The sequence below is a fragment of the Dermacentor silvarum genome, chromosome 8 (assembly GCF_013339745.2).
Source record: "Dermacentor silvarum isolate Dsil-2018 chromosome 8, BIME_Dsil_1.4, whole genome shotgun sequence".
Taxonomy (NCBI): domain Eukaryota; kingdom Metazoa; phylum Arthropoda; class Arachnida; order Ixodida; family Ixodidae; genus Dermacentor; species Dermacentor silvarum.
Window position 1 is genome coordinate 115,017,023 of NC_051161.1, and position 72,089 is coordinate 115,089,111.

Genomic DNA, 72,089 nt, shown 5'->3' on the forward strand with positions numbered 1-72,089 from the left:
CAATTGCAGTAAACGTGGAACACCCGATAGCATTGACTTCAATGGAAGCGAAATGAGCGGCCCCTCGCTGGCAGATGCCTCCAACAGTTCCTTCCTCGTTCATTCTCAGCCTAGTTGCAGCTTAGAGGCATTGCAATTTATATATTCAAGCAGTCCTTATAGTGCTTTTTTTTCTCCTATAGATAGTATGGAAGTTGTAACTGCATTTCACGGCCTCAAAACCAGCACGTCTTGTGATACAGATGCCTTTCAGATTTTGCCCGTCAAATGTGTTATAGACCTAAGAGCAGCTTTGTTGACTCATGGTTTTAACCTTTGTTTCACGACGGCCACTTTTCCCACTCAAATGCCAGTCGCAAAGGTCATTCCAATCTTTAATAAAGGTGACAGAAATAACTTTGCTAATTAAAGGCCAATACTTTTCTTCCTGTTTTATGAAACGGCTTCGAGAAGATCATTTTAACTCGTCATTGCCGTTATGTAGAGCGACAGAATACTTTTACTCCAGATCAAAATCGCTTAAGAAATAACAGATTTACGAAACTGCACTTCTTGTACAAAAAGAATTTATTCATAAAACGTTTCAACAAAAAAACATGGTATTATCCCTGTTCATTGATTTTAAGAAGGCTTTTGGCACCATAAGTCATCACGTACTTCTTGCCAAGGTTCAAAACTATGGAATCAGAGGACGTGCTCTCGAAGTTGTAGGTTCTTATCTGTCACAGCGCTGTCAGTACGTTAGCGTCAATGGTCAGTCATCACAATTGTTACGAATTACGTCAGGGGTACTGCAGGAGAGTATACTGGGGCCTTTTTTGTTTAATTTATATATGAATGATGTAAATCTTTACACTGATGCCTATTATGTTATATATGCCAATGGCACCAGTGTATTTTTTGCTGTTAAGGATCCTCATTAATTAATTATAAAAGCTAATGAAGTGCTTGTCATGCTATAGCGTTGGTCGCATAATAATGCTTTACTGTGGCGAAAACAAATGCTGTGATCTCTCGTCCGAAAGATAAAAAAGAGTACTGTGTTCTGAGTCTGAGATTTCATTCCAAAGACATAAAATTTGTGCCAGCTTTCAAAACACTCGGTGGTTGGTTTACGGAGAAGTTGCTCTTTGATGCGCATGTCAATCACGTTTGCTTAGCCGCCTTTCGTTTATTTATTTATTTATTTATTTATTTATTTATTTATTTATTTATTTATTTATTTATTTATTTATTTATTTATATATTTATTTATTTACAAAATACTGCAGGCCCAAGCTAGGGCCCATGCAGGAGGGGTATCAAATGTTTACACAAGCAAAAAAAAAACATCGAAGAAAATTCATTACAGATCATGAAGAGAGGAAAAAAAATAATATATACATAAACGTTACACATCAATGAGCACCCTGTGGCCGTGAAAACAATTATAAAGGTTGCTACTTTAGGGAAAACTCTCCTATGGTTCACGACAAGGAAGAAAGAAAAAGGAAAAAAAGAACAAAAAGCAAGAAGAAAACAAATGAAAGCGCGTCACATTATGACGTTAATCCGTCAAATATGTCACTGTGCTGTAGCAAAGATTGCGGCAAAGCATTCCAGTCTGTAATGGTTTGCGGAAAAAATGAAAACTTGAATGTATTAGTACGTGTTCTAAATGGTGTTAGCGATTCAGCATGACGATTTCGAGTCAGTCGTGACATCAGAGGTTGGATGTACGGAGCAGGGCCTAATGCGAGATGGTCGTTTTTCAAGTGAAAAAGAAACTTTAGTCTCAGAATTTTGCGATGGAGCTTAAGTTCCTGGATATTATTTTGTTGCATCATAAGAGTTGGGGAGTCCGTCATGCGGTATTTAGAAAAGATAAACCGAATGGATTTACGATGAATCATTTCTAGAGCATCAATGTTTTTTTTAGTGTGTGGGTCCCAAATAATACATGCATATTCGAGGGCAGGTCTAATGATTGGATTATAGGCCAACAGCTTGACGGATGGAGGGGCTTGTCGAAGTTTATATCTGAGGAACCATAGCTTGCGGAAGGCGGATGCGCATATGTTCGATACGTGATTATTCCAACTGAGATTCTTTGTTATTGTTACGCCAAGGTACCTATATTCGCTGACTTCTTTGAGTAGGTGAGATGATAGCATATATGGAAACGAGAAGTAATTTTTCTTTCTGGTTACATTCATGTACACTGTTTTTTTTTCAGAGCTTAGTTTCATACCCCATTCGTTGCACCATTGATAAACGTTACTCACGCATTTGTTTAGAAGCACCTGATCGTCTACGCTATCAATTTTCTTAAACATAACACAATCGTGAGCGAATAGCCTTATTTCGACAGGTTCAGGGATAACATTAACAATGTCATTAATATATATTTAAAAAAGCAATGGTCCTAAAACACTTCCCTGAGGAACACCTGATGTAACCGGAAGTTTGGATGAGGAGTAACCGTTTATATAAACGAACTGTGTGCGAATAGATAAGTAAGCGGAAACCCAATCCACAATAAAACTTGGAAGGCCGATATGTTTAAGTTTGAAAATGAGTTTAGCATGAGGAACTAAATCAAAGGCTTTCTTGAAGTAAAAAAATAACATCAATTTGCCCGGATTTATCTAGAATAGATGCGAAAGTATGTATGACTGAGAGCAATTGAGTAACAGTGGAAAAACCCTTCCTAAAGTCATGTTGAAAAGGGGTTAGTATATTCATATTGTTTAGAAAGTCAGTGATATAGTTGGCTACGATATGCTCAAGAATTTTGCAACAGGACGAAGTGAGAGATATGGGGCGATAATTTGAGACCAGTCACGTTTTGAATACAGGCATGATTCGCGCTGTTTTCCAATCGCTGGGAATGCTAGATGAACGGAGGGAAGCACGGAAGATGATTACAAGAAAACTGGCAACCATCTCGGCGTATCGACGCAGAAACACATTTGGGATATTATCAGGGCCTGGTGAAGTTTTAGTTTTTAAATTGAGAAGCATAGACACCACGCCTGATAATGATACGATGTCGGAGTCAGGATGACATGACGAGGTATCGACGCATGGGCCATCGCAAGCCTTTGGAAAAACGCTCTGAAAGTAAATATTGAAATGCCAAGTGATGCTTTGCTTATCTGTAACGAGGGTGTTATTATGCATTATTTGAATAATGCCCTCTTTTTCCGACACAATTGGGACCAAAAGTTTTCAGGGGCGGTCTGGATAAAGCTTGGCAGCGTATGTTGAAAGTAGGTCTGCTTTGCACGGCTTACAGCTTGGTTGAGTAGTGTCTGATTCGTTCGGATAATGCTGTGGGAGGCGCCGCGCCGTCTTAACCGTTTTAGTTTTCTTTTCTTGTGCAAAATGTCGCGCGCTATCCATGGGTTCTCTTTCTCTGTCGTTTTCGTTTTATTTGGTACAAAGTTATCTATGCAGTACAAACATAACTGCTTAAATCTCTCCCATAGTTCTGAGACATCAGGCCCACCAAAACTGCTTAGGTTAAGATCAAGGTAGTCTAAAATACTTTCATCTTCAGCACGAAAAAAGTTTTCAACAGTCACTGTTTTTGTAGGAGTACTATTACGTGCTTTTAGAGGGCATGAGAACTTCACCATATGTGATCTGAAAGACCTGGTTCGACTGACACAGAAAAAGTTTCCATACATCGGCTTACAAAAACAAGATCCAATATTGAGGACGAACTGCCTTGAATTCGAGTAGGTTGCTTAACCACTTGCTGCAGGTTCCTACATAACATTAAGTCTAGTACGCTCTGAACATGCACGCTATGCTCACGAGAAGCAAAAGGATCGTCCCAATCAACACCAGGAAGGTTTAAATCACCAGCAATAATTATTTTGTCCTGTGCGAAATTCGACATGTGTTCGTATAGATCATGCAAAAACTGCGGAGGTGTATCGGGAGGACGGTACACTACGAATAGTAATAAAGAAAAGCCACAGCATGACAACTTTAAAGAAATACTTTCATGATTGTCGATTTGTCTTAGAAGAGTTGCTGGAATGCTATGTTTAACCAAGACGGCGACGCCACCCCCTCTTGTATTCCTATCCCGCCGAAAAACTTGGTGTGAAGGTGGAAAGATGCTGTTGTCATAATTGTCATCACGGAGCTAAGTATCCGTGATCACGACGACATGAGGGCTGTATCCCAGAATGATGGCTTCAAGCTGATCACTTTTATTCACAACACTGCGCGCGTTTATATTTGACAGACGCAGCTCTTCAACACGTGAAGTTTCCTGTCAATTTTTGCTGGAGGTTCTTGACGACTAACCAGCTCTACCCTATAATTCACGTCATCATCCCATGCGTATAGGTCTATGTATATGCGCAGTTTATCATGCAGAAGAGTGACTTTCTTGCCCTGTTGTTTTTCCATTTTGGCGCTTTGCCATAACAGCTTGCGTTTTCTTGGTGTGTCCGCCGAATAATCATTCTGAATGGAAATTGATGTTCCCTTGAGCTTTAGCGCGTTTCTTAGAATTTCCTGTTTTTCGTTGTAATTTTGAAAGAATACAATCACTGGTCTTTCCTTTCCTGTCTTTCCCATGCGATGTATTCTTGCGACAGAGCAGCATGTTACGTTGAGTCTCTTACAAAAAAGATCTTCAATCACTTTTGTGCGAAGGGTCGTCTCATTTTCACCCCTGTCTTCTTGTATGCCAAAGATAATCAGATTCGAGCGTCTGCTCCTGTCTTCAAGATCTACTACTTTGGCTTGAAGCAACTTTACTGTCTGTTCTAGGCTGTCTACTCACGAAACGCGCCTTTCTAAATCGCTGAAACGCTCATTAACGCCAGAAATCGTTTTTCATATGTCACTCTGCTGATTCCGAAGAGTGGCTATCTCTGTGACCAGCTTGTTCTGCACTTCTAGTAGTTGGGTCAATAAAGCTTCCGTGTTAGGACCCGGGTTCATCTCAATGTCCCCACACAATAAAATTTACATGCACAAAGAACGTCGCGTGCAATCTCAAGGCACTGGCGTGGGCACGGCAGGACCAGGAGGCCACGGTGGTCGCTTTTGATTGTGCTATAGTGAACACTAACCTGCACAAAGCAGAAGAACGGCTTGTGAGGCCACATTGCGAGGCTCGGTCCGCCGCACCCACTAAAGTCATAGCGATGTAGCATGTCCCTTATGAAGGAATCCGAAGAAGTCACATGGGAGGGAGGCGTAACTGTCATGTTGATATCGTGCAGCCAACGGCACAGCTGATAGGGTGCATGATGCGTCGCTGAATCCATCGACCACGCGCTGAGTTGAATCCGCTCCGACTGGAACGTTACATGCGCAAGTTGGGTCAATAAAACTTGCACAAAGCAAAAGAACGGCTTGTGAGGCCACATACCGTAATAATTACACCGTAATAATCATATCTTACTGAATAAAATTAAATTGCTGCTTTTTAATTCGCTATCCATGTCGCAGTTGAATTATTGCCGACATGTATGGGGCCCAGCTATACGTACATTGCTGGAGAAAGTTTATCCTGCAAAAAAAAGCGTTACGCATATTCCCCAACTCAATCCCTCATCATACCATGCTGCAGCTCTTCCGAATTGCAGATATTTCAAAGGAATATAATTTCTATAAATTACGCCTAGCTTTACGATACAAGTATGAAGTAAAACAATATTTCAGTCCGAAGTGATACAGCAGAATAAACGACTACGCTTCAACATCCTCTGCTGCATATGAAATATTTTGAGACAAGGACACCTCGGCAAATCGTGGTGCCCAAATGTTAAGAATTACACTGCCTTTGTTTTAAACAATATAGCACAGAATGGCATTGATATTACTTCACGTAGCTGGTCTGAACTTCATGGATTCTATATATAACTCTTCTTTATCCGAAGATGTTTCTTTTTTCGTTGCTTTGTCTAATATCGTTTTATACAGGAAGAATTTCACTTGCGTACTCGTGTGTTCATTTATAAATGTATTTACTCTGCATGGATCCCTTTGGATCCCTTGCATGGATTTCTTTGGATCCCGGCACACACTGGACTGAGCACCCCCAACGAAGCGGCTCACCGCGTTGCTCGAGGCCTCACTCACCGAGCATCATCGGAGGAAGAGCCCCCGCGGGGTACTGCAAACGTCTGGGCGTGGGAGGATCGTTTGACCAGGTTCCACGACATCACGACACACTACCAGTTACAGAGACGCGTATACCCATTCCCTCACGCTAGGTTAGACAGGGCGCAAGCAGTACACTACAAGCAATTACAAACTGATTCTTACATAAACCCAAGACTCATGCACGCCATGTATCCAGACATGTACACTTCAAACAGATGCACATCCTGTGGCGAGGTTGCCACACTTAATCACATGTTATGGGAATGTCAGGACATAACAAACAATTCGGGCAGTGCCGACACCTCCGTCTCTTCCACCGCCAGCCTCCGCTCGCGTTGGAAGACCGCACTGCTCAGCTCGAACCTGACAGTACAGCTCTGGGCCGTCCAGCGAGCCGAGGAAGCCGCTTCGAGACAAGGTATCGGAACCGCGTCCGCGGCGGGTGCCCAGACCCACTAAAAATACGCCGGACTCAAATCTTATCGATTTGATAATAAAGTTTACGTTCTTGTTCTTCTACTCTGCATGGACAAGTGATGTATGTTTCGTTGTTTTTATTGCGATAGCAATTATATGGACACTCAAAAGCAGATTTCTGCCGTCGGCGTCGCCGTCGCCGTCGCCGTGAGGTTCCGTATGACGTCATTTGGAGATGAAATCGTCGCCGCGCGCCGAACGCTGTATGTGCGAGTGAAAGGGCGCGAGAGGCGCGTCTTTCACGGGGAGTGAACGCGCGGCGGAGAACAAACGCGCGTTCTGCGCCGTGCTCGCTGAAGGGCTGCAGAAGTAGGCGTCTCTTTTCTCCTTTACAATCACCATATATGTAGAGCAAACGCGCCTTCTTCAGACGCGCGAGAGGCCGTGGGGGAGGGGGGGAAGGGAGGCGACGTTTAGCTGCGGCACCAAGTGCCTATTTATATCAGAGGCTCCAGCAACAGTCACCAACGCCGCACGCATTTTGAGCTAACGTGGGCAAAACGCCGATGGCGTCGACAACAGTTCTGCGTGTTGTTGCTACCAAAGCCGCTCACCTTATTTCGTATAACATTGCTGTGTTGCTATCGCATTCATTGCTTCGCCCTTAGGGCGAAACTGTGACATTTTTTACGCAAGGTAAATGCGTACTGCTATGGATATGTAATGTGGCGCTGAACCCGTAATTTGCTGAAGTGTAAAATCTCATGTAAAATGTTGTCTGCTGCTGAACTGTACAGGGGCTAAGAAGCCTTGTCAAGCTCTCTAGGGTTTTTATTTTCTGGCCCTCCGCTCTTAGAAGTGCAAATAATGTGTTTATTTGATTTATTGATTGATTGATTGAAGCTCAATGACTATAATTCGCAAATTGCAATATGTGTCGCAATGTGATTACCTACGACGTTAATTAGTGAATTTTTGTTAATTAGTTCAATACGTGTTTCCATTTCTCGTGCTACTAATGCTCGCCTCCTCGAATAAACCAGCTCAATGATCAGAATTATGCTACCTGCCACAGCGAATTTCTAAAAATTCCGTAAAACTTAAAAATGAACACCCTGTATATTGCGCGTAAAAACTAAGTCGGTGTTCTGCGAGTCAAGGCAGCAGGGCGGTGCCGTCCCTCTTTGCTAGCCAGCTCAGGGTAGCTTGACCTCTCCTCAAAAAACGCTCTGTCAGGTTCGAAGGCTACCTTTCCCTGAATAGCTGTTTGGCATCATATGCGCTGTTTTCTCGCACGCCCAGTTCTCCTTGAAGTGCGAGGCAACACGAAGAGGTATTTGCTCCCGCTGCTGCTGCTGATCAACACGCTAGCGATCTAGTGTCTCCGGTCATCGAGGGAAATGTATTCATTTGTGCCTGTGTGCGGTTGACCCTGAGTTTTTTATTGCGATAGCAATTATATGGACACTCAAAAGCAGATTTCTGCCGTCGGCGTTGCCGTCGCCGTTGCCGTCGCCGTCGCCGTCGCCGTGAGGTTCCGTATGACGTCAATGGAGATGAAATCGTCGCCGCGCGCCGCCGAACGCTGTATGTGCGAGTGAAAGAGCGCGAGGGACGCGCGCTTTCACGGGGAGTGAAAGCACGGCGGAGAACAAACGCGCGTTCTGCGCTGTGCTCCCTTATATATATATATATATATATATATATATATATATAAGTGGTTCTTGAGGGAAAGGGAAAGGTTGGCGCTATCTTCTGCAGCCCTTGAGGGAGCACGGCTCAGCGCCAAATCCCTTAAGGGCTGCAGAAGTAGGCGTCTCTTTCCTCCTCTACAATCGCCATATATGTAGAGTAAACGTACCTTCTTCCGACGCGCGAAAGGCTGTGGGGGAGGTCGGGGGAGGGGCAGGGAAGGGAGGCGACGTTTAGCTGCGGCACGAAGTGCCTATTTATATCAGAGGCTCCGGTAACAGTCACCAACGCAGCACGCATTTTGAGCGAACGCGGGCAAAACGCCGGCGGCGTCGACAACAGTTCTGCGTGTTGCCGGTGCTGCTGCATGTCCAAGTTTATACAGCTGATAAAGCTGCTATCATTCACTCCGTATAGCTCTCTTCAAATTTGCTATCGCAATTGATGCTTCGCCTTTCAGGTGAAACTGCGACAACTTTTTTATTTATTTAGTAAGCCAATGTTCGCGGCAGTTAATATTGTTCATAAATCTACTAAGTTTACTTCGTGTTGCTCTCTAATAAGGTGCTTTTGCGGTCAATGCTTCGTCTTTCGGGTGGGACTGTGACTTGTGTTAATTAAATTATGGGTTTTTACGTTCAAATACCACGATCTAATTATGAGGCACGCCGTAGTGGGGGACTCAGGATTAATTCGGTCCTCCTGGGGTACTTTAACGTGCTCTTAAAGGGATACGGACCCTAAATATGAAAATTTTACGAAAATGCTGAAAATGAATCCTGAGTGTGTGATTACACCGAAAAGAAGTAGTCACTTAGGTCATTTTGGAGCCGATGGCTTTATTTTTGGCATTTTTTGTGAGCGCGCTCCTCGCCGCCCGACCCGCGGGAGTTGGAAGGCGTGACGTCACGACACCCTCGTCGGATAGCCAGCCAGCCGCGGTGATTCGAAGCGCGCCGAAGCGCGCTATCGCGAGCATGGATTCTTGTTCCTGGTGCCTCTACCAGCGATGAGTACACGTCTGAAGACGAAGACCATTCGAACTTGGCAAGAAATATTACCGCTTACGGTTACGAGCCTTCCGCGTCAATCGACAAAGAAGAGCAGGCGGCCGTGGAAGTGCCGGTCAAGTTTTCGCGAACCGTAGTGCGAAGATTTCGCTCTGCACCAGACACTTGTGCAAGAATTATTTGTCATTTCCTCTGTAAACTTGCTTTTTATAGAGCGCACGCAGGCGAGGCAGGTGCGCGGTACTTCAGCACTGCGTGGATGACTGAATAGTAGTTTATGCCGTCGGCGTGAACAACTCCTGTGAGGTATCCGTACCTCCGAGACTCTCACGTCCACTTCGCCAGCCGCCCGACAGATGGCAGGATCTGTGTGGCGTTCTCGCCAGTTTTTTTTTTTTTTTTCGATTTTAGCCTGTGGAGAAGCAGAGCTGTGTGCGTGTGTGCCCCGCTGCCATGTAGGACTGATCTCGCGAGTCGCGCTCGCGCGCGTTAGCCTTGTATTGTTTTACTATACTTTGCCAACATTTTACAGACATTACTGCCTTCGTGCCCCGCCTCGGGCATCTCGCCCCATCCTAGCCCTCACACTGCACAAGAAGGGTACAAGTGAACGAAAACAGTACCGACATCTTTTCGCCTCCTCTTTTCAAACGCACCGCTGACCATTTCTGCCTTGCGTTTTTATGAGAAGAGCGATGGCACAGCGTCAGGCTTAACGCATTGCCTTTTGAGCGGCATGCCGAGGCTTTTCAGCACAGCCGGGCTGGTCACATAATCATCGTCGACGAAGTGGTCCGCGCAAATGCAGACATTTTTTAGAGGTCTCCAGGCTGGGCGTGATGGCTGACAGGCAGGTGTCGAAAGTTTACGCACCTTCTCGTCTCTGAGAAACGTGTGCGACGGTGTGTCACGACCAACGATGCTGTTATAACAGCAATGTCGGGGCATTTCCTTCTGCCGCGACGAACACATCAATACCGAGCGAGGACCGCGGGAAGGTGCATGTAAGATGCACCACCTGCGTGGAGCGCCGACGGCGATAATGTTTCAGACGAACGACGTGCGAAGATCGCCGAAAGGGGTTAAACAAACGCTGCAAGGGACCGACACCCCCAGAAGCACTGCGACGGCTGTGGCCGACCTTGGCCGGGCGCGCGCGCGGGGTGGGTGTTATGACGTCAAATTTCAGCTTGTGCCGGCGGCCGCTTGGAGGCAAGGTGCAACAGAAAATCGCAAAAAAAAGATGTTTCTCGTTCTTTTTTTCAAAGCAGCTTGTTGTATTCGTCATTTTCAACAGTTCAACTTTTGTTGCGACGCAAAATACCACCCGCCAACTTTTGTGTCCGTATCGTTTTAAACCTAAGCACACGGGTGTTTTCAGCATTTCGCCCCCACCGACACGCGGCCGCCGTGGCCGGGATTCGATCCCACGACCTCGTGCTTAGCAGCACAACACCGTAACCAATAAGCCACCACGGTGGGTTATGTGACATGTTTCCCAAGTCTAATTCTAATTGTTGCCTAACTATATGTCAGTGCTCTTGCCTAAGCATATGTGAGGGGACAGCTTGCAATACAAATGGTATTTTGGTATTTATATTGTTACGTAAAACGACACAAGGCGGGACTATTTACACTGTATTCACACTACACAGACACAGTAGCCAAGATGGTGGACAGCCACCAGCACCCGACACAACCGTCTTCTTTGTCGTCTGCCCCTGGCAGAATGTGTCTCTCGTAGCATTACCCCCGGCGGTAGAAGCGCCGTCTCGGCGCACTTCAAACATTGTCGTCAGAAGGAGGGTGGTATGCTTTCAGTCTGCTGACGTGAACTATGTCACTGGGAGCGATCGCAGGCGGAAAAGTCGGAGAGACGGGAACAATCTCGTAGGTGACGTCCGTGACCTGGCGGATGATTCGGTAAGGACCCGTGTACCGAGATAACAACTTCTCGGATAGGCCCACACGACGAAATGGACACCACAGGAGAACTAAGGCACCGGGTGAGAAGCGAACGTCATTATGCCGGCTGTCATAGAGGCGCTTTTGGGTCGCTTGCGAGGCCGACAGCCTAGAGCGGGCGATCTGACGCGCATGATCGGCACGAGCGATGGCATCACGTGCATATTCGCTAGGCGGCGCGGCAGCAGCCGGCAGTAGGGTGTCCATTGGTAACGTCGGTTCACGGCCAAAGAGCATATAAAAAGGTGAATAACCGGCGGTATCGTGACGCGATGAATTGTAGGCGAAGGTCACGTAAGGCAGCGCCAGGTCCCAGTCACGGTGGTCGGAGGAAACATACATTGAGAGCATGTCCGTGAGGGTGCGATTTAGGCGCTCGGTGAGGCCATTTGTTTGAGGATGGTAGGCGGTGGTCAACTTGTGCTGCGTTGAGGAGGAGCGCAAAGAATCGTCGATTACTCGGGATTAAAAATGCACGGCCTCGATCTGTGAGCAATTGGGTAGGGGCGCCATGGTGTAGAATAACATCGTGGAGCAAAAAATCGGCAACGTCAGTAGCAGTGCTGGTGGGGAGCGCTCGAGTGATTGCATACCTGGTCGCATAATCGATAGCAACGGCGACCCACTTGTTGCCGGATCTTGACTCAGGAAAAGGACCGAGAAGGTCTAAACCAACACGGAAGAATGGTTCGGTCGGGATGGAGAGTGGTTGAAGTAGACCAGCAGGGGGTGCAGCAGGACGTTTCCGACGTTGGCATTTATCGCAGGAGATCACGTAACGTCGAACAGACCGGGCGAGACCGCGCCAAAAGAAGCGGTGCCGGACACGGTCGTACGTGCGGGATACTCCAAGGTGACCAGCAGTTGGTTCGTCGTGAAGCTCATGCAGGACCGTTGAACGCAGATGTTTAGGCACAACGAGAAGCAGCTCAAGGCCATCGGACTGGACGTTACGACGGTAAAGTGTGCCATTCACGAGGACGAACATGCGCAGTGAGGAGTCGTTAGGTGCCGATTCCAGCCGGTCAATGAGCGATCGCAAAGAAGCATCACGGCGTTGTTCGTCACCAATCTGGAGAAACTGAGACATGGACATAACGCAGGGGCTAGGTTCGATTTCCGATCCGTCTGGTTGGTCAACAGGGTAGCGGGACAAGCTGTCCGCGTCCAGATAGAGGCGGCCAGACTTGTAGGTAACTGAGTAAGAGTACTCCTGAAGGCGCAGCGCCCAACGACCAAGTCGTCCAGTAGGGTCCTTCAGTGAGGAAAGCCAACAGAGAGCATTATGATCTGTGACAACACGAAAAGGGCGGCCATACAAGTAAGGAGGGAATTCCCGTTCCGTAATCGAGTAATTGCGTTCAGATTTCGAAACGAGACGACTTGCGTACGCAATAACACGATCAATGCCGCGTTGGTTTTGGGCTAAAACAGCACCGATGCCGTGGCCACTAGCGTCTGTGCGTACTTCTGTGGGAGCAGCTGGGTCAAAATGGGCAAGAATAGGTGGAGTCGTTAGGGCGGCGATGAGCTCAGAGAAGGCGTTAGCTTGTAGAGGACCCCAACAAAACGGGACGTCTTGCTTGAGAAGGTCAGTGAGTGGACGTGCGAGCGCCGCAAAGTTTTTCACGAAACGGCGAAAGTAGGAGCACAGCCCCACGAAACTACGAACGTCATGGAGAGATCGAGGAACGGGGAAATTCGTGACAGCATGTACCTTCGCTGGGTCTGGTCGGACGCCGGAAGCATCAACGAGGTGGCCCAGCACAGTAATTTGACGAAGAGCGAAGTGGCACTTCGAGGAATTGAGCTGGAGGCCAGCTCGTCGGAAAATTGCTAGAATGGTCGAAAGCCGCTCAAGGTGTGTTGCGAAAGTGGGAGAGAAAATTATCACGTCGTCCAGGTAACATAAACACGTCGACCATTTAAATCCTTGAAGCAGTGTGTCCATCATTCTCTCAAAGGTGGCTGGTGCGTTGCAGAGACCGAAAGGCATGACCTTGAATTGGTAAAGGCCGTCAGGGGTCACGAAGGCGGTCTTCTCGCGATCCAGGTCGTCTACAGCGATTTGCCAGTAGCCAGATCGAAGATCCAGGGATGAAAAGAAGGTGGGACCATGGAGGCAGTCGAGGGCGTCGTCGATACGTGGCAGAGGGTACACGTCCTTCTTGGTGATTAAAACGTTAGCACATCAAAACCCCCAGCACGGGCCTTTGAAACAGTGACAGATGGTATCGATTTTCTGTGCAACAAACGTACCCTAAGTCTGTATTATTTTCTCTTTGCTTAAATTCAATACTAGCTGAATAGATAGTTTAATCGCTTTAAAACCTTCGTGGCATGTTTTCGTAACGTAAGCTCCCAGGTGAGCGACGACTATGTTTAAAACTTGTTTACACTGTGCAGGCTTTTTGCACGTTTTTATGTATCACAAAGGAGGTGGTAAACGGAATTAGGGTCGCATTTAATTCAATCTAAGCAAGGCTTTGGGGCGAGATCGCTCAACATTCTCGCTTTCCGCACGCTTGCTTGCACTCTAGTGACTGGCCGCCTCCGCGCTATTGTCAGCCTTCGTCAGCGCCGCTATGCGGGAGCATAAATGAAACAGCACCTTGTTAGTGCCGTAGAAGGCAAGGCAATCGTTCAAAAAACGCCTGCAAACTATTTTTTTCTTTTTAAAGGATCTTCAGCTTTGATACCTAAAAACCTAAAAGGAAGTTAAGAACACCCAAAATAAAAAGTGTTACACCAAGAGTATAAAGCCTTCTACACAGGAAAAACAGATCATAAGCTTGGGAGAATATCATTAATTCAGTGTTGAAGGGGGCCATGGAATGCATACGCTAGATAAGCAGAGCCGTGCTATAGCATCAGAATGCGCACCAATGTGAAGTAAACGTCCAAAGTCGCGGTGACCTAGGTGCTGTGATGCGATTAGCAAAATACTAGGCGCTCCATGCTTGTAAAACAACAGAAATATGTAGGAACAGATGAGTGGCGGTGGCCTCTGTATTGCAGTGGATGTCTATATGCTGATAAGGGTATGGTGATTGCATCTTATTATTGGTCCAGTGAGGTCACTAATTTTTGTGTGTTTTCTCTGAATAGAGATTCTGCGGCACGGTCTTGGGATCTGCGATGCGGCTTTTCCACTTTGGCAGTCCAGCAGTGCTCCTCATTCTCAGCCTTTTGTGGCAACGGTAAGAAGAAAGCCTCCACATACCTAGCCCCCAATTGGCTCCACAAGCTGAACTTCCCAGACACACACACACACATATATATATATATATATATATATATATATATATATATATACCTGCATATATTTGCGCAACCACAGTGCTTTACTCTGTGACGCAACAAAACATTTGCGGTAGAAGTCGATCATAATGAATATTATATGCAATTGGAAACACGACGAAGAAGAAAACGATTACACTATTTGCCCCATCGAGTGAAAGTATCTAGCCTTGCTTTTAGTACAAAAGTTGATTGACGTGTGAAGGGCTTGAGGGTTGATACCTGAGCAATATTTGTACTGGGGTAACAGCAATCCTAGGCTGTGAACACAGCAATTGCTTTTTTTATAAAACGGCGTTGAACTTTACGCATTACTGAGAAAATGTTGGGCATAATTAGCGGATGCGGATGATAGTCCACGGGAAGTCTCAATTGTAGAGCTTGTCCCATTTAACTCAGCAGCGCTTATTCCAGACAAGCCACCTCTCTCGTAGTGCTGCAGCTGCGTTCTGGTGGGCTGTCTTACGCTACCGGGCGCCACGAGACAAAAAAATCAGCCTAAATGGGCTATAAAGAAGGCGGTTTTAACTGGCCAGCATTCTTTCCAATCAGTGGATAAGGGACCGTAGCCGGGGATATTGTAGGCACAAGCCCATGTAGAAAGACCATACCTATTGGTATTTTGAAGCCTGGTGCACCTTAAAATTAGTACAGATAAGGTGCGCTGAAGGCGCTTGGTTGGACCAAATGTCCCTGCGTGGTACCTTGAAGTGTGAACGTTGCGGGCGCGAATGAAGTCGTGAAGCATATAAAAAAATGTGAAATCTAACGATTGCTGAGCAGAACATAAGCCGTACAATGATGCAAAATGAAAAAGTGAAGGAAGAAGCCCGCAATGTCAGAGGCAACACCGAAATGGAGAGGTGCTGCCACGGCACTAGGTTACAATTGTTGAGAGCACTTCCAATCGAGTGGCTTCCTGCCTTAGTAAAAATAAGGAGGGGGACCATGTAAATGAATTCCAGGAAACCGCAACGATGCCGACAGTGAAGGGAGATGTTGAAAAGGACCGGTTAGATCGGAAGCTGAGTGTTTTTGTTGGCGATACAATGTGCACGACAGAACGTATCTGATGACGGTTAGGCCATGCTACGGTCGTAAGACGAGAAAGAGAATTTCGGGGAAAGGCAGTAGTATATGAAAACAGAAAGAGCTATGCATGACGGAATCCCATGCGTAGAGTCGAGTGCACTGTCATGGTGTGTGAAGTCGAAGTGGCCTCAAAAGGGTATGTCCTTGGATTACGTAGAAGCGCCTGTAGTAGGGTGATTTGGCTGGCTGTGGCGACGCAATATTTAGGAATCGTAGAGTCAAAACGAGCGCTCGTGCGAAATGTCGGCTGTCTGATTTTGATACCGCCTGGTTGAGATGAGCGTTTAAAGCAAGATGTGGCTCTCTAGCCGCCTGCGTCTGCTTGGGTGCCACCACAACTGCTTGCTGATCCGCACATAAATCAGCCTATTTGAACGTTGTTCTGCAACGCTGACTATGGGCAGCGGTGCCTAAAAGATAAAATAGCAGTAACTTTTGACCCGAGATCTTCTCTACGAGAATGCGACCTGATGTGCAACAGCGAAAACGGGGACAAACTAGGCCTTTATAAACTAATAACATGGATATGCGTCTCCGAGATAATTTCACTTACTTGCCACTTCGTAAACATAGCCATTTTCACGCCTTTAAACGAGCCCTCGGAGTTGCCACTATAGCAAGGAGATCTCGAAAAATGCCGTTGACGCAAAGCCGTAAGGTAGCGGCAGTTGTCTGCTCAAGAGATGTTGAACTTTTGCGAGATGTCATGTAATAAGTGCAGGCTCGTCGTGAGCTCGCCAAGGTCTCTTTGAGTAGTCGATGCACACTTTCTCCACAGAATTTCAGAATACGCGTGCTACACACGCACACACACACTTAAGAAAACGAATACGAAACAGGTGCACTTTCTCAACCATCGCTCTTTACATTGTGAAAAGCACTCGTCCCACTGACACCATCCCTTCTATACGGCGCTCTTGCGCCACAGTGATGCACAGGTCTAGGACGTTCTTTGGATTGGGAAACAATATATCAATGCCTTATTCTGGCCCAATATGCCTATAGTTATGTGACCTTACCATGTTGTGGTAATTCTCCATTAGCGTTCAATTTGTCTGCCGGGGATGCATTCTACGCTTGCGCAGTTTAAGCCACGGATGCTAGATTCATTCTTGAAAGAGCTTGCCGTTTGCCCCACTAACGCCGTTCCATGCCGGACGTGTGCGCACGCAACTTTCTTTAAACGACTGTGAAATCCTGCTGAGCGCTTGCAAATGATGACCACGGCATTCAAGAATCAGGTGCTACCAGAGATTTCATAAAAACATGCTCCGTATCTTTCTGGAAAGTAGCGGTTTCACTGGATACAGCGCACGTTAACCGAAGTATCCTGAAGAAGTTCATATGAGTGTTTACCGTAAAAAACTCTTGAGACGGCTAGCCTGGCTCAAGATAGGCTTCAGATAAGTTGAGGACTATTAAGACCATGCATCCCATGGGAAAAACGCACATAAGATTCCGAAGGGACAGGCAATATTGATAAACCAGAACAGTCTTCCGGAGTTACCACTCCGGAATTGGAATGACTCCGGAATCATTCCATATTTTCGCGACCTTGGAGTGGAATGGGAATGGAATTAAGCGCCTTTTGCCTGGAATGGAAGGGGAATGGAATTACATCTTTTTCTGTTTTTTTTTCGTGCGCGCGTTCTTTTTTGTCAAAATATGCCGGAGACCGAACCCGCCCACGTTCAAACATAAGTGAGAGCATAGAATTTAACAATAAAGAAGCATTTTTAAAATGGCTCGGCTGATTACAAGCATGATACATTTATACGTAACGGGGCTACTACAATTCAGTTCTTATAGACTGAGTAGCTCCGAAGTTTGTCATGTCGTTGGTGTCCGTCGAGCGGAACTACGGTGGCGGCATACATCCTCCGCCCCCTATACGCCTTGTGGTTTTTTTTAACTCGGCCGCGCCTTCGCCCCGGCCGCCTGCTGTCAGCCCTTCACTTCTTTGTTTTAATGCAACACTCCAAGTGCATTTCTGCCGTCGGCGTCACCGTGAGGTTCCGTGTAAAGTCCATTGTGTATGTGCGAGTGAAAGCGTACGAGGGTGAGTGTGATGAGAGTTTTGTTCTCACTGATCTCGGGGGCGTGCGGGTGTTAATAGAGATGGGATTTGAAGACGCATGGTAACACAGCAAGCAGATTTTTAATCACACTCGAAGCCCAAAACCTCAAACTAAAAGCTCACTCGAATTAGCACACACTTAACTAAAACACAATGCATAAATAAATGTCAACAAAGGTACAACCTAATAAAACAATAAACATGCCATAAATTCCGCCTCCGTTAGTTCTGGGCGTTTCCTACACGAACGTCTGGCAACCTTAGCTTCACACTCTGACTATACAACAAAGAATCGTTCTCACAGAGTTCGTCGATGCGCGTATCTTTCCAGCCGGAAACTTGTAGGATCTTTCGCCATGTCGTTGTTTTCGCCGACCGTCGCGTAATCGTTGCTGCATTGAAGTCGGTCCGTCCACTCGCTCATTTCGGAAGCCTGTTTGACCTGGTCGCTGTTGCTGACGTGGCAGGGCGGCTGGGCGGGTTAGGCCTTTCGACTTGTTCGATCGGGGTGTCTCTGATGCCGTAAGTGCCGACAACTCGCGGTTCCGTCGACCTGGCCGAGTACGTGGCTGGTGCCCCGGTAGCCGTCGCTGACGTGTCAAATCCCCGGTTAGGGTTAACGAAGCCATCTTCGCCCACCCTCGATCTGCGTGGCCACCCGGTGTCCTTGTGATTATCGGTTGATCATGCTCGGACGAGAAAGAGGGATTCTTGCGAAGAGGACCGGAACCACCGTGAGCAGCAGCAGCCGGTCCCAGGAGCTTCGCCCGGACATCTCCGAGGTCTACAGCTACGCCTGGGCCTTGCCAGCGTCACGAGCTTCGTGGCCGGGCTCTCCGCACTCCCGTCGTCAGAGCATAGCTGACGAAGCGACCTTCCAGCCCTAGAGCCACGTCGATAATGCTGCTTCGCCTCGCTTCTGCCTCGACCACACCTCGGTTCGCGTGCCTCGAGCGCTCGCGCGCTTTCGAACGCTCCGCGAACTTCTTTGTCTTCTTTTCTCGCCACAGGCGACCTCTTAAATGTGACAGTGAGCCGGCAACATGCAGGAATAAAACTACTAGGAGGGAGCGTCACGTGATTCCGCTAGCCTCGGCAAGCCAACCTCCTCTGAAGCCGCCCCTCCCTCTCCCGGGGGCCACGCGCGCGGTGCCTTTTGGGTAGGAGTAGGCCCACAAGGTTGCCGGAGCATTCGTGATTGTTTGGTACGTGGTAACTTTTAGTCGCGCCTGCCGTCACAGGCTTGGAGGCCCGTATGCGGGTGTTGGTTTTCTACTACTTCAAGGTATCGCTTCAAATGCGATACCTTGAACGTGGAGCAAGACTGGGGCGCCTGGCTCATCAATAAAGAAAATTTTCAAGGCGCCACTTGCGCTTACCACCACGGTTAGTGGAGTTGCCAGCGCTCGCGGCTCGAAACCCGTCCAGAAAGCCCGAGTGCGGTCTATTTTTCCCACGTACTCCTCATAAGTTTAGTCAAATCAGCCGTTGTGCACCTTAAGCCATGGTGTGTATTATCTTGCTAATTTTTGTCCTGCTGTCTGGCACCTAGAAAGGAACGAGATGTTTTGAGGGACACTTTTTTGTAGCATTTTCGCTTAATAAAAACCTCTGGTGTGCGTCTTTTATTTTGAGAGAAATAAATAGCATTAGCTTGCATTCTAAATGCCGAAGTCGTCGCCGTTTATTCAGATTTACGTGCACTATTTTCTAAGATTGTGTGGTGTGACGACCATATTGAGACGCGCCTCGGGATTCCATTTTCGTTACATAATAAAACAAATTGACAGAATTTGAGCATTATCTATAGTATATTCAGCTGTTTTCGAATAGGAGTATAGCTCCACAGCAGAATGATGTCCTAGAACACTGCCAGGGGCACCATTCTTCATCTGCTAGTTTGAAACGGCATAAAACTGAATACATAACGGCAAGGGAAAAATGTCATAATTAATTTGCACTTGTGGATTCATTGTGTTGCTGCTGTACTTGTACTATGAAAAGCACATTTTTATGATAACAGAAATTGTTTCATTCTTTATTCAATGTTTATTGCACCTATAGAAACCAGAATATTTCACACAAATACAGAAGGAAGCCACATTTATAATTTAAATGAAGTACATTGCAAAGATTATACACAAAATAAAATTATAAACAGCAAGTAGGAAAACATATTGTGCCACTGCTCTATGGTAGCAGTATTAGCATACTTGTATGCCACAGGACTGTTGTATAATAATGTTTTACAAAGTTAAGTATATCACACATAGTATTGATACCTTCAATAAAACTGGTCAATGGGATCAGCTATCCTTGAATGTAGCTGCATGTTTGCTTACAATGCCTTGTAGGCAACGCCTTCACAACAGGGCTATAATTGTATAATATTTAAATCTGCGCTTTACTCACAAATAGCGAGAGGTTTCGGGGATTGTGCTTGTCAGAAAAATAAGCAATACATATGCAGAAATCGAAAAAAGAATGGTAGTTCACAAAGTCCAAGTTGAAAGAATTCATGTGAGGTCAGACCCACAAACCAAGCATGCCAACTTTAAGATACAATGCATTTTGCTTCAAGTAAAATGTACAAAAAGCTTATGTTGTAACACATACCTAGAAAAATATTAGCACTGTCCAAGCTGAGCCAACACACAGCAAAAGTAAGAGGTGACGGCTCTATTACACTGTGAACCTTAAATAGATGCGTATTTCACGGTATTTAAAACACTCATTGAGTGGTATACACCAAGTGATCGTGGTTAAAGTGATCTGGCCTCATAAAAGGCTACTGTTAAGCACGTAAACAAAGTGAGCAAATTAAATTGTTTTGAAAGTAGTAAAACCAACGGTATACCAGGTGACAGAGGCAAATGTCCACAAAGATCAGGTAAAAGACATATAGGATCATACTTTGAACAATATATTGTCATCCCCAAGAGTATACTTAGCTCACGCATATTCTATTGAGAGCATTCATAGCATGCCCATGCCATCACACAGTTTTCTCTAGTGAAGCATAGGCCAGCAAACCTACCGTCACTGCCCAAACTCTATAGCTTGGTGCTGAACAGAACAATTGTTTAAGCAGAATTCGCATGCAGCTGCTTCAAGCTACCCCATTCAGCAAGACAACAAACATGTACTTGCACAATTTACAATAAGGTATCACATTTTTCTTCTATAATAGTTTGACGTCTGCATACAACGCTCTTGAACAATATAGGCGCTTTACAAAGTGATTAAAAAACGGATGCCTCAACATAGAATCGGGTGGGATAGCCGAAGTTGATGGATAAAGAATTAATTGTGTGGGAGATCATTAACATAATTCACACACGAGAAAACTTGTGTAGCAGTTTACCTTGTACTGCGAGTCGCAGACACCCAAGCTCAGACACCCTGCCTGGCTGGGTAGAGTAGCCATGTCCTTGCAAAACTGCTTCCGTGAGTGGTTCACTGGCTGCAGGGCTTCTCTAAGGGGCAGTGAAGTTAATTACATCGATGGAGGATAGTTTTTCAGAGGACCGCACAAAGAGAATTTCGATGTGTTCCAATATAAAGCAATTTCCGCCATCAATGTCCTCGACCTCATTGCAACCTATCAGACTCTTCAATGCTGCTGCAAACTGCTTTGCTGTTCGGTTGTCATTGCAGCCCCCAAAGGATCTTATTGCAGCAAAAGTAACTCAAGGTGGTCCTGACTGAGCTTGGAGGTCGGAAGATATGCCGATAGGCCATTATCTGTAACTAAGTGGTTGTATAGAAAGCACACCACAAAGCCGATGAAGCCTACGTTTTCGTTGGTCCCTGTCATTAGTTTAGCAGCTGCAGACTCCCTAAGTGAGCAAAAGTAGGCCTTCAGTTCTTTGACATAAGCAGTGACAGGAGCCACATTTTCAGGACACAGCGGCCTTTTTCTATTCTTCTGCCTTGGATGTCTTGAATTTTAAATGTCAAATGCGTTGTTGAGGTGTGTGATAAACTCTTCTGTTCACAAGGAATTTGAAGATTTTGGAATTTCTCGAACTCTGCAATCACTAAGAGCACCTGCTATCGATTTACTAAACGTCTGAGCCAACAATGCGACTTTTATGGGCTGTATTTTGCAATTGATATGTGCCTGTTTAAGTTTGTTTGCCAAATGTGGGCCTTCTGTGTACTGGATTTCATGCAGCACATCAATGTGTTTCCAGCATATGAACTAATTGTTCGTATCGGCATTAGCCTTTTTAACACACAGGGTGTGCCGCAGTAGCTTCAACATGTGACAAGGATCTAACATGGCAAAGAGAGGCTTTTTTGTCAGTGGATGCGGAAAAAAATCATCCAGCTGAGTCAGGTGCATCTTGCAGCCAAAGCTGCGCAGCAGTGACAAATTTTCTGCAGCGCCATCGAAGGTCAAACTCACAATGTGTGCACCTTTTTCTTAAGCGAAGCTCGCAGTTTGCAGCACGAAATTGCGCCTCTGCTCACCGACCGAGGCCATGCACTAGAAAGTAGCCAATCGGCAGCTTCCATCTGCCATTGATTGCAACAAGCGTTAAAACAAATACATTTTTGGCAACTGGAAAGCTCTCACCATTGGCATCAATGTCCATGTCAACATATCCACGCAACCTTTTTCCTTCCCACTCCACATGTCTCCGAATGGCCATCTCTTCCACAACCAGATTGCGTACTGTGGAATGGCTGTATTGTGAATTTTGCTTTACCTTCATTGCCAACGCAGTAAGTGCCTCTTTTGAAAAGCCAGCAGCCCATCAAAGGATTGATACCATTTACACAGTGTCTTTGGATGCGGGATGCATGTGTCGAAAACAGCTTGTACATATCTGTATGCTCTAGGGGAATGAAAATGCAACGTCAGTGCAAATGCCCTGAGCTCTGGCGAGTAAGCGAGTGACACTGCTGCACCAGATTTGCGTGTCAGTTGACGCATGAGCAAGTCTTTTTTTTTTGCCCCACCAAGACTTTGCAACATGGCGGCATCCTCATTTCCTAGAATGCGATTGTCAGATAAATATTCTATGACATCTTGGAGATGAGCAACCTTTTCCAAAAGCCGGTGATGGGATTGCTGTAGAGTCTTGATCTTCTTGATCGCAGTTTTTAATTGTGAGTAACGCCATTCTTAATTCCCCAGAAATGCTTTTTCAGGCGTGTCTTCTGATGGCTGTGGCTGCAAAATATCACACTCTGTAACAGGTGCATGAGCAACCAACATGACACAAATCACGTACACAGAACAAAGTACTTAATTGTGGCATACACTCTTGTGCAAGCGATGAAGAATATAATGCTAAATTTTAGGTCATTACCTTGCTCACGACGGTTTCCGTTTACACTTTTGTGAACTTAAAAACTGTGAGGGCATAAAACTGCCATCCACACGAGCTTGCTAGTGCCACTTAATTTGTATGTTTATTTATTTGCAAAATACTACAGGCCCATCTGGGTCCAAGCAGGAAAGGTAGAACTACAAAACAACTAGCACAGAAGAGGTCAATGTAGCATAGTTCAACACGGGATGCTTCACAGCAGCCTTTTAGTTTGAGTGGGCAAAATATACTGAGCTCACACTCCTACACAAAAGACCACATTTGTCTGCCGGTATCACGGCTCATCGTGACCGATCGAACAAGTAAAGATCATAGAAAATTGTGAAACAACTGAAAAAAAGTCTTCTAGTTTATTAAGTCATTTGAATGGAAAAGAGAAATTGAAAATTATTATTGGCCGCCAATTGCTGTTTAATGGAAACCCTGAGGAAACTCATACCGCTGTGGGTGAATATGAATGTTTCAGCTTTTAATTGCATGATTGACATGATCATAAATGTTAGTGTCCAAGTGCAGTTCACTGAGTGACATTTATTATGCTTCAGCTATTAAACAGTTGCCATGAAAATAAATGCTACTTCACTCGCAGTTACCTAAGGAAACAAATATATAAAAATTGTAGTGGTCGAGTATTATCCTTACCATAGGATGCCTTGCTGTTCGCAGTGTCGTTGAGTTGTGTGTAGACAGCGCTGCAGAAGCTTCACCCTATAGCGTCCTGGTGGGGTTGGGACTGGGAGATTGGAGAAAATACACCAAATGCAATAATACGTGACTGTTTACTGCAACATAGCTTCAAATTGCTGACCGTGCAAACGAAATACCAGACGCGCAGTTGAAGCTAAAACCTATGCCTATAAGCGACACCATTGGCTTCATAATAATGACCAGCAAGCAGGACATTGTTAGGGAGTTCAGTGGCTGTGGCTATGTACTGTATTTTGTAGCGTTAGCTACACTGGCCTAGCCAAGCCCGTTTCGCGCGGCACATCAAGAGCCGTGCTGCGCATGCGCAAGGATCATTGATGTCACACGGCTTGCGCACCGGAGCCACCGGAGCCGGCACCTATCGCGCACTCTGCCGCCGCCGTGCGTGACTGACCGCCGCCGGTGAGTCGCGCGGATTCCAGAGGAGTGACGTCGTAGCCGTGGTAGACGCACTGGCGCCGGCGCGCGCTCGCTATGCAGTCGTCGTCTGACACTGCGCTGGAGGCGCTGCGCTTCTGACTGGCGTTTGCCAGTGTGGTATAGCCATGGAGAAGGAGAGCGCCAATGCTGCTCAACAGCGCAGAAGAACGGAGAAGCTTGACTCATCGGATCCCGAAGTAGTTGCCTGGCAATTAGCGGTTGAGCGTAGGAGGAATGAACAGAAGAAGGCTATATACATGTGCCACATAATACGTATACCGCGTGTGTGTCATTGGAGCAGCAGTAAGCATGACAATCAAGCTAATCCTTGACAATCTAGACAACCAGGAAAGCTAAGAATATTCAGCTGAACCTTTGCTAACGCTACGTATATCCTGGCATAGCCAAACTAAGCCACTGCAACTTTTTTTATCTACTGCCCCCAAAATTATGTTGATAAAGCTTAGCAGCACAGTTGACATGTAATAAATTTTATTACTGTAGTAAATATTGAAGCCTAGCAAAGGTGTTAATTACGCGTGCAATCAGAGGACATGGCTGAAGTATAATTTAAACAAGGAGTGTGTTTTCCTTATTCCAATCCTACTGAAAAAGTAGTTTTCCATCTTGCATAACTGTGGTTTGCTGCACTTTGCTTTATTTTCCTTACCTTGCACTTTTCTAGAATGACTAAAATGAGGTTATTATGTAGCACATATAGCTTTCATTCATTAGCACTTGTTTTGCCAGTGTTAACAATGAAATTTGAACGCAATATGCTTGTAACCGGTGTAAAAAGGGCGGTATATAATGTAGCTGATAAGCTGAACAGTTCTATCTTTCTCTTCATTCTGAGCATTACTAATAGATCTTTTAAATCTATCGAAAGCATCTTACAAAAAGCTGTATGACAGTCTCATATGCATTTATGAAACTGCAATAATTATTTTAAAAGTGAAATCCAAAATATATAGTACAGCAAAACAGCAGATTTTTGCAAAGCAGATCAGAACATGAATGAACCAAGGCAAACATATGAGAAAATGTCTTGAGCAAGCCCTGTGATCATACGACAATCAAATATGCCAGGACACATTGCATTTTGGAAGGCTCATCAGCGATGTCTGAATCAGTGAAGGACGACCTAGCAGATGTAGCACTACCCTCTGCTAGCACATCAGACAACCCGTCAGCGATGTTCATGTCTATTGTGGCTTGAGAGAGACCTGTCTGAATATAAGAAAAGCATACTTCACTTCAGGAATGGTGGGGACATTTACCACTGTCATGAAAAAGGCATGATGAAGATGGAAACGTGCATTATGTCTGTATACAGTTGTGTATCAACTTACTGGCTCATCTTGATGCTTTGATGTTCCCGTGGATGTAGCTGCTTCACTTTAAGGTTGACTCATTGTTGTGACATTGTCCTTTGCAAGCGTCTGCATAACTCACCAGATATTTTTTAAGGTCCAACAATAAAATTTGCTGTGGAATGAATATACACAACCTTTGCAGAGTCATGCAAAAGGCCTCGTATGATCTGTGCATGCTTTCCCTGCACACCACATCCCCTTGTGTAGAAAACTATGTTCAATCTAACTGTGCTTGTAAAATACACAAACATCTAATTGAATCTCGGGGAAAATGGAGCTGGTGGTAACTTCGCAGTGCATGTTTCACACAAAAAATATCATAGACATAGCTGTAACACATACATAATGTAATGTAATGCTCCCTCTGTAATGCCTCCAGGCCTTCAGGGTACTACTAACAAATGAATGAAAATGATGTTCACTCCTGTAATTTAAAGTACATCTGCGTTATTTCATCTGAACTGCCCTTTACCTGTTTAAAATATGTCAACCAACATCATATCTTCTGAAAAAAAAAGAAAATGGTATTTAGCCTCAACATGGGCAGTGATTGAACCTTGCAACATGATAATTGAACTTTGCACTCACAAGCAGAGTTGCTACGTGCAGAATATTCTCTACAATACTATTGATCTTATTGACTATTGCAAAACTTAGCAAGTTACATAAAGACTAACCTTTCAAAATTTCTTCAAATAATTAGTTTTTTTACAATTTACGCGTGCGATGATCTCACCATTGAGCTACTGACTTCCAGATAGGAGAGAATTCGGGGTAGGATTTCTAGTCCATAAAGACATAGCGGGCAACATTGATGAATTCTACAGCATTATGAGAGGGCGGCAGTCATCGCAATAAAGCTGAATAGCAAGTATAGAATGAAGGCTGTACAAGCCTACGCCCCAGCCTCCAGTCACGATGTTGAAGAGATAGAACAGTTTTATGAAGATATTGAATTAGCAATGCTATAGGTGCAAACTCAGTACACTGTAGTCATGGGCGACTTCAATGCAAAAGTGGGGAAAAAGCAGGTTGGTGAGCAAGCAATTGGCAACTACGGCATCGATTCTAGGAATGCAAGAGGAGAGACGTTGGTAGAATTCGCGGAACGGAATAGGCTCCGAATAATGATTACCTTCTTCAGGAAGTGCAGCAACAGGAAGTGGACATGGAAAAGTCCTAATAGAAAAACATGGAATGAAATAGATTTCATACTCTCCGCCGATCCCAGCATGGTGTAGGATGTAGAAGTGTTAGGTGCGGTAAAGTGCAGTAAACATAGGTTAGTGAGGTCTAGGATTTCTCTCAATTTTAAGAGAGAAAGAATAAAGATAGTCATGAATTAACAGGCCAACCTAGACGCAGTAAGGGTAAAAGCAGACCAATTCAGGCGGGTGCTTCCAAACAAATATGCAGCTTTAGAACAGGAACATAAAGGCAACATAGAGGTAATATATGAAACCGTAACTAGGTTGATCTCAGAAGCTGCAATTGAAGTGGGAGGTAAGCCACCAAGGCAACCAGTAGGTAAGCTCTTCCAAGGAACAAATGACGTAATAATGAAACGGCAAAACATGAAAGTGTCAAACTCGAGAGGTCAGATAGAATTAGCTGAACTGTCGAAGCTGATCAACCAGAAGTAAGGGATATCCGAAATTATAACGTGGAAAATATTGAGGAAGCAGTAAGATATGGACGCAACATGAAATCAGTCAGAACAAAACTAGCCATAGGACAAGGCCAAATGTATGCATTGAAAGATAAGCACGGTTATACCATCACCAATTTCCATGACATAGTAAAAGCAGCAGATGAATTATATACTGACCTGTACAGTTCTGAGAGCAACCAAGCTACTTTCATTCGAAGTAGTGATGAACAAGATACAGAGGCTCCTTCTATAACTAGCGATGAAGTTAGAACGTCCTTGAAAGACATGACCAGGGGAAAAGCTGCTGGAGAAGATGGAATAACAGTCGATTTAATCAAGGATGGAGGAGATATCATACTTGAAAAGCTTGCGGCCCTTTATACGCAATGCCTTACGACTTCAAGTGTACCAGAAAGTTGGAAAAAGGCCAACATTAAGCTCATCCATAAGAAGGGAGACGTCAAAGAATTGAAGAATTATATACCCATTAGCTTGCATTCAGTATTGTATAAAATATTTACCGAGGTAATTTCAAATAGAATCAGGGCAACACTTGACTTTAGCCAACCAAGAGAACAGGCTTGCTTCAGGAAGGGATATTCTACGATGCACCATATCCATGTCAACAACCAGGTAATAGAGAAATCTGTAAAGCACAATCAACCTCTGTATATGGCTTTCATAGATTATGAAAAATAATTTGATTCAGTAGAGATACCAGCAGTCATAGAGGCATTACGTAACCAAGGAGTACAGGATGCATACGTGAATATATGGGCAAATATCTACAAGAAAAGTAGAAAGTTACCTATCAAGAAATGGGTCAGGCAAGGAGACACAATCTCTCCAATGCTATTCACTTCATGTTTAGAAGTATTCCAGCTCTTAGACTGGGAAGGCTTAGGAGCGAGAATCAACGGCGAATATGTTAGCAACCTTCGGTTTGCAGATGACATTGTCCTATTCGGCAACAATGGGGACGAATTACAGCACATGATTGAGGACCTTAACCGAGAAGGTGTAAGAGTGGGGTTGAAGATTAATATCCAGGAGACAACGATAATGTTAAATTGCCTGGCAAAGGAACAAGAATTAAACATCGCCAGTCAGCCTCTACTTTCTGTAAAGGAGTACGTTTATCTGTGTCGATTACTCACAGGGGACCCTGCTCATGAGAAACAAATTTAGAGATGGATAAAGCTGGGCGTTATCAATCCTGACTGGGAGGTTACCACTGTCGTTGAAAAGAAAAGAGTACAATCATTGCATTCTACCGGTGCTAACATATGGGGCAGAAACTTGGAGGTCTACAAAGAAGCTCGAGAACAAGTTCAGGACCGCACAAAGAGCGATGGAACGAAAAATGTTACGCCTAAGGTTAAGAGACAGGAAGAGAGCGGTGTGGATCAGAGAACATGGATAGCCGATATTCTAGTTGACTTTAAGCAGAAAAAGTGGATCTGGCTAGGCCATGTAATACGTAGGATGGATAACCGATGGACCATTAGAGTTACAGAATGGATACCTCGAGAAGGGAAGCGCAGTCGAGGCCGGCGGAAAACTAGGTGGAGTGATGAAGTTAGGAAATTCGCAGGCGCAAGTTGGAATCATGTAGCGCAAGACAGGGGTAATTGGAGATCGCAGGGAGAGGCCTTCGTCCTGCAGAGGACATCTATATAGGCTGATGATGATGATTGCAGTTTTGATTGTTTTGACGCACAAGAACTACATACAAAATTCAGTCAATAATTATTTGTATAGCAATTGTAACATTTTTATGTAATTGTTCTACAATAAATAGTTTCACATCGTGGGATTTTTAGGAGCGTACACTAGCTGATAAAAGTAATTTAAGGCGAAATAATTGTTTTACATTTTGTGGGAATTATGACAAAGTTAAAAAAAGAATGACGACTTATATTGCACCACTATTTCATGTTATAATTGACACGAGCACGTAGTCACTAGCGAATATTGTAGTTCCATTTCCATAAATACAGGAACGTTCATTGGGCTTACCTATGGAAGGACAGACCATCGCGCCGATTTTCTGTTCGATTGGGGCATCCTGGCACATAACACCTCATCACGCAGGTGCGCCTACTCCTGACCGGCGTTCTCGCCGGTCTGCTACGAGGCCTAAGACTTTGTGCAGATGAACAATGTCGACTGCGCTACCTTAACTACGGGCCGGCATACCCTAATATGTTCGCAGTCTCCGGCTCACCAGTACATAGTTGGGCACAAGACAGAATGAATGTTTTCCCGTGGGAAAACAGTCGCTTCGGACCCTGTACGTTCGCTTAATCGCCTGCACATTTTTTGCGGGGGCGAAAGGCATCATTCTTACCCAGACGACGTCCCCAAACGCAACGAATCGTCGTCGGAAGGGCGGCTTGGTTGCCTTCACGCGTTTGCGGGACGAATGGTTTCCTCGTTTTCCTGAAACCGCCCCGAAACGCGACTAGTCGTCCTTGAGGTGGTCCTCCCGGGTTGTTGGGCGCAATTCCGACGCCTTCGTTCGCAACAGCCTTCGCGCCTGTCTGCTAATTAAGCGGCGAGACTCAACTGCTTCACACACTTGAATTCCCTCACTAACCCCGGTGCGCGTCTGCCACGCGGACTATGTGCGCGTATACCAAAACCCCCGCAGCACACGAAACTGAAGCCACCGAAGCGAGCCGAGTAAAATCTAGAGCTTGCTATCACGTGAGGGTCCATTTCCCATCATCCCATTCCTCTAACTTTTTTATGACTTGGCGTCAAGATTGTCACGTGACGCTCCCTCCTAGTTTTTTTCCTCCCTTCATGGCCGACAATTACGGCTCAATGTAACGCGCGCTAGCGAGGAAGGCAGGCCAGAATCGGGGGGTTCTTTCGCGCGCGAGGCGCGGGGACGAGGTGACGGAGAGGGAAGGGGGTTGCGCTCTGCTCCATCGGCTGCTGCTCGTAGCACGGCCGCGCGGGCGCCGTAGCTTGAAAGCGATCTGCGATGTGGGCAAAGTGCGCGCCCGCGCGGGCCTCATCATGCGTATCATCTTTGTCATCTTTCTCTGCTACGCGGCGTACACTGGCAAGACGTTCATGGCCACTGACACAAGGATTCAAACTGTATTTGGGTCCATTCTGTAGAAGATCAGCAATATCCCCCGGAACTGATACTCCTTCCAGATAGGTAGCAGAGCCTCTGTGGACCATAGGCAGTTCCTTCTTTGTCAAGTGCCGGCGCCACCTGATTCCACTAAACCTCAGCAGTTAGGCCTGCCAAACGTCGGTATTCTTGAAGGCAACGGACTCAAGAAATTTCGCTACGTCCGGAGAGGCACAAGACGCGAAGCCAGTCATGCAAGAGTCTCAACTGTCTCCAGCACTCCGATTTCCATAACTTCTCTATCCGCTTCCGCTGCCCCGAAGACGGCTTCAAAAGGCCGAAGGCCACAAGCTCCTTGGCTGCCGAGTTCACCTTGAGGCAATGAGACAAAACACGCGCCCGGCATGTGATGAAAGCAATTGCGCTTACGCAAAGCGTTGCCTGGCTTTCGGGAGAATGCACATTTAAAAGGGTGCCGAGCGAAGAAGAGAAGCATTGAAGTAGAGTTGCGATCTGGCTCAGTTAGTACATATCCTTGAGTAATAAGCCAGCCAAAAGAGAGAGGACGTGGCACACACGACACGCACAGAGTCGTTCTGTGTGCCACGTCTCCTCTCTGTCCTTCCTCTTTTGGCTGGTTTAGTACTCAAGTCTTGGAAGTGTTTGTCGCGCTCTGAGCTTAGCACATCGATTTACCCTTTCCGCAAGTCAAAGTAACAGAAGAAGAGCCATCGTTATGTGAGGCCGGCTGCTTATTATAAACGAAGAAGGTGGGGATGGATAGCTTTCCAGGTGTAATTTCTTTCAAATCGCTTTAAGAGGATACCGGAATGCGGGGACAAGGCTACAGATGACAATGATTAGATGTGTTCTTTTTTACTTTGATTGGATAACGCAGAAAGCAATGTAGGCGGGCGGGCTATTAGTACCCCTATGAACACTCGGATTGCAAGGATTCATCGCCCACCTTCGCAACGGTAATAGCTTGCGGCTGCCTAGATTCCAAGGCGTTATGTGACTCCCATCGAATAATTTTACCGAATGGTGCAACTAGTGCAACTATAGTGCAACTGGTGCAACCAATCTCCTAGTGCTACACATTTACCATACCACAGATAACGTGCTCGAGAACCTTTGTACATGCTTCGGCTCTGTGTATCCTGAAAGTCATCACAGGGTACTCGAGCGGCCAGTCGCGAGACAATTTTGCGACAATTTGCGGGGGACAATTTTGCGGGGCCTCATTCCCGCTCCGTAAAGCGCTTGAATGTAGCACGTATGTAGCACTTTAATTTAGCTCGACTTCACAGAGTACTTGCTTTTCCATACTCGTATACAAACAGCTTTTGTGATTATTTATGCCCCAAAGGCAAAGTAGGCGACATTAGCGTGAGTGTTGTAGGCATGTCTGGCCAAGTAGATTAGTCCACACAGCTCAATAAAAGCCTGATCGTTTCTTTGTCAAATTTTGTTTGGCGGCACGCGGGGAATTGAATAAGATCAGTCTCGGAATCCATGCGCACGATATGTTGCTCCCATCGGGTTTTCAGCGGTAGCTGTGCTCCTCAAGTGCGAAGGATATTCGCGAGGGTCTAGATATATCTGAGGTTCAGTAAGGCCTGTGTGGTTAGTGTCGATTGCTGATTTGCTAGCAGGAGCTTCTCGCAACTGATTATTTATGCTTGTTCAATAATATGCATCCTCAAATGTGCGCTGCGTTAGGAAGTTAAGAGCTCCTGAATTAGATGCTTTCGAAAACGCCCTACAAATTTCTCTTTAGACATCCTGCCCTAAATTTATCACTTACAAAACTGGCAAATAATCCTGGCTGTTTTTACAAATAGACAGAAAATTATAATAAAAAAGAAATATTGTGGATTGCAGCCCGCAATAGTCAACATATGTGCGTACTTTTTGCATGCTGCATTGAATCGCGTTTGGTCATGATGGTGTTCCCCTATTGTTTCTACACATAATTTAAAGCTTGGGTTAAACTTAGCATAGAAACCCTTATAGGTTTTCCTTTATACACTAAAAGAATAGGAAAAAGATATGGGGTTTCTTTTGAAAAACAGGATCTAATTGCGAGAGAGGGCTTTGTGGGGAAATACGTGCACACAGGAATTTTTCCGATACGCCGCCAATAAATTGCGTCCACAAGGATCTAGGTAATTTTTTCGGCCTTGTGTGGACCTGAGCAGTGCCATATCTATTGGGCTACCTCGGCGGCTCAAGAAAAAAAAGAGATCAGAAACATATGTATACGTAATGAGACTAGATTGCGCACTTCTTTTTTTGTGTGTGAGCAGGAACAATGTGTAGTGGTACACGTAATGATATTAATTTTCATATTATTGGCGTCGTCTCAAACTACTTCAGGTCCGGTTTATGGAATTTTTATTGCGTTAGCACTTTTGGAGTATTTCACAGAATTTCCGAGGGTTATGACTGTATCCATGTACGTTACTGCCTAACCGGTGTCCGCCTGCCGGACTCACTGGGTAGTCTGTAGTTGCATGGGTAGCGGGCACCCAAGGACCTCAATAAAGTTATCCATCCATCCATCTATCGGGCTGCTAAACTGAGGGAATAGGGTTTGAAGCCAACGATATGCCCAACTTGGGTCACTGCGTATGTGGCAATGTATGCCACTCTTCAGCAAACCTCTTTCACGCTGTTCATTGAATATCTTTGACGCCGACTTGAACCACTTCGTATGTGCCAGTAGGCGCGTGTCGCTCTTCAACTAATGTATTTGACGTCAACTTCAGCAAAAAGGTAAGTGCCGCTATTTAATGAACGTCGATGACATCAACTTCAGTAAATAAGTACTTGCTTCTGCGAATGGGCTGTTCTAAAATAACGAAAATTGCCCTGAATTTTCCCGATGCTGGCGATACGGAATCCACGTCCCAAGGGTTCCCCAAGGACAGCCACCCAATGAATTTACAGGCTTCGCCACAAATGCCCGCGATATGTGCAGTTTTAATGAACGTCTTACACGCCAACGCTTTAGCGAGCGACGGTAATAAATTTACTGCGTATGTGCCGCTCTTCAATGAACCCCTCGACAACTTCACCCCTGAATGTGCAGGAAGCGAGGAAGCAATTCTCAGCGTTCGTAGGCGCCAGCGCACCCCGCTTCTCGTCTCAGAGACCAGCCGCGGACATATTGGCAGTGCCCCTAGTTGGCTAAGAGAATCCATCAAGAATCGCGAGAGTGCAGCCTGGTTGTCGCATTACACGTTTCTCAGCATGAACGCACATGTGCGCCATGCAATTCGGATGCCACGCGCAGGTGCGAGCTGGCAGCGCTAGATGGCGCCCAGTGCTCTTGTGTGAAGAGAGGGGAGAAATAGAAGAGAGGAAAGGCAGGGAGGTTAACCCGACGCACGTCCGGTTCGCTACCCTGCACTGGGGAAAGGGTGTATAGGGATGAAAAGAGAGAAAAAGAAATAGAGAAAGCAGTTTCGCGCACATTGGAAACTTCGCACGAAGTCTTGGCGACTTCGCACGAAGTCGCCAAGACCTGTCGACTTGAGGTGGTGCAACAAGGCTTTCGTGGCTTTCTGTGCCGTCGACGCATACGGCCATGGTCCAAGGATCTTCCTTTCAGAAAATGGTCTTGAGTCCAGCCGGTTCAATGCTGTCCGGAGAGCTTCACGCTCGACGTCCAACTGGGGACAGAGACATAAGACATGTTCAATTGTTTCTGTAGTTCCACAAGAGTCGCACATGGGCGTATCCCCAATTCCAATGCGGAATGAGTAGGCCTTTGTAAATGCCACCCCGAGCCAGAGGCGGCACAAGACTGTCGCCTCAGAGCGGGAAATGTTTTATTGCACTTGTAGCTTCAATCGTGGGTCAATTTTGTGGAGATGGCACTTCGTGAGGTTAAGAAGACCAATATTTGTATGTCAAAGCTTTAGCCACGATATGAACTTTTCCTGCAGCGTCGGTCCTGGATAAGGGATTGGGACTGGTCGGCCTTCCAGATGAGCAGACCAGGCGGCTTCGTCGGCGAGGTGATTACTAGAAATGCTGGTATGTCCCGGTAGCCACTGACATATAATTTCATGCCTATTAGCGATAGCTTGATGGTGGTCTTCTCTTACCTCATATACCAGCGGCTCATGAGTCCTGTGATAAACGGCCAAATGCAGACTGAAGCGCTGCCTTAGAATCACAAGAAGTTGACCCATTTCTGAGGTGTCTCTTGTAGAAGGTATTGTACAGCAGTACGCAGGGCAGCAAGCTCTGCCGCTGTTGATGTTGTCACGTGTGACAGTTTGAACTTGAGTGTGGTTTTCGTAGCCGGAATGTCAACAGCACCTGAAGAACTGGTAGATGAGACGGAACCATCGGTATAGATGTGTATTCGGTCCCAGTAGGTCTCATTCATTATTAGCAGCGTCATCTGTTTCACAGCTATTCTTGTGGGATTGGCCGTCTTCTTTACTTCCGGAATACTTAGGCGCACCTGAAGGCAGTTGCAGGCACCACAAGGGGAATGAAGGCCTTGCTGCTGGGATGTATGCTGATGGAAGGCAATCTGGATTGGTGACGATAACTTCAGAAAACGTGGAACGAGGTCTCTGCGAAGACTAGAACGCCAAGTGATGATCGTGGACGCGGAAAAGATGACGGATATGAGCCCTGAGACAATCCACTGCAACGTATGTTTGGATCGGATGATCTTTGGCGAGGACGATTTTTGCAGGTGTTGACGCTCCGCGAGGAAGTCCTAAGCAAGTGCGCAATGCTTGGCCCTGTAAGCTCTCCAACGAGCGAACGTTTGACTTGCACGTATTGGACAACACTGGAAGGCTGTACGTAGGTATCCTAGAAATAGAGCTCTGTACAACTGAATAATGGAGCGTACAGATCTGCCCCATGTTTTCCCGCACATGAATATCAGTACCTGGGCAATCGACGAAAGTTTTTTTCTTCAGGTACGTGCAGTGAGGGCTCCAGTAAAGATTGCGGTCGATTATTACACCTAAAAATCGATGGGTCTTTCAGTAGGCAATAGTGTGTCCATTATTATAGACTGGGTATGGTGTCATAAGTTTTCGTGTGAATGCAACCAATGCACATTTCTCGGTTGATACAGTCAAACCTTGTTCTTGAAGATATGCTGATGTCAAGATAGCTGCCCGTTGCAAACGCGCACGCACCTGAAGCCGAGTAATTGCAGAAGTCCAAAGGCAGATGTCATCTGCGTATATCTAGAGGCAGATTGTCTTGGGTAAAACGTCAGCTAGTCCAGTGACGCGGCGGAGAGGCTCGGCCTTTCTTTCCCGACGTGGGAGCGGCCCGCTGCGCGCTAGCACGCGCCCTAAAGGACACTAATAAAGTTCTTCATCCATCCATACGTCCATCCATCCAATGAGTGTCACATTGAACAACGTCGGGCTAAATACACCTCCCTGAGGCACACCGCGGTACGTGTAGTGTTCAGCTGTGGGACCATCTTCTGTTTGCACAAAAAATGATCGGCGAGTTATGTAGTCGGATAACCAACGAAGCATGCGGCCGCCGATTCCAACAGTCTCCAGGGAGGTGACGATGGCATCATGTGCAACGTTGTCATACGCGCATTTCACGTCAAGAAGGAGCGCAACTGATATGCGCTTACGGATTTTCTCCTGCTGCACAAACGTTGTGAGGTCAATAACGCTGTCAAATGAAGAACGACCCCGACGAAAGCCTTGTGCTCTTGTGTAAGCGCAAAAGAGGAATACTGCTGCAGTACACGCCTCATACACAACTCGTTTAAACAGCAGTATTAACCCCGACAGTCCTCGTAAATTTAGGGCGCGCTGCCGCAATTTCTTTCCCTTTTCAAACCATGAAATGAACACGCCATAACGCGCATGCTCGTACAACCTTAACCAGTTTTGGTGAAAGTCTGATGTGTTTATGTCCTACATAAAAAATGGGGGTAAGCGAAGCTTGTGTGTGTATCTCACCTTGGTGGTGATTTTCTGCCTTTCTTTCTCTCTGTCTCTCTTTCTTTTCTATCTTTCTTTCTATTTCTTTCTCTCTTTCTTCCTTTCTATTTTTCGCTCTCTTTATGTTTTTCTTTTTTGCCGCTGGTATGTGCCATTTAACTTGGACCCGTACTGCACAATCGCCAGGATCGGCCCACTTTTCAGCGTGACACCACCCCCACTACCGCCGACACTTGCGAGCCAAAGAAGCTTCGTAACAAAGAAATTCAGCAATCGCACGCACTGTGTGAATCGCCGTTAGGCGTAGCATATTGCAGGTAGCTGGTTATGCATCACTATGGTTCCACAAAGTGTTACCAGGCTGACCAATGTGTTCGTGTAAATCCAGTATTTGTGTCTGGCGCTAGGACTACAATTCAGGAAATAACTTACAATTTGCGCGGTAGAGTGCATGTTTGGTGTCAGCAGCAAGACAACGACGATTGCATGATTTCTCTGAACGATCAAATTCATGTGAACCAGCAGCCTGGATATGCGAGATGGGTAAGTAACGCAGGAAGTAAATGCTCACTGGTGGCAGCATGTGGTATCAATTGGAGTACACAAAGCGGTGATTTGATTCTAGTACTGTATAGCACACTGTAAAATCCGTGTTATTTTCTAGCCATTCGGATCAGAGGAGTGGAGGAGCTGCTCGCTGATGACGCTTCTATAGTAGAATTTGATGCAGCGTTGTCGCAATGACACATTGTGTTCCCCAAGTAAGAGGAGTCCTTGCGTGAATAAGCGGCTTTGGAACGACGAACAGTGCCTTGATAGTCCGGTACAAAATTCAGGAAGAACAAGAAGACGGCACGTTGGCTCTCGGAAATCAACGCTCGTGGGAAACCGGTGTATAGCTGCCAAAATGTCGGGATCTTCTTACACGTGCCACCTCCTTCGAGCACAGGTTGCATGCGAGAATCGGAAGCGAAAGTAGGATTATGAAGCTACAATGATGATGAAACGACCATCATGGCCTCACGAACATGAGCATGTAGGAAGACGTCTGGTTTATCATCGCCCACATGCTTTAGTACTCATCGGTCGAACGCAGACGAAATCACTGGGCTCTCCGGCCCACTCGTTCCTTGTTCCTCGGGGCCAGCTCGTTCCTTGCGGCGCGCGGAGTTGCACACTTATTCGTCCATTAAACGCCGTTATCGTCCATTAAACGCCGATGGTTGGCCATAGCCACCCCCCTACCCCCTCCTGTAGCAAGAGAGCCGGGGCGCGAAGGACCGATCTCCGGGAGAGTGTCGTTAGTTTATGCGCCGGCGAAGTGAACGCGCTTGGTGTTCGGAAGTGGTTTGTCGTCGGTGGGTATGACGGCGGCGTCGGGAAGGCAGGATTACTGCGGTCAATCGAAACACTGTCTTCGCTTCCATTCATCAGCAGGCCGAAGTAATTGGGGCAGCGCGGGAAGACCTTGCAAGGTGCGTCATAAGGTGGCTGTAGTGGCGGTCGCACTGCGTCGTGCCGCACGAAGATGTGCGTGCAACCTCAAAGAGCACGACTCACGAAGGTTAGCTGTGAATAACGTCGGCAGTAAATAGGAAAGACCTCTCCCATGGAAGCTACGAGGCGACTGGCATATTCACCGACATCGAGCTTTGGTACCGGCGACGGGTCGAAAGATTTTCTAGGTAGCCTCAATGCAGTCCCAAACACGAGCTTTGCCGACGAGGAGCAGGAGGCGTCAGTCGGTATCGCACTGCGTATGACGGGGAGGACGAGTGGTAGACGCTCCGTCTACGGTACCAATGCCCGTGATGCTGTGAGTGAGACTTTTAGCTAGAGGTGAAGACGCTCTACTATGCCCGTGTACATAGGGTGGTGGGTAGTGGTTTTGATGTGGCTGACACCAAGCAGTCGGGACGTCGTATGATTGAACTTGGATTCGAGTCGAATTGATAACCTCGAGTTCTTCTAATGATCGTGGGAACTCCATAGCGGCTAATCCATAGTGTGATAAGACCTCTTGCGACTGTCTCTGCGGTGATACGGCGGAGTGGCAACTCCTCAGGCCATAGCGTGAACTGGTCGATGTATGCTAAGATATAGTGGTTGTCTTTGTATGGCCGTAAAGGACAGACCAGGTCGATGTGCAGATGGCTGTAACGCGCGTCAGGAGACCTGAAGGTACCCAGTGGACTCACGGTGCGGCGATGAACATTCAGTTTCCTGGCATAGCAGACAAGCCCGTGCCTAGCGTCGGATGTCGATATACATTCGTGGCCACAGGTATCGTAGTGCCGAGGTGTTGAGTCACTCGAATATCAGGGTATTTGAAGGAATTCATGGCTTCGAAGAGGGAGCAGGTAAATTGCGCAGGAACGTAGGGGTGAGGACGTGTAGATGCAAACCAAGTGAATATCGCATTCTGGAAATTTCAAGCCCTAAGTTAGAGGGAATCATCCTTCAGTCGTAAGTCCTGTAGTTCGCTGTCCACTCGCTGTGCTGTGGTCATAGCTCCAAATGTATAGGCGGGCACTCCTCGCCAGTTGCGTTGGTTTGTCTACGGGCTAATGCGTCAGCGACTGGGTTGTTTGTGCCGTTGATCTGCCGAATGTTTCTAGTGAATTCCGATATGCAGGCAAGTTGGCGAATCTCACGGGGAGTGTGGGCGCAGTTGGTAGCGGTCGCAGCGGACGTGAGTGGCTTGTGGGCGGTGAGGATGCAAAATTGCCGACCTTCGAGGAAGCGGCCCAAATGTCTCATGGCCAAGTAGGCCGCCAGCAGTTCACTACCGACAATGCTGTATCTACGTTCGGCCTGCGAGAGCTTTCGCGAGAAGAAAGCGACCAGCTGCCACACTCCGTGGACCAACTGCTGCAGCACTCCTCCGACGGCGACGTCCGAGGCGTCACACCGTGAGTAACGTCAAGGCGTCGCACTTGGAATGTGCAAGGAGAGTCCCGTTCGCGAGAGCTTCCTTGGTGATGTTGAAAGCTGTCTCGACATCGTCTGTCCAGGAGATGGGAGCATATTGTCTTGTTTGACCGTACAGGATTGCGTGGAACGCTTGCAAGATAACAACGCAACGAGAGATGAACCGCCGGTAATAATTGGCAAGCCCAAGGAATTGTCGTAGTTGCCTTGTGGTCGATGGTCGTGAAAACTGCACTACGGCTTCAACACGAAGGACAGGAGGAGATATCCCGCGGGCATCGCCGCGATGGCGAAGGAAGTCCAGAGCACCGATACCAAACTCGCTCTTCGGGCCGTTAACGACCAGCCCGTACCTGCGTATTAGTTTGAACACATGGCGCAGGCGAAGTGCATGTTCGTCTGCTGAAGGGCTGAAGACGAGTATGTAGTCGATGTATACGAAACAGTAGCTGAAACCACGGAGAACCTGACCGACAAATTGTTGAAACGTTTCTGCAGCGTTTCACAGACCGAATGGCATCCGGAAGTGCTGAAAAATGCCAAAAGGTGTTATTATGGCTGTCATGGGTACGTCGGAAGGCTACATAGGAATGCGGTGGTACGCCTTGACTAGGTCTATCTTGCTGAATACTGTGCTTCGTGTCGCAACGCGGTAAAGTCCTGAATGTGTGGGATGGGGTATCGGTCCGCTACGGTCACTTTGTTGAGGTCACGGTAGTCACCGCACGTTCCCAGTCACCGGAGGGCTTGGGGACCATGTGTAGCGGTGATGGCCATTGGCCACATGAAGTGCGGACGTAGCCGTACTCGAGCATGTGCTCAATTCTTGCCGCGTGATCTTGTAATGGTCAGGAGCAAGAGGACGAGGATGCGCAAGAACAGGTGCTACCTCAGTCACAAGATGATGGGTGTCGTCGTGGCGCGCTGCGTCTTCAAGAGAAGGTGCAAGCAAGAGATCTGAAAACTCTCCGAGAAGTGAAGACCACGGTGGGCGGAATTTGGCATGTGCTTGTACGAGACGTAAGGGTTCTAAACGAGAGGAGGTGCCTTGAAACAATAGGTTGGTCTCGGAATCCAGGAGAATGCTACCGCGGAGGTCTACCAGAAGCTTAAAATACCACAGGAAATCCCCACCAATAATTTGGCACAAGGACGTCAGCGTCATTCATTACGTCATTCATAACAGTTATGTCGTCACATACATTCCATAACAAACATGTGGTGCCATTTATATCTGGACATGACATGCGCATTTATGTTTTGTCATTCATCTCATGGCCCCATGACATGTCATAAAATCCATGTCATTCTTGTCATGCCATCCATGCATGCTCTAAATGAATGACCACGACGGCACCATGTCATTCGTACCATTTATGTCATGACATACATGTAATAAACGATGTCATGTCATTGATGTCATTACATGTCATCCATGTTACATATGCATGCAAGCTATGCCCCCCATGCCTATTATACTATATACGCAGTTTAAGAAACAGAAGTTTGAAATGTGTGGTTGTGTTGTAGAGTGTAAACTGTACGGTATATATTACTAGAAGTCTAGCAGTTTGGTGTAAGGTAATACTTGGGTGTCTATGGCGTGCGATATTCTACGCATAGCGGAATGCGGCCAATTGTATCCTGATAATGTTCGTAGTCCCCAAGCGCAATTTTTTTTCAAAAGAAAAAGAAAATGGCGTTGGGCGGTTGCATTTTGTGTAGTTTATTTTGTAAGACTTGCATTCTGTTTACACTAATACGTCATCCTGTGCATGTAAACACATCCATGCGACCATGAAACCTACCCCCCCCCCCCCTTTTTCAGTGCGGAATCGAGCTGTACCGATTTAGACAATCCACCAAGCGACTTCAAGTATTGCTACAACGAAGATGGACATCGCTGGGTAAGGTTTATTGTACTTTTATAGTTGCTAATATATGATGCATATGTACCAGTAACTCTTGCACTTGAAATATTTCTATTCACGTAGTTCTCACACGTGCTTCACAAACTGCAATAAAGTGAGGCCAGCTAAGCAGCTCCACTTCAGACATATCGTGCACTAGCCACGTATTTCCTGTTACCGACTGTGAAGTTACTATATACTGCCCTGGCGAGCACACACGTTATCGCCATTCTAAATTGTACCTTTGGTAGCCTATGTAACTCCACGACAGAGCTCAGCGTCGCTGCACTCGTACATAAGGCTTAAACATAAGGCTTAAGGTGCGAGATCAACATCAGGGAAGCTTTTTTGAAGCAATACGTTTCTTTAGTTTGTGAGGCAAGTTTTGACTAATCAAAGCTAGGTTTATTATTATTTAGTTTGGCGATATCGACAGGTGTCGTCACTACAATGACCGACGTCATAAAGGAGAATACCTGAGGTCGCAACGCTAATGTAGGTGTCTTGTAGCCATTTATCTTTTCTACGATTTAACAGTCATTCGGGGTGTGACAACGCTTCACAGAATTGCAAGATGTAGGTTACGTGCAATAGTACATGTCCCGTCTGTGAAATCACCCAAATTATTTTTCTCTCCGCAAGGGAAGCGAGCACCGGAGGAGGAAGAGGCACCTGGGAGAATTAACTTTATTAAAATATCGTGATCAGTTGTGCCTCGAAGGTGGAGCCCTTAGTCCGGGGCCCCATAGGTAGCAGCCACCGCCTCGGCACGGTCGACCAGCCATTGCTGGCCAGTCGCCGTCGCGTCGATCAGCCGCTCCTCCCAGGAGGTGAGGGTGGGGTTTGGAACGGGAGGGACGTGGGGAATGTCTTGGCAAAGCCAGACCATATGCAAGGGGGGGTCACCGCAGTGCGGGCATTGAGCTGGACCACGGGAGGGGTAGAGGTAGGTGGAGAAGAGAATGACCGCGTTCGCGCGCGTTCCGTTCGTACTTCACACCACGATGCTCGCTTGCATGTTCGCGGCCTCTCTTTTGTGCATGTGCAGCAAAAAAAAATTGTCGCAGTTTCACCCGAAACACGAAGCATCAATTGCGATAGCAACTTAGTAGAGAGCTATACGGAGTAAGGATAGTAGTTTTATCAGCTGTATAAACTTGGACATGCAGCAGCACCAGCAACGCGCAGAAATGTTTTCGAGCAGTCGCCGTTTTGCCCGCGTTCGCACCGAACGCGTGCGGCGTTGGTGACTGTTGCCGGGGCCTCTGGGGGCGGCGGCTCGGAGGTTTTCGACGATATCAGAACGGGAAACTCGTCGAGCAGCGTCGGAAGTCTTTACCACCTTCTCGCGTCGCAACGTTCTTATATAAATACGCATTTGGTGCCGCAGCTAAACGACGCCTCACCTCCCTCCCTCCTGTCCCCCCACGGCCTTTCGCGCGACGGAAGTTGCGTTTTCTCTCTATATATGGTGATTTTAAAGGAGTAAGAGACGCTTAGTTCTGCAGCCCTTCAGGGAGCACGGTGCAGAACGCGCGTTTGTTCTCCGCCGTGCGTTCGCTCACCGTGAAAACGCGCTTCTCTCGCGCCTTTTCACTCGCATATACAGCGTCCGGTGCGCGGCGATATTTTCATCGCCGTTGACGTCATGCGGAACCTGACGGCGACGACGACGCCGACGGCAGAAATCCGCTTTGGAGTGTCCATATAACTGCTATCGCAATAACATGCGCTTTCTCTGTGGCACCCAGGCGTTGCACAGTCGAGGTCAATGCAGTGTCCGCGACCGCGTTCGCACCCCTTCCGTTTGCGCTTCGACGCCGCGGTGTTGGCTGTGCCTGTTTGCGGCGTCCATACTAAAGCCCCTGGAAAAAAGTTGTCGCAGTTTCACCTGAAAGGCGAAGCATCAATTGCGATAGCAAATTTCCAGAGAGCTATACGGAGTAATGATATTAGCTTTATCAGCTGTATAAACTTGGACATGCAGCAGCACCGGCAACACGCAGAACTGTTGTCGACGCCGTCGGCGTTTAGCCCGCGTTCGCTCAAAATGCGTGCGGCGTTGGTGACTGTTGCCGGAGCCTCTGATATAAATAGGCACTTGGTGCCGCAGCTAAACTGTCGCCTCCCTTCCCCCCCCCCTCCCCCACGGCCTCTCGCGCGTAGGAAGAAGGCGCGTTTGCTCTACATATATGGTGATTGTAATGGAGGAAAGAGACGCCTACTTCTGCAGCCCTTAAGCGAGCACGGCGCAGAACGCGCGTTTGTTCTCCGCCGTGCGTTCACTCCCCGTGAAAGCGCGCGCCCCTCGCGCCCTTTCACTCGCACATACAGCGTTCGGCGCGCGGCGACGATTTCATCTCCATTGACGTCATACGGAACCTCACGGCGACGGCGACGCCGACGGCAGAAATCTGCTTTTGAGTGTCCATATAATTGCTATCGCAATAAAAACAAATAAATTAGCGCCAACGACGCCTATTCGCCTCTGCCTTCTCTTCTAGCAGCTGCAGCAGCGCCAACAAGGAAACAAGGCAATTAACAACGCGAGAGCCGCGAGCACGACCGGGTGCATCCGGGCTCGAACGGCGTCGGTTCGCTAGTGCGGGACCTGCGTCTCCGGCGCCCCATGGCACCAGGGCTCCGACGCCGTTGCCTCGGCGCGTACAGCGCTGGCGGTAAGCCCCGACCAAGTAAACAAGAAAAAAATCACCAGCCCTTCCCATGTTGAGAAAGTGGGGGTGGGCGATGCTTGTGTGTGTATCTGACCTTCGTGGTGATTTTCTTTCTTTCTCTTTCTTTTCTCTCTCTCTCCATCCATCTTTCTTTGTCTCTTTCTTTCTTTCTCTCTCTTTCTGTCTCTCAGTCTCTTTCTTTCTTTGTCTGACCTTCGTGGTAATTTTCTATCTTTCTTTCTTGCTCACTCTCTCTATCTCTCGGTATTTCTCTCTCTATTTTTTTCTCTCTCTCTTTCTTTCTTCGTCTCTCTATTTTTCGTCCCTGGCATGTGCCAAAGAGCTTGGACCGTTTCTGCACTATCGCCAGGAACGGCCGTCTTTTCAGCGTGACACCGCCGCCACCACCACCACCACCCCGACCGCCGAAACGTGTTAGCCTATAAAACTGCGCTTAAAAATCACCAGGCCTTCTCTGTCGAGAAAATGGGGGTAAGCGAAGCTTGTCATGTGTGTATCTGACCTTCGTCAGGGTAACGTAAAGTTCACGACATGTGACGGTAATAAAACATAAATGTTTATTAAATGTATACGTCGAGGGAAGGAAACGTACAAAGCAACGGAAGAAAAGTTGCACGAAATGGAAACAAAAGTAGAAGGATAGTAAACAAAAAGTAGTGGGAAAGGGAAGGGAAAATAGTAGGCCAAGTACACAAACGACAACCTTTGCTTACTCCAATTTTCTTGGCAGGGCAAGGGCTGGTTATTTTCTTTTTTTTCGCTCTCTCTCTCTCGATCTTTCTTTCTCTTTATTTGTCTTTCTTTCCTTATCTCTTTCTATCTCTCTCTCCTTTTTTCTCTCTCTCCTAAATTCTCTCTCGTTCTTTCTTTCTCTCTCTCTTTCTTTTTTGTCCCTGGTATGTGGCATTGCGCTTGGACCCTTTCTGCACTATCATCAGGATCGGCCCACACGAAAGGGGTATTTGCCATTGAGCTTGGACCCTTTCTGCACAATCGTCAGGATCGGCTCACATTTCAGTGTGACACCGCCACCACTAGCACCACAGCCGACACTTGGGAACCTAAAAGCTCCGCTTAAAAAACGAGCGTACACTCAAGATGGCGCTTTATCCACCTTCTAAAGACATAGTGCGTCACGAATGAAACACTTTTCCTACTTTCTATCCCCCCTTCCCCGCCCCTCAGATGCTGAGCCGTGCTCCCTATAAGGGCTGCAGAAACATGCATCTTTTCTCTTTTCCTCAACCTCTACTACTACTACTACTGAAACCTTGCGATTTCTGAGCACCGCGGAACTTAACCGGATGTCCATTTGCATTGCATTGGCTCTGCCTTCAGTAGCGTCAGCGCTGAGCGCGTGTGCATGCAAATGCACTCGCGTTTGGCCTTGCTTGCTTGCGGGAATGGTTTTTCCCAGTACAAGCGCTTACTTGACTGAAATTTTCTATCAAGGACTTTTATGGCACGGTGTACCCCTAAACGAGTGAAGAAGTCGGAACCGCACTATCGGCATAAACTTCTCAGATTAAAGAGAGTAAAAAATACCTGTCTTTTTCGGGGGCATTATGTCATGCATCTAAAGACAATGCGAGTACTTCTGTTGATTGAATGATTGAATTACGGTGACAAAAACTTTAATTGGTCCTGAGAAACTGTGGCCAGGGGGAGCCGAAGGCTTCCTCAGGTCAAGTCGGTGGCTTCGCCCACGATGGCACCGGGAGGCGTAATCCTGTTGCGATGTCGTTGGCCCTCTGGACTGCCTAGAGCTGGATGTGGTGGTGGTCGCTTCTTAGGAATTCCTCCCACTGATTGAATACGGCATAATTTTACACCGTCAGGCACGACACAAATCAGGCCACTTATTTCTACATACATTCCATTGCCGTACTCAACGTTACCTTTTCCCATTTTGCCTTCTCTCGAACCTCTCCCAACAAACACCGCTGCGAACCACATCGCCCTGCTGTGCCCTAGCGGGATAATTGCACGAGCACATCTTTTCGGCTAAGCGCCACACTGGATGGGCTTCGCACCTCAACTAACTTGGTTTACAATCTACAGAACACAGGTGAGAGGAGGTGCCTGCACATTGACACGAATGGCACTACTTTAGGTTTTTTCCAGGGGCTTTAGTCCATACGCTTGCGCGCAACCCGCGTTCACGAAATGAAACGTCGCTGTAACTTTTGTTTCCATCAAGTGTAGAGCTTGGCTCCAGAATATTCCAGACACGCGGCCAAAAACCCCATTTCAATACACTACCTGAAGCACACCCATAAGCAACTTCTTTGCGCACTGAAGCTTTGTTTTGGAATAACTTCCGACAAAGTATTTTTTCTCTGTTTTTAGTTGCAACCTTCACTGTACATCACTGACAAGTATAGATGAAGTATCCGCTATTCCTGATGCACTCAAAAAGTCTGCATAGTGTAAACAATGCGTACCAAACGCAATGCTTACCTTTTGTCAGTGTTTATGGTTATTATCGACAGTAATGCTTTGGAAAACGTATTATTCAAACGAACGTAAAATCAATACTGCAGAAACTTGTCATTTTAGTGCTTCACATGACAGCCGTATTTTAAGTTTTCATTCATCATACAGTGGTTTGGCCTACAGCCTTCAGTTTACCTTTTCAAATAAACAACATAGGAACATAATTTGCGACAATATGATCTCCGATCAAATGCACATGAATTAGAGTATCAAAAATTTAATAAAAACTAGTTTTATTATCTCCATACGTTAAGGTGTAATTTACCTTTCTGTGCAAGCTATTGCCACGAATACAATGTCGTTGTTTTGCGGAGTTCTACGACGTTGTGGACGCGCCCCACGAAGCCGCCCCCTATGACCACTTAAAGACGACGGCGCTGCACGGCACGTCTCTGTCTGTGCGCAGACGTCTTCAGCAGCCTCTCAATGAAGAGTAGCTCGGCGACCGGCGACCGTCGGAACTTCTAAGTCGCATGCGAAGGCTTCTCAGTGGCAGTAGACTCGCTGCTGCGAGAACTGTTCCTTCAGCGTCTACCGCAGAATGTGGTTATTACCTTGGCTTCCTCACCAGATGGCCTGTCCCTCGGCAAGCTGGCTGAGTTGCCGATCGTGTCCTTGACTACTCAGCAAGAAGTACTGTGGCGATGACATCTACCATCTACCGTTCCGCTGTCGCATTTCGAAGACCGTCAGTTTCGTCTTGAGCAAGTGAGCGATGACCTTGCCCAGACTGTTAATGCACTACGGCCTGCTTCCCACCCTCGTCGATGAGGCTGCGATTCCCTTTCCAGATCGTCTCCTAGGTCTAAGTGCTGTTCAAGCCCTCGTCGCCGCGTATACTGCTGGCACCACAGCAACTTCGGTGCCAGTGCATGTCAGTGCCGTTCCCCTTGCGGCTGGTAGGGAAACACCGCAGAGCCACTGATGGTGGCCAGCGGTTCTTGCCGTACGACAAGCCGCCTGTTCTACGTCGCTGACAGGATTGCCGGACATCGATTTCTCGTGGACACAGGAGCAGAGGTCAGTGTCGTTCCTGCCGTGCGTTGTAGACCAGTAGCGCTCTCAGAAAACTGCACCCCTTCAAGCAGCCACTAGCTCTGCTATCAACACATATGGTCAGCGCTCTCTTACCTTCGACGTAAGTGTACGACGCACCTTTTGTTGGGTATTCGTCGTCGCAGACCTATCTTCGTGCTCGTCGACACGACGACCAGTATGTATATACAAGGCATCCTCGCACCTACGATATTACCACTGGAACGGCGCCTCAGATACCATCATATATGTACGCCCCAATTCTGTCAAGACCCCCAAGCCATCACGAAACCTTCCAACGTTGAGCTGACAGTACGTCACAACGTCACGCATCACGTTGTTACTACTGGCCCTCCAGTGTTTTCCGACCCAGATGCCTCGCTGGGGTCCGCCTTGCCATCGCCAAAAGAGAATTCGACCACATGCTGCAAATGGGCATCATCCGTCCTTCGTCGAGCAGTTGGTCGTCAGCTCTCCACATGGTTCCCAAGCGTGACCCAAGAGATTGGCGCCCGTGCGGCGACTACCGTGTAAAGATGTGTCTCTCAGGAGCGAGCCGGATCTTGTGAGCAGATGTTTATTAAGAATTAAGAGCAAGCGAGCCTTGGTTCAGTAAAAGTGAGCGACGGTTCTTCTGGAGAAAGAGTGCCGGTTCTCTCTCCGAAAGAACCGCCGCTTACTTTAACCACGACTCACTCGTTGTTCAAAAAGCGCGGCTCAAAAGACAGCCGAAGGCGAGGGGGTGGAGGCGACTGTTCCGAGCAAAGGCGGGAGGGCAGTTCCTTTCTCGCACCTCTAATAGATGGAGCGATAGTCGCACCCAGCAGAAGACCCGGCTCTGACGGAACGGTTCGGCACGGCTCACTGAACGAGAGAGAACCGGTTTCCTCTCGCCAGATTGTGATGGAAAACAAACGGGATGTTTCCGTTGGGCCCAGGATCCCTTAATAATGACACGGCAGACGGGAGCTTGTTACACGAAACACATACTTTTTACAGACACGCTAACACGTTAAAGATGCTTTACGTACACAAGGACTAGAGTTTGCGAAGTCCTTTGTCCTTCTATATAAGGATGTGCCTAGCACTCATGCATCACGACTCGACGGTGTGTCTCGTCGTTGCGGTGACCATGGCGGTTGTTGCGTAGTGCGTCGCTGTGTCGTCTGACACTTGAAGATACCTCGTGTGTTGCTTGCTACGGCCACGTCTTATGCCATCATCATCACGCCGCGCCTTGTCGCGACGTGGAAGTAGGGGAAGAGCAGGCCGGTAGAACACTGCTGTAGCTGGTCCGTAACGCCTGGCCTGTAACGCCTCGGCCGGTAGAACGTCGGGTTCGGTCGGCAGACAGGAACCTCAGGCGTCCGGTGCCCAGCAGAAAGCACTGCACCAGGCCGCTATTACAGCAGGCCGCTGGTCCACAGGAGAGCTCAGCCATGAGCGGGATCTCCGACCAGGTCCCGACGGTAGCAGGACACCCGGTCGCCAGTCATCGGGCTCACTCAGCGGTGAGGTAGCTCAGGCGTCCCGGTCCCCAGCATGAAGCACTGCACCCGGCCACTATAACAGCACGCCGCTGGTGCGCAGGAGAGCCCAGCCGTGAGCTGGATCTCCGACCAGGTCCGCACGGTAGCAGGACACCCGCTCGCCGGTACCCGAGCCTTGAACCGCCGTTCTGCGAGCAGACGTTCGAGGCTGTCGCTCGCTTTCACGCTCTGCGCCCTCTCGTGCTCTAACGCCGCTTCCTTGCTCGGGGCACGTGATCGTCTTCTTCTGTTATCATCATCACCAATTCTCTTGCTGCTGCCATACAATCACCATCACTTCAAGCTGGCTTGTCACGCTATTTGTCTTGTCACCACCACACGCCACTATACACATCATCACAGCGTCTCATCACCGATGCATCTAGTACGGCTGTCGACGCGGTGTTACCTCACTTCCAGCGCAAGTCCTGGTGCCCACTCGGCTTTTCTCGCAGAAACTGAAACCTGCAGAAACGGAATACAGCACGTTTGGTTGTGAGCTGCTGGCGGTGTACTTAGGCATTCGACATTTCTGACACATGCTGGAAGGCGCAAGCTTTTATGTCCTCGCGGACCAGAAGCCTTTAACATTCACTTTTCGCGGTAACCACAAGACTTATACCGCACGAGAAATACGGCACCTCAACTTTATCTCCGAATTCGACGTGGGCGTTCGGTACATTGAAGGCCCACTCAACGCGGCCGCAGATGCCCTCTCCCGTATCGACGCAATATCAACGCCCACACTCTATTTAGAAGAAATGGCCGCGGCGCAACTTACAGACGTCGAACTTCGGGACATCCGCTGATCCACCACGTCACTGGCGTCGTCCGTCGTTCCCCTCTGTTCCACAATAGCTTGCGACGTCTCACGGGGACGAACACGGTCTTTTGTCCCCACTCCGGCTCCACTGTCGAATATTCGACAAGCTTCACGGCGCAACTCCTCCCAGAGTTCGTGCTACGCAGCGTCTCATTACGACCCGCTTTGTGTGGCCGAGGATGAACTGCGACGTGTGCCGCTGAGCGCGTGAATGCCTTCATTGTCAACGCTCCGAGACGACACTACACACAAAATCACCAATTCACTCCTTTCGACCACCCGACGCTCGGTTCGATCACGTTCACATCGGTATTGTTGGCCCACTCCCACCATCCAGAGGTGCTCACTACATTCTCACTTGTGTGGACCGTTATACCCACTGGCCTGAGGCGTTTCCTCTCACCGACGTAACGGCTTTACCCTGGCTTCAGCGTTGTCAGTGGCTGGATCTCACGCTTCGGATGCCCCAGCGTTGTTACAACCGATCGCGGCCGGCAGTTTGAATGCGATCTCTTCCGCGAAGGCACGTGGCTACTTGGCGTCCGCCATGTCCATACTACCGCGTACCACCCATCGGTCGATGGAATTGTCGAACACCTTCATCGTCAACTAAAAGCCGCCTTGATGGCTCGTCAGGCTCGCGCTTCTTGGGCTGAAGATCTTCCTCTCGCCCTGCTTGGCGTGCGCTCGTCTTTCAAGGAAGACCTCGGCGGCACAACTGCGTAGTTAGTCTATGGCACAACGTTGCGTATGCCTGGTGAATTTTTCGTGCCAGCTACTGTCGCCATGCACGATTCAGACAGTTACTTTCAACAGCTACGTGTCCTCTTTTCTTCTTCTTTCTTGGGTTTTACGTGCCAAAACCAGTTCTAATTATGAGGCACGCCGTAGTGGAGGGTTCCGGATTAATTTTGACCACCTGAGGTTCTTTAACGTGCACTACAACGCAAGCACACGGGCGTTTTTGCATTTCGCCTCCATCGAAATGCGGCCGCCGCGGCCGGGATTCGATCCCGCGATCTCGTGCTCAGCAGCGCAACGCCTTAGCCGACTGGGCCACCGCGGCTTTCACGCCTGCGTCCTTGCCCTAGCCGGGATGCATCGTCAACTGGCGTTTTTGTCAGCAAGGACATGGCTTCAGCGAGCCACGTTTTCGTCCATCCCTTACGCCTCCCTACGGCGGTCCTTAGAAGGTGCTCAGCAAGACAGAAAAAACTGTCACCATCGAGCTCAACGGATGTGAAGAAGTTGTGGCTACAGACAGAGTCAAACCCGCCGACCTGGCGACTTCGCCAGTATTATGCGCTTTGCACCACTTTACCACCGCGGAAACAAAGGATTTACCGACCGCCCGACACGGAAGGCCGTTTCGTGGGCGCCCGTGCACGCGGCGCTTCTTATGATGATGATTATTACGCCTCGATCAATGGCACAACCCACTGTGGGGAATAGGCCACGAAGCGGGTGGTATTGTGATCGACATTTAAAATAAATTAGTTTAGAAATAATTAAGTAATAAAAAGTAAGGAAAATAAATGAATAATTGAAGATGGGAAATTATGTAGTCTGTACTATGTTAGTCAGCCTTGCCTACATAGGAATAGTAATATGAGTTTAATAATAAATTAAATACAGTAAAGGATATACGTGAATTTTGAATAATAATAATAATTAAATAATTGTGATTTTGTGACATTACTTTTTGAATTTTCTACAACTATAATTTATTTAATGAGTAATAAAGCAATCATGGAAAAATGGGAAAATATTATTAAGGCAATCTTTTTGTGTTACAAAGAAAATTATAAATCCTAACAGGGGGAGCCCTCTAGCGGCCATCGTCATCTTGATTGGCCGCCTGTTATTTATAGCGCGCTCAGGTGCATGGTCATGCGCATGTGCCTCGTTCCTCGTGCTGCGTGCTGCGAGGTTAAAAAATAGCAGAATAAAAGATAACTTCTCCTGCTCCTGCCATCGGCCGGAACGTTTCCTTGTGCTTTCGCTCGCCGACTGACGCATGGTTATAGTGGACCTAACCTCGGTCCCTATAGTTATTCCAGCGCGTGTCAGTGGCACAGCTGCGCAGTCTGTATCAGGGTGATCTCACATCACCGACACGCATTCAAGCCGCCACTTACGCCTTATTCAACCTTCGCCCAGCAATTATTATTCACTCCTCCACATGTTATAAAAGCAGGACAATAGCCTCTGGCGGCCTTGTGGAGATTGCCGGGCTTTGAATGCCGTCCCGAATGCCATCCCGTTCCGTGCCGCGAGCGCCCGCCCGCGCCGCTGTATCTTCGAAGCCATCTGGGGCGGGGGCAGAGTCCGCCTTCCCTGTGTCTTCACGGCTAAGATCACGTTGATGCAAGCGCCGGCACGAAGCTCAATTCATTCGTTGCAGCTGCCGTGCTGACTCACTCCATCATTTTCACAGCGAGTTTCCGCGGCCATCGAGTGAGATGCGTTCATGTTTGCTTGTGCACGGATGGTGCCATGCTTTTTAACTTAGTTGGTGGGTCTATGCTTACAAGTTTACACGGACGATATAATACTATCCTTACTTTGTATAGCTGTCCACTAATTTGCTATCGCAATCGATGCTTCGCCTTTCGGGCGAAACTACGACTTTTTAAACTCCAACCAACCAGCAACTAAGCTTTGCATTCAAGATCAACAGTTTCTGCTACTCGAACCGACAGCTTCGAAAACTTTTCTTTATTTCTAAAATTTTATTTCCAGACCCGCAAACTCGGGCAGCTCATGCAATGATCCCGGATCTGTGCAGTGTCGGCTGGGTCTTTGCATTTCTAAGCCCTACCCATCGCCAAGTAGAATGACCCTAAGCCGTGTCTATTTTTGGAAGAAGGCTCGTCATTTCAGGACGCTCAACTGCAACTTTTGTTAACAACAGGAATGGTGACTTGTGACACGTCCTAGGCACCTCCTCTCCTGTTGAGGCCGCATTAATTTTCGTGGCCGATATTCGATTCCCTGCCGTGGCTAAGCCACCGAGACATCCGTGCGTTTTCGCAGAAGCTTATCAGAAACCATTTCGTATAAGCAGGCAAAAAAATGTAGCCCTTCTCCTGTCGAGGAAATTGGGGTAGCTAAGCTTGTGATGTGTTTCTTCGGTGATCCCCCCAACGAATTGCCCTGACGAGTACCACGTTGTGCTCGAACCACAACCGGCCACACGCACTGTAGCTGGCTCCGAAGTTCTGGTTGAGAAACTCGCGTTGAAACCTGGCCGTCGCACCGAGGGAAGTTGGCGCTAGCGTTGCCGAGGCGTGCACCATCATTGTCGGTGTCCTTGAAGGCTAGACGACGCTGCGTTTGGCCTCAACATCGTGCTCCGGCAACTAGGGGTGGGCGGCACTTCGCTGACGTTTGGCCTCAATATAGCGCTCCCTCAACTCGGGGTCCGCTGCTGTTAGCTGACGCTTCAACCTGGGCTTTGGAAGCCCTCAAGCTAGAATCGACACGTTCACGACGAGCCTTTTCCCGAGTGCGTTCAGTCGGGATGGATTTCCTTGAAACTTCTTCAAAATAAATCTGTTCATTACGTAAGATAAGGAATGGCTCAGACAACCTTAAGCAATGGCTCATACCCCCGTAAACGCGGCATCCACATTACGACGACAGAAGAGAAGTGAAATTCTACTCTGGAAGGATTAGCGGCAACGCAGTCAGCTGTGGAAGTAGACTACCACGACGAACGATGGAGCAGTGGCACGAGCGTGTGCCGACCACCTGTACAGCTCTAAGAGCGGCTGGTTTTTTTAGCGTTGAATCGCCGGCGCAGGCTAGCGTATACAAACTTCGCTTGAAAAAAAAGAAGCCTGTCAAGCCTGTCAGGCGCTGAAACTGACCCATCACACGCAAACAGCAGTGCAGCCGTTTCAGCCACCGGAGAACCCTTTTGACCATGTGAACTTATACTTGTTGGGACATTTTTGGTCACTCCCAAGATTTCAAATATCTCCTCACATGTGTCGACTCACCCTCAAGATGGCCCGAGGCAACTCCGCTGCAAGACTTCATGGCCGCAGAGTGACGCAGACTTTTAATGCCACTTGGGTATAACGATACGGCTGCTCCATGCATATTACCACTGAATGAGGCTAATGGTTTCATAGCTTCCTTTCTTATGCCCTTGCACGACTGCTTGGCACATGGCTTCATCACACCATGGCTTAGCACCCAGTGAGCAACGGCAAGGTCGAGCGCCTACACCCTCAAGTGAAGCCGTGGTTGACTGCCACACTCGATAGACAGTACTTGGTGGCGAAGATGCCTTTCGTGTTACTTGGACTTCGCTCAACAATTTAGAATTGCCTCGGATTTAGCGCAGCTGAGAGACTCCATGGGTAAGAAAACCGTGTTGCAGGCGAGTTTTTCAGGATCCACTTACAGAGGCTACATATCAGGCTCGACCAGCTTCAGCCTACTACCCCACCTGTAACCCGCAAGTAACGTCTGTTTAGCTTCGCAACAATGCAAGCAGCAATGCACGTATTTCTTCGAAGTGGCACCCTCACGCCCCCACAGAATCTTGACTGCGATGACCCCTTTCGTGTGGTTACCCCTTCGCACGAAACCTTTAGCATAGACGTTTGCGGGAAGCAGGACACTATGTCTTCTGATCGGTAGAGCCCAACCCGACTTGTAACTCGTCCGTTCATTTCTTCATTCTCTCGTTTAGCTCCGCAGTCCAGTAGGTTCATTTCTCTATTGTGTCCTTTAGCTCCGCAGTCAATTAGGTAGTTACCATTCGCCTGCGTCCTTATTTTTAGCGACCGCCCGTTCCCGGTAGCGACGTACGCGGCTCGACCACACTGCTTGCCGACAATCGATTATGCTCAGGTTGAACCCCGCTTTCTTGTTCCTAAAACGTCCCCCCACCATCCGGTCATTCTATCTCACCGCGTTCCTATTTGCAAGATTTCCCAAAACCAATATTTTTCTTCTCTGCTCCTTGGCAGCCTTTTCTCTTTACAATAAATGAATTATTATATGCTTCAATTTATTAAATAATTTTACAACTCTCCGTGGGAAGAAATTTTTTTTCTTTGTTGCGACCAACCTATGACAGTTGTTTACGTCTCGCTCTCAGTGAGCGCTGCATGGCCGAATTGGTGACTGGAGTGTGGTATCTCATTGTTACTGGCCAAAACATTCAAATTAAGTTATATGCTGAAACGGTCTCCGATGAAGACTAAGTTGAAAATGACGGGGTAATATCACTATACACGCAAATGATGTGAGTGCAAACACCAAGGAATTCGAAAATACAATCGTTTAGAGAGGATAGCTCAATAATACAATGCACATGTCAAGCATTTGTGTTGCTTACATAAATACTACACTAAATCTAGCATATATCATGACCGGAAGTACATCTTCAATATTCACTATTGTGGAAGTTGAGCACTCAAATCACCAGAAGTGATGATGAAAAGCGATAGTGTTGCTGTTCAATTTGATGATCTGGTAGATTCCGAGTTTTTAGAAAAAAAGTCGCAGTCTCGCCCGAAAAGCGAAGCATCGATTGCGATAGCAAATTGGTAGACAGCTATACGAAGTAAGGCAAGTAGCTTTATCGGCCATATGAAGTTGTAAATATTCGCCTACTAACTAAATAAACAAGCACAGTGTCCGGCGCGCACAGGTAAACATGAGCACACCTCGCTCGATGACCGCGGGAGCTCGTGAAAACTCTGGAGTGAGAAATCGCGGCAGCGGAAGAGAGCAAACTGACGTTCGCGCTGGCTCTCGCTTCAACGCGAACTACACGTCGAAAGCGCAGCGCATACGAAGCTATGGGCACTCGGCGAATGCTCTTTGGCCCATCGCATATCGCTTTGAAGATGAGGCCGCCGCGGGCGAACACTTCAGCCGCGTCGCAGATCGCTTTCAAGATAGCTCCGCGAGCAGCAGCCGCGTAAGCAGAACGCACACTCCTAGCCCCTCCCCCCACTCTCCTCTCCGTCGCCTACTCCCCGTTCTTCGCGCGTAAACGAAGAGCACGCGCTTCAGGCCGCCTTCCTCTGTCGCGTGCGCGATATTAAGCTGCGGTTGCCGGCTCACCTCCGCACGCCTTCACTCGCGCACACAACGCACGGCGGGCGGCGACGATTCTATCATGGTTGGACTTTATACGGAACATTACGGCAACGACGACTGCGACGACAAAAATGCGCTTGGAATGTCCACATAATTGTTATCGCAATAAAAACATGTAGTTTCATTGTTAGTGCGAGGTTTTTGCTTTTAGAGTCAAGCAAACGTGTCAGTTGTTGTAACAGTGCTTTATTCTAATTTAAATTAAGCTCCACTACGCATAAAATATTTCCAATTGTTTTTCGTCCAACTGGGCAGATGAAAGTGGTGTTGCAAAATGGGTATTCCTAGCCGGTTGCTTATGCAGAATATTTTTTCCGCCATGTTTCTATTGGGCAACTTAGTTAATTTCCTGCTAAATAATAGGAAATAATTAGCTAAAATGCTGTCGTACTGAGAAGCTGCATTGTCGTTCTGTATGAAACTATGAATGGCATTCTTTTTACAGGGCTGCCGTTCAGACAAAAGATGCCCCTCTCCTTGTGACATATGTTACGGATACAAGCCAGGCTGTCGAGCAGCATGCGCCTACAATACAACAGCTTATTGGATAAAAAGAAGGCAGGTAGAAAGAGCGCCACCATGCTTTCCGTTGAGAAAATGCCCATAAATTATTTCACGGAATATATCTAAATTTACGGGAAATGAGGTCGCGTTTCAATTTTCATGTACTGTAAATATCGTGTGAATAAATTTATGTACCTTGTTGTGTGAAACATTCAGTCGCTGCAATTTGTGCTCCGAAGACAAAATGAGCAGCTCTCTACAAATCAGATCGCCTGGTATATGTTTATATAAGAAAAGAAATTGTGAAGCGTTAAGTACTGTTATGAGACACGCAATATGGAAATGTATTTCCTTCCGAATAGAGCTCATTCTCAGTGACGAAGCGGTCACGCGGCCCGCTACATGGCGAGCTTTGTCCCGTTGTTGTGATGGTGATGTGAAAGTAAAGTAATATAATTTATATGTTGTTCAAATACGTCGTTTATTGCTGCTCTGTTTATTGGCGAAGGGGTGTAGCTTCCCATGGTAGGTTGTCAGGGCCGGTGCTCACCGAGGACAACACAACAACGCACGCTATTCGATTTGTGACAATACACCTGTATTAAGACCAGACCAGGTTAGAATCTTTTTGCATGAATGTCTTTCGGAGTATACAGGTTCCAAAATACATTGCAACGTTAACTTATGAATGCTTGAGAACCATACAGGCTCACGTTTCTCATCTGAGTTTGTTTGCTCGAAAATGTAACCAGACATACATATATGTATTGCCTACTGTCCTTTCATTTACACGCATATCTAAGGCCTAAATGTGCTGTTATGAGCAAGGGCATGTAAGTTAGGTGAATGCTACTCCCACATTTTGTCTGCTTATAACAGGCGCTACCTTATATACATAGATGTAGTCGACCTAACTAAGATTGAATTTTACTCTGTTTAATTATGTTTTTTTGGATGTGACTAAAAATATATTTTCTCACTTTTCTTAACCTACTTAAATGCACCTCTCCAACCCTACTTTACAACGTGGCGCATGCTTTATTCTGCTTCTTAGAGCGAGACGTTGGGCAGGCGCGACTTTATGATTATGACAAATATGACACAACTAATTCACAAACACAAACTTAGACAAAGACGTTTTCCACAAGGCGTTTTCTAGCATCTCAACCACATAATATATTCGAGAAACGCTGTTTTTATTAATATTTACTTGAAATTGGGCAAAACATTGTACACACAACGAAAGGCCGCGGAAGATTTTGTGTTTAGTCTTGGAGGAAGAAGTGGTATTAACTTTTTTTGCATCAAAGTATTTTGCGATATCACACTCGCCATTATCCTGACGTCCGCGAAAGAAATGTTCTGCCGTGACAGAAGCATTACGTTTCCTATGATTGTGAGAAGCTGCTCACGGCAATGGGATCATGCTCTTTTTTTTCTTTCTTTGTTTTAATATGACATTTATACACTTTTTATTTATGATTGATCAAGACATTATTAGGTGCGGTATTTTTGTATCGCAAATGCAATTGTATTTTGTACAATTGTTCAAACTGTACGACACGATCCCCTTGCTTAACGAATCTCTTGAGGCCGGTAAGGTATTCCCCACCCTCCGAAAAAAATAAATACTGCCGAGAAGCAGCCCGCGTTGAGTAATGGTTCAACAAATGAAATGTCACGTGGTAGTGGCGGTCAAGCACTCCATAGCAGAACTGTGAATGACGAATTATACCCCTGTCACACGGCAAATGTAATGTCACTCGCAGCGAATAAGATTACGTGTCAGTGCGATTTTTGTTGCTTCTACACGGGCATAGTGAATGACATTGACAGCTAATGGCATTCGCCCATTGAATGAGTTTCCCGAACTCATGCACGCGCGACTTGTGTAATCTCGACGACAGGGGCTTGGAAAAAAATGACAAAAGTGATAAGTTAAAATGAAACGTAATAGTGTTTCAAATAGCCTTACAATGTTTACCATTGTATTGCTAACAATATCGTGAAAATATGTAAAAAAGAAGCACGTTTTCTAATGTTTCGTTATCATAGCCACCTGCCGATAAACATTGCGATCAATTGCGAGTGCCACTCCAAGAAAGTAGAACAGAAGTCGTGTTGCGCATACATGCAGTTAGATTACACAAGGTTCGGTGGCAACAGACAGCGGATAGAACCATCGTTAACATTTGAGGAACTTCCTATACATGCAGACCGGTCCTGTGCTAATCGATGAGAATTGTTAGACGATGAAACGCGGTCGCCCGAGAAAGATAAACAAGTACACGTGTCGATCAATATCAACGTAGTATTAAATGCGAAGCACTTCGTGGCGAACATTTGCCACTTTGACAGTATCTATCTATCTATCTATCTATCTAGCCACCTACGTCTTTGTGCTCTCATGGTCGTTTCGTTAACTTGGTATTTACAAAGTTGGCATAGTATGACAAGAGTGTATGACGAAAATAAATGATAGGTCATGACATGAATATCATCACATGTGTGTCCTGCAGGTCATGAAACAGCTGCCTACGTCTTGGTGCTCTCATGGTCGTTTCGTTAACTTGGTAGGTAGCAAAATTGTCATGGTATGACCAGAGTGTATGACTAACATAAATGATTAATAATGACATGAATGTCATGACACATGCTCATCTAGGTCATAAAACAGCCGCCTAAACTGACATTGACTCAGCGAAAAACTATTAACACTCAAAAGCCACTGTAATCGGTTCGGACGTGGTTGCTAAGTGAAGGAAACACTAAAGGCTGATGGTATAAGTCATAGTCATGAGCATGAGTCAGCAAAAAAGACTATGTATGACTCATCGAAAAAAGATTAACACTCAAAAACCAATGGAATGGGTTCAGATGTGGTACGAAGTGAAGAAAAAGGCTAAAGGTTAGTGGTCGAAGTCGTAAGCATGACTGAGGATACCGCTTTAGGTCTCTTTAGGCATAGCTAAAGGGACTCCTGAGGACTCATGACAAGCATGTCATCACTATGCGTGTCATGTAGGTCTTGAAACAGCCGCCTACGTCTTGGTGTTTTCATGGTCGTTAAGTTAATTTGGAAGGCTCCCCACACACTGCTTCGCATAACATCGATTCCCACAGGGCGTGGAATCTGCCGGTTATTTCTTCTTCTTTATGGGGTTTTACGCGCCAATACCGGTTCTGATTATGTGACACACCGTAGTGGAGGGCTCCGGATTAATTTTTACCACCTGGGGTTCTTGAACGTGCACTACCATCCAAGCACACGGGCGTTTTTGTATTTCGCCTCCATCTAAATGCTGCCGCCGCAGCCGAGATTCGATCCCGCGACCTCGTGCTCAGCTGCGCAACGCCCTAGCTAACTGAGCTACCGCGGCGGGTCAACGCGGTATTTCAACGAAAAACATAGGTCGGCTGAAATAAACTTGGCCAATTGCCTCGAAGGCAAGGCCATGCTGCAGCTTTCCTTCGAGGATGGTAACAATTACTAAAAAGAGGCAACAAATCTCTCCTTCCTATATATTGTGAGCGATTTTCGTTTTATCCCTATATAATCATCATCATTCCAGATCTTCTTCTTGACGGATGCTGTCTGCGACATCGCCTAATAAAAATGTTTGGTCTGCTTCTGTTCCTTTAAATGGTGTAGCCTCTCCTCGATCCGATTACCGTAGAAGATTCCCGTTCGCCCTGTAGCAGTGCTCAGGTCACCATGGTTACCATATTGATTATTGGATCAACTACAACGTAGTCTGACTATGAAATTTTGGACCACCATCGAAAGTTAGTAAACATCTCATTCTACATCACCCAAATCGCGAAAATATGGTTCTTCAACCACAAACAAGAAATCACCGATTGGGCCGCATTTACCCAGAAGATCCGACCGATGTTCGGTACTATTGCTGGCCGATCTGACTCGGCCGTCTCTTCTAAAGCAGCTTCGCCCTGATTCGCTCTAGAACAACTTTCTTGCGACAACCATGAACCATTGTCCTCTTTATTAACTAGCTGACATCAACTGCCGACATATCAGAAACCATCTGCGCGTAGATTTGCGCCCGCTACACGCCCGGCTTCGTTGACAGCTTACCCAATTCAAGATCGACAGCTGCGTGCTGTACTACCGTATCTATTATCCTGCCGGTCCACGATGGGTGCTGGTTCTGCGTTGCTCTCTTCACGCTCATGTTATTAGGTTGTTTAACGACGACCTCACGGCTTGCCACGTTGGTTTGTAAAAAAGCTACAACCTCATGAAATATGTTTCTACTCGCCTGGCCTGTTTGCTAGTATACCAAGGTATGTCACTCCCTGCTACCTATGCTAGCTTTGACAGCGCTTTTGCCGGACAGCTACAACATTTGGCGCGCTCTATACGACCGTTTCAGGTCGTGATTATTGACCTAAATGATCTCCTTTCCATAACCCCACCAGTAATCGACGGAGAGTGACATCCGCCTACGACATAACGGGCTATGTTGAAACAGTTTCTGTAAGATCTGTCTCTACTTCCGAAATTGCTGCCTCCTTTCATCAAGCCCTAATCCTGCATAACGGTGTTCCTAAACTTGCTTTAGCAGCATTTGTAACCTTCCGTTGCATGCTGCCGCAATTTTCGACCGGCCTCCGCAAACTAACCAAGGAGATGCGGGCTAATCGCAGTCTCTGGCACTGTAGCAGCAGAGAAGAGACCGACACCCGCGGTTGCCCTGGCCACTCACTTTTTTTTTTCTTTTTAACAGCGGAGCTGTTTAAGGCCGCGTTTGAAGCGTGCCGAGCGTTGAACAGTTAGCGAAGCGGGCGCCAGCCACAGGTGGTCGGAGAGTGGCGAGGATGAGAGAGGGCGAGCGCGCACCGAGCTACAAGTGGGCGGAGCCAAGGAGAGAGAGACGGCGGCGTTAAAGCCCCTTGATAATTTGAAAGTAGAGACACTCTCCTCCTCGCCGCGCTTTCTTCCTCGAATATCCTCGCTCGCCAGCTGCGCGGGCTGCACACGGCACCCTATTGCGCCTTGGCTCCCGCGGACGGGCTGCAGAATTCGATGGAGGCGAATGAATTTGGGCCAGTTGCGCGCCCCAGTGGCGTAGAAAATTTTGAAAAATGGTGATAACAGCATGGAGAATGCTGAAGGAAACGTTTATGAGGAGGTTGGTTTCATCTTAAAGCCGTATGAATGACACACACTGATGTAAAAGCAGCTTTGAGGCGAGTTCTATACTCCAGGTATTTTGTCTGTCACATGATACGCTGCTTTACTTTGTGCATGTGATCTAGTATTGCTTGTGGCAAATCGCTCTGTGTTTGGCAGTTTTTTCTTGCATGTGCGCACATGTGAACCACAGGTATTATATTCAGCGTGCCTTCTTATAAATAATTACTGGCCAGTGCATCGTCCGTCGATGTGTTTGTCTCAATGTCAAATTAGCTTTTGCACTGTGGTTTCTGCATTGAATAGGATGGTTGCGCAATTTCAGTGTGATGAAGCGGTGCCGGTAACCACTCATCGCCCACAATAACAGAATCTGAGGAAAGGTATTTACAGATTATTCTTTAGACGTCGGAGTCAATGAAGCTTAAAAACTACACGGTATACGGGAGAAGGCATTCTATATTTTTAGGCAAAAGAAACGCCTCTGGGTAAGGTATTTTGATAGTTCACACCGACATACCGTTAAATTATGTAGTAGGATAGTTAAAATTGTGATTTTGATTAGCGGGGGGCCTTTTTGCCGATGCATTGTAGATTGCGGGCAAGCATGCGGTGGCAGCAGCCTCTGTATAAAGAGTCATAGTGTCATTGGCTGCGTCGTTATGCGACCGAGATCATTATTGCTGAAATTATTAGAGGCGAGACAAGGAGCAAGCAGCAGCAATCCCTTACTACTGTCAGTTCGAGGTTTATGCCGCTGTCGAGGGGGCTTCCTGTGCTTCACGACAAGTCGGTGGGAGAAAGCTGTTGGAACTGCGTTGGGCTTCAGCTTTTTCTTTCGAAGTTCTAGTAATATGCGCGGCTCAAATTGGCTTCAGTGAAATGTAGCTAGAACATTTATCGAAGAGTTGATCACTCAGGCAGGATGAGTAATGTGTCCTTTATACAAGTACAAGTGGCTAATACGCTGCAGTGCTAAACATTATTACCTACATAATATTCCCTGCATTGCTACATCATAACCATAATCATTATTTATTGCTCAACCTTCGTAATCAAAGCGCATTGATACAATGCCATCGGCTCGTGTTACATGGATGGAAAAGGTTTACCCACAGAACAAAACCGAAGAAAAGTCATTGTAACGCATTCGCTATTAAAGCTAAGATTCCCGGCCTTCGCCTAGAAGTCAACAGCAAGGATGCGCGATCGCCTGCTGCACATTGCCTGCATCCGTGAGAAAACCAAATAATAATCGTCACCCACTCACGCGTTCATTGCAGCCCAGTTCAAAGCCAATTCAAGAACTGAAAAAATTAATCAGGTGTCTTTGCTATCTCCTAAGAGACGCGAATGCGAGTCTAGGGCCAGTGCTGGTGGCGTGCTGTAATCGGCGAGGTCTTGACCACCGATCGAGTGCGCCACTCCCATGGCACTACTGGGTTCGTCATGTCTCGGCTGGTTGTCTTCGACGATGGCAGGACCGACCGACGCACGCACGTTCAGCGTGGACCGAAGCCTGGTGACGGCGTTGATGATCTTTTCGTGATGCTCGAAGGCACCCTTAATTTCTTCCTCGAACTTCTCACCGTCAAGGAGGTCGGCGATTTGCTTATCCAGATAGGCGAGAGCTAGCTCTGTCCTTGTCGTGGAGCCTGTCTATGATCTGCTGCAGGTCGGCGGAAAACGGATGAGTGCCTTTCAGGAGGATCTCCCTGGCCTGGAAAAGGAGTGGCAGCCCGAAGGATGCCTCGAAGCCTACGCAACGTTTCCATCCTCGGTACGGTATCGGTGTGATGAATGCCGGCTTTCTCGAGGGTTTCGGCACCAGCCATGTAGCGGCGGAGAAGAGACCGACACCCGCGGTTGCCCTGGTTCGGCTCGTTGGTAACAACTTTTTTGATAGTCCTGCAGAGCATTCGCCGACGGGTCCTTAGGTCTCCCACGTGGGGACGTCGAGGTGTTGCCTCGCCGCCGCCTCGTGGGCCTGCTGGGCGGCCCAGAGTTGAACGCCGAGGCAAGGGTTGCGCACGCCAACGGCCGACCACGGCGGAAGGGATCCGGAGATAACACCGTGCGGGTTTTTGGTTGCCCTGGTCAAACTCGTTTTTTTTAACAGTGAAGCTGTTAAGGGCTCAGTCTTCGATGGTCGCGTCCGTATGTAGAAAAAAGCTCTCATTGGCGGTATGCTGTATGTGCGAGTGAAAGCGCGCGAGGGACGCGCGCTTGCACGGGGAGGGAACGCACAGCAGAGAGCAAACATGACTTCTTCCGTTGCGCGAAAGGCCGTGGGGGGACGAGAGGGAGGGAGGGGATGAGACGTTTACCTGTGGCGCCAAATGCGAATCTTGCGACCCAGCGCAAGGGGAACTGGCGACTCAATCTCCCACGCAAAAGGAGGAGAGCGGGAAGGCAGCGCGAGAGAGAGGGGTTGCGGCTTCTGCTCTACCAGCAACTTGTACTTTGCGCGGCGGCGGGTGGTCGCGCGCATCGTATCTTGAAAGCGATCTGCAGCACGGCTCCTACATTTGTAGGCGGTGTGCTTTCGCCGCTCTGTTTCCGTTGAAGCGATAGACCCGATCCCTGCTGCTGACGTGCTTGCTCACGCCAGCATTTTGACAGCGGTTGCGTGCGGTCACACAAACAACGCGCAGAACTGTTGTCGACGGCGGCGTTATTTTGCCCGCGCTCGCACCGAACGCGCGCGGCGTTGGTGACGTGTTTATGAAGAACGTGCCACCCTTCACCGTACACCCTATGGCGGGGCACCGTAGCGACCATAAGGCCATGGTCCCTGTGGTCACTAAATAAATTAAAATTACGGATCATATATATTTCTCATTCTTTAATAGTTAAATAACCAATTAAATCATTACTTCTTAAAAGTGATAATTGAAAATACATAATTCCCACCATAATAGAGCTTCGCTGGTCTTCCATCTCCACTCCAGTGGAAGGGCTGACAGTTTTTTTTTTTTTTTGCGTGCTCTCGAGCCACGCGGCTGCCGGAATCGCCTTCTTCTTTTGCGTTCTCTCGTTCCATGAATGGTATTTGTCGCCACTGCTTTTCCCGCGTAGACTCCATAGGCACCACCCTCCTCATTCGGCTGCCTTCTTATACTGTGCTAGCTGGGTTCCACCGAAATAATTTACATTTCTACCTGCTTCTGGCATTTCGACATGTAAGACAAATTGTATCAAAGCAGGCAATGGTATATTCTTAAACTAAACAAAAGTGACCCGCTATAAATGAGGAGAGCATTTGATTGGGCGGTTCCAACTTCGCTGCCGGTCCCCGCCCAATGTTTGCGTCAGTGGTGACGCAAATATGAATTTATAATGGGAATTTATAATGTACCTCCTTCTCATCTCTATATAAGCATCATCCTACATCTGCCTTTCTTCTTGATCCACTGTGGAGACGTATCGTCTATGTGGACTATGCCTGGAGCCTACGTCGAGTCTGTCGGGCTCAGTAAGTGTCAGCCTAACTGCTTCGTCAGAGATGGTGGAAAGAGTCTGAACACTTTTAGCACACCTCATTGTTTTCATTTGCAAGTAGTTATCATCGTTATCATCCCAGATCTTCTTGTCGGGTGCTATCAGCGACCTCGCCTAATAAGATCGTTGCGTTTGAATCTGTTCTTTTAGTGTGTTCTGAATACAATTCTTACATTTAGCAGTAATGTTTTCGGCGATTATGCTACCTAGGATAAGTGTCGCGCTTGTTTAGCGTGTAAGGTTGTAATTGTTTATTTTTTTTAATTTACAACGTAACCTGCAGCGCCGAAACATTAGAGCAGGAAAGTGGGCAGAAATAGTAAACACCAGCAAATAAGGAAACAAACAAACAGTTGGAGATGATGACTATAAACTGAGGCATTCGTAATTTCAGAATATGTTACACAAGCCATAAGAACAGCACAGTGCAAGAATAACTCTATTCGTAACAATTTATTGATTAATTGAGCGAAGCGGACAGTGTCAGCTGTGACCACCTCCTGTGGTAATGTGTTCCATTCAGATATTGTTTCTGCGAAGAAATAGTATTTCATGTGATTTCTACGACATTTAATTTCTCTAATTTTACAGCTGTAATCCCTCCTGCTTGATAGGTAGTGGGGAACCTTTATATATTTTAATTTTTTCATACGAGTTGAGTTAATATAAATTGCATGCATCATTTGCTGCATGTTTTACTTCCGCCTTGTGTCAAGAGGTTTGATTCCAATGCTAGCCTTCATTTATGTGACGCTAGCTCCCCGTGAATATTTATTTAATATAAACCTCACCACACGCTTTCGTATACCTTCAATTTTATCCATGAGGCATTCTTGATAGGGGTCCCACCAGCTGGATGCGTATTCCAAGTGTGGTCTTACGAGTAATCGGTACACCGCCATTATCAGTATTTGAGGAGCGCCACGAAGATTCCCAATAACGGGTTAAGCATGCTGGATGTTTTTTTACTGTTACGACAGTTACGACAACCGTTTCTAATAAAACTGATTTATTATGGGCGATCGAAGCTGTGCCCGTGAACTCCAGAGACTCAAAAACGCCTACGAGCGTCACCTCTTCGAACGTCGATCACCTCTTCGTCACCTCCTGTCGCATGCGATTCATCCGATCCTCGAGCACGAGCCACCGGTCTGTCAGCAAGTGGTGTGGGTACACGCTACGCAGCGGTGCCTTGCGGTACCCTGCTTGACGCTTGTGTTGTGGCGGTTCTTTGAGACACAGCTTTGATGCGGCGGGTGTCTTTTCGTTCTCAGTATCCTGGCGGCAATATGTTGAATAAATAAAAAATCTTCCAAAAGAATCACGGCTAGATATTTGACTTCGGGTGCTTTTCGGAGGACTTTATTACCGACTGTGCACCTTGTGTTTGGTATGCGCTTCTTTTTGTTAAATGTTACATGGTAGCTTTTATCTGCGTTTAGACCTAGTTCCCATGTGTTACACCATAGGTGGCATAATCAAGATCTTGCTGAAGTGATTGCATGTCACTATCTGTACTGACTTCCGTGTATATTGCGCAGTCAGCCGCGTATAATCTGAGACTGGAAGAAATATGAGACGCGGGGTCATTGATGATAATTAAGAATAATAATGGCCCCAATAGCGCCCCTTGTTGCGCACCTGAAGTCACTTTCACAAATTCAGATTGTTTGCCACCCCCGCCCTCCTCCTCCTCAGGACTACGCATTGTTTTCTGTTTTCGGGAGCTTTCCTCGTCAACAGGGAAGTCTCTAACGCTTGATTATTGGTTGAGTGTGCGAGGTGTGCGGCTGGCTGTTGAAAACCTTACAAATCGCTTTGAATACTGCCCCGTGGCAATGGTCTCTGGTAACCTGCAGCGGAATGCACGAGGCCTGTTCGTACGGACAATAGTTCTGCTTTTCTGGGGGGGGGGGGGGGGGGGGGGCACTTGGCTATGGTAGCGATGGCTGTCGCGAATGGCCAACACACCGGCACCAGTGTGAACGCCGATTGGCGTTCGTTGCAGCGCAGGTGCTAATACTGGTTCATAAGCCAGTTGATAGATTAATAGAGTATCGAATATAATATTACAAACTAGATGTTCAGAAATTATTATTGCCAGTAATTCATTAGTTTTAAGACCAATGACGAAATGTTTACAGATTGTGTTAAAATTTTGGCGTACGGACATGCGAGTCTATCGCGCTCTTTACTTTTGCGTTAAATCACATAGCTTTAGCCGTAAGCGGTGACATACTAACAAGAATGGAGGCGTTCGAATAGCACAACCTCATTATATGGCACATAGAAGAGTCAGTGCGGGTGACTACATATTTAGTGCTTTGAAGTTGCAGCTGCTGTGGTAAAAAAAAAGTTTCGTTGAGCCTAGTTCTACCATATCCACCATTGGCAGGTGGCGTTCATCCGTGGACAAATGGGCACCTCTACTTTAGCTTTTACTTACATTTATGTTCATTTGGTTTAGACTGTTTGTGCTAAGGTGCGTGGGATGGGCTATTTAAAATAACATGTTATGAAATGCGCTTAAGTTTAAGTGCCAAATTCAGTTTTACGTTTAATTACTGCCGTAGGTGTCAGGCTTCCACGGTATGCATTACCTTATTATTCTCGTAAATACAGAAAAAAATCAAGCTGACCACAGAAAGCAACACTGGTTAGCACAAAATACTGAGTACACTCTAAAAAAAAGGGAGTGAGAATGGAGCAACGGGCTCTGTTCCTCCTTCAGGCCAGCGAGTTCCTCCTTCGAGCAAGGTTCACGCGCTGCGCCCTCTCGCGGCAATCGTAAATGGAGGAACTTTCCTCCCTTAGCGCGAGCACCCCGGGACCTGAAAATGAGTTGCGCCGTGATCCCGTGTAGCGCATTGCGATTTCATGCACTTCGAGGCGTCGTGGAGTACCTTGACTCGTCAGGGCTCTCCGCACGCCTCTAAGACATGATTTCTGCAAGCGGGACGGCCTCGCGGCCTCCCAACCCACCCCGGGCCTGACAGGCCCGGAACAACACCCCTGCAGTCTCTGCAGCACTCTATGGCCTACCACCTCGGCCGGTACGTGCCGCCTCAGCCTGCCGGTTTGCCCCGTCCAGCCATGGTGTCGACTCCACACTACCCCTCTTTCTCTCCCACTTACCCCTCCCTGTTGGCGCTGAGCCGTGCTCCCTCAAGGGCTGCAGAAGATAGCGTCAACCTTTCCCTTTCCTCACGAACCACTTACCACCGATTTCATCGGCTGCGACCGATCGGTTCCATCTCTACGAGCAACATAGGCGATCACTTCACCCACTGACTGTGGTTGAGTGCCTTCAATGTGCTGCATGGATACTTCATCGCGCAACGATGCGCATGCGATATCATGAACGTCGGTGGAGGAAGGTTGATCGCAAAACAGGCAAGTTACTTTATTCTCGATCATTGGTATGCGCATACGAATTGCTCTCAGCAATCGGCTATACATTTTAGAGGCAGTCCTGTTAGAGAGTATTTACTGCACCGAGATGCAAGCAAGACCTTAAAATGTATTGGTAATCTAGATCTTCTTGCTCATGTAGGGGATAATGCTTAAGGATATTTCTTTTCTTTATTCTCGCGGTACATACGGCTGTCGTGCGATTATTATTAGTGCGAAAGTGCCTATTAAGTTGCGTTAACAAAAAACAAATATGTGGAAACGCGTACGTGTAATGAAAGCGGTGCAGAAAGTGACTGATAGTATCCCGAAATCGATCACTACTGAAATTTATGGCCGCAGTGGCTATGGTGCTTTATTTCATTATGATCGCGGCTTCGACTCCGGTTCCTGTGGCCGATTGCGGTGGGGGCGGAATTTGAAAGCAACTGTAGTCTCTTGTCAAGTTTTTATGCAAATTGTAACATATTATTCTACAGCTATTTAACTATGTTGTTTACGTGGTTCAAAACAAAGAAGGCCAAGTGATCCGATTTGTTTTTCATGCACGATGCTACATCATATTCGGTTTGAAAAAGCTTTGTCCACTTTTTTCAGTGTCATGCGTTACTGCATTTGAGAATGACATTTTCACAATTCAATTTTTTATTCCTTTTAGAATACATGGCTAACTGGAACAAGCGCTGGACCTTTATATGTACATCATCGAAGTGGAAGTTCAGCACATCAAAAGACGCGACTTAATTGCTTCTATAACCTGCATGGCTTCTGAAAAAAAATAGAGAGCCAGAGCCAATCATAAATGACACAATTGCCGATTTTGTTGTGTTTGCTGCTTTGTTGTGATGTCATGCAATAATTAATTGTTTCATGAATTTCCATCAATGTTGTTGAATGCCACAATCTTGACTGCTTAAAAATTACCGAAATTGCTGGCAAAGGTGATGATAATAAAGCAATCTTGCCATGCTGCAATAAAGTGTGCATTTATTTACTCTTGCCTCCGTCACTATCTTAATTTAAAATTGCTTTCAAACGAAAGCAAACTTAACGTGTTGTCAGCCAAACTGGCAAGCTTTACAACTGAGATGTTGCATGTTCACATATCACGAGCATTAGGTGTTATGCATCAAAAACGCTTTCGAATCGTTGTTGTCCTGAATTAGTTTTTAGCTACTCCTTCATGAAATCCCCCTTTCCTACTAGTCCACATAATTATCAGCCTTACTTTGCCGTGCCAGTACTTAAAAGCCTATACATAGTTGTGTTATACATCTACTGCTTCTAATAAATTATGAACAAGCCCAAATTGCCATTTAAGAGTCTGTCACCTTTTACCAGCTAATAACATAATAAATCTGCACAATTCAAAAGTACTGCCATCCAATGATTTTTAAAGAATCGCACTACAATGATTAAAAACGAAAGTATTGTAATTAACATGTAACAAAAGTAAAAACAAATATACTATGATGAACAAAAGCACACTACCTGAGCAAGAAACTGTTTTAAGACTCTGTGGTAGAAATAAGCAGGTGTCTGCCACAGTTTCAATAAGGCATCACAATAGTCTGATCAAATATATTATGGTTCTTCCAGAAGCAAAAAAACGAAAAAGTACACTTCTACAACATTGTATGCAAAGCCAACTAGTAATACGTACAGTGGCACAGTTGATGTCTGCAAATCAATACATAGCAATTCTTTATTGTAACTTGCCTTACAAATAAAATTGACCGTGGTGACTATTATCCATCTGTAACACTCGAAGATGCAGGCAATATGGCACATAAATAGAAAGCATGCGGCACCTAAAGGGGCCATGACAAACCACACCCTTCAACAGCGCACCGCATGCATTTCTATACGTTCCACCTCGTCAACCCGGGTTCAATGTCACCAGCAGCCATACGAAAAGATGGGTTTCGGCATGTGTGCATCAAAGCATTGTTCAGAAGTTATATCTTGACAAATAAGCAAAACAGGGGCGAAATAGCCATTTTTTTCAATGTGCAGAAACAATGCGAAAGCCAGCCATTGAGCATCCTGAAGGGAAGGTGCCTGTGACATATAAATGCCAACAGAAGTATATGCCGTTAGGATCCACTTTTAAGTGCCTTTTTGTGCCTACACGAAAGTGAACTTTGAAAGAGTGCTGGTTTCTCAGTGGCTTTGGGATGCCTGAATGCCAAGTACACCATGCAATGAGGGTTGCCTTCAGGAATGTACTCTGCATATATTTGGGGAAGCAGCCGAAAGAGGCACCATTTTTGGCTTGCTGATCCCCTAAGGCTGGCTTTGCCACTACGATATGCGTCCCTAATGGCAGGAGGTATGGCCTTTTTGTCATGAAAGCGATACTTGAAGGACAATGTTTTTACAAGGTCCTGCTTGCGGATTAATCCGTCAGCAACTAAACCTTCCAAAACGTGGGGACGAACACAGTCAATACCCCCCTCAAGTATGTCATGCATGGCATCAGGAGGTAATTGTTCAGTGACATCAAACTCTTCAAGACCTTGCAATGACGATACATTTGTAATTCCGTACAAGGGCCCATTTATAGCTGGGTCAAGTGTGAATGCTTTAAGCTGGCTCTTGTGTGCTGCACTTGTCCTCTCAATACAGTCATCCAAATTATGCAGCATCCGCAATTGTCTGTGCTGAGTTAAGCAGTAATAGCAGACTGTGCCGCTGCTAAAGCAGCACTGGATACCTGCCAAGAGGAGCATTGAGAGGTTATCTCCCGAGAATGCCACAGTCACAACATTAGAGTGCAGACTGCCAGTGACCCCCCCCCATTCTTTTATATTAAATTTAGGTCCTGCACGAGTGCAGTAGCACTTAGGCCCGGCCATGTCGTAGCATGACACGGTACTCCACAACTAGAAGCAAGTGAATGGCACTGAGTTTTGACCGATGCCGAGGATGCAGATTTAAAATAGAAAAGTTAACTGGTAAAATTTTGTTCCGTCCAGCAGCACCACCAAGAGGGTTTACAAGCTCCAGCTCATCAGTGTACAAAAGCAGAAATATAGTGCCATGACTGGCATCCTGTGCAAGCTGACGGTACTGACTGAATGCATTGCCATCAGCAAAGTCATGGAGCACATCTTGCGATTTTGACACGGACTGTGAAATGCATTCTAGCAAGTCCTCGTTTTCAGGAAATTTGTTAACAGTTTAGAGATAGAAATATAACATGTAAAGTCTTTGTAACTGTCAGTCTGCAGTGGCATCTGAGTAGCTTCAGTGTAAATAAAGTGCTCCTAAATGTCTTTTTTTCTCATGTGAGTACTTGTCAAGTCGGAAAATATATTGATAACAATATCCGCAGCATTCAGTTGGCATGCCAGGTTTTCTATTGTGTACGGTGCCACATTTTTTCCTCTAGGAGCTTTGCAGTTTATTTAACATCCCTTCTATGACATCATAAATGAGGGCTTTCACAAGGGTGAAAATTTCATCTGTGGTACTCAACGGTAGCTGCAACGTTTCCGTGATTCTGACGTAGAACATCGCTATCTGCTTCCCTGATTGTCGCAATGAAGTCAAAGTTCGAAGCAGTGTCATCACTGTTTGTATCTGATGAAGTTGAGGCATCATTTACCATGCATTTTCTCCAGTTGCTTCACCACAGCCAAAGTCAGGTGTATGCTCATCGGCGCTAATGCCAACGGCCTTTGTGTGAAAGCGATACACGTGCTTCTTGTAGGCGAAGTAACGGCGAAATGATGCCGCGCAGTTCTCTATTCCACAT

The 72,089-nt window shown here is 46.9% G+C and overlaps 1 long non-coding RNA gene across 1 annotated transcript; it reads left to right on the forward strand.

Moving 5' to 3' along the window:
* The first annotated feature begins 14,302 nt into the window (after positions 1-14,302).
* Positions 14,303-56,308, forward strand: LOC125947325 (uncharacterized). Its single transcript, XR_007468186.1, has 3 exons — positions 14,303-14,401; positions 40,972-41,050; positions 56,204-56,308. It is a non-coding gene; the product is annotated as an uncharacterized LOC125947325 (long non-coding RNA).
* Positions 56,309-72,089: the final 15,781 nt, after the last annotated feature.